The 70,812-nt window shown below is 49.0% G+C and overlaps 1 protein-coding gene and 1 long non-coding RNA gene across 4 annotated transcripts; one reads left to right on the forward strand and one right to left on the reverse strand.

Moving 5' to 3' along the window:
* Positions 1–451: 451 nt before the first annotated feature.
* Positions 452–59,647, reverse strand: LZTS1 (leucine zipper tumor suppressor 1). Of its 3 annotated transcripts, none has more exons than XM_055295553.2 (4): positions 59,419–59,647; positions 10,055–10,533; positions 8,008–8,811; positions 452–4,668 (listed from the first exon to the last, which is right to left on the reverse strand). In XM_055295553.2, exons 2-4 carry the CDS (start codon positions 10,397–10,399, stop codon positions 4,027–4,029), a joined length of 1,791 nt encoding a protein of 596 aa, XP_055151528.1. In that variant the 5' UTR covers positions 10,400–10,533; positions 59,419–59,647; the 3' UTR covers positions 452–4,026. The 3 variants fall into 3 exon arrangements, with proteins under 3 accessions (XP_055151528.1, XP_063467480.1, XP_063467481.1); XM_063611410.1 differs by lacking the exon at positions 59,419–59,647 and adding an exon at positions 58,199–58,294; XM_063611411.1 differs by lacking the exon at positions 59,419–59,647 and adding an exon at positions 23,642–23,675.
* Positions 31,031–46,280, forward strand: LOC129491362 (uncharacterized). The gene is made up of 3 exons (XR_008660528.2): positions 31,031–31,365; positions 45,008–45,107; positions 46,189–46,280. It is a non-coding gene; the product is annotated as an uncharacterized lncRNA (long non-coding RNA).
* Positions 59,648–70,812: the final 11,165 nt, after the last annotated feature.

Genomic DNA, 70,812 nt, shown 5'->3' on the forward strand with positions numbered 1-70,812 from the left:
GGAACCAAGAAGGCTGGACAGATGGACATGGTGGTGACTGCACCTGCCCCACCAGGGGGCCCTGGGGCAGTGGCAATTGTAGCCAAGCTGGTCTTTTGCCAAGAGGCCATATGCGGTAGACCCAGGAGTTGGCTGGTGAGGTAAGCAGCCAGTGGGGCATGCAGTTTGGGTGGGGAGGGGCTGTCTTTTGGAGAGGACGCTCTGACTCTACATGGACACCTGTCCCTGGGTCCCTTTTCCTCTCATTTCACAGATAAAGCCCTGGGGTAGGTGATGGGTGCAGGAGCCAGCTGAAGCCTATCTGACCCCTGGGGCCCCTTTCCCACTGCCCTGTACTGCCTTCCTCACCCCCCTCGCTGGTGGAAGGGACATCATCTTTCCTGTTCCAGGGGGAGAAGTCCCAGGGAGCTGCCACACCGCAGCGAGGGGAGAGGAGGGCAGACACACGTGGTTCTAGAGGGCGTGAGAAATGGCATTCTTTATTCATAAATAAAAACATAAAATTGCCACAAATAGTTTACATGGCCAAAAAGTGACATCAAAAATAAAATGAAGCTGTCAAAAGCAAACTAAACCAAACAAGAAACCACAAAGAGAAAATTAACTATGTACATCTTCCAAATGCTGGTCCGTCCCAGCCTGCCTCTGCTGGGGGCTCCAGGTCTGCCTGCAGGTGCAGCACGAAGTCCACCTTGCACAAGAGGTGAGTGAGCAGCCCTGCTGGCCCAGGGGTGCAGCCTCTGTCATGGCAGCACCCACCGCATGATGACTTGAGGTCTGCAGGGAAATCCCTCTCCCAAAGCTGCTGCTCCTCCAGCCAGGCCTGGCTTAGTTTTGGGCAACTGTCTCACCTAAGAGATGGCCCAGGCTGGGGCCAGGCACAGGAGGCTCACCGAGTGCCTCTCTGGGGAAGAGATGCCCCCATATCCCAGTCCCATGTGAGCTCAGTGCTATAGGGGCTGTGTGTGCCTGGCAGGAGTTCACCGGGAGAGCTAGGAGGGAACCCCGTGACAGTCCAGTCATTCTGAGGTCCAGGGGCAGAGTCCGATCCTTGGTGAGGTGGTACGGAGTGCTGCTCTCTCCTGCAGGCGTCCTTTGGGGACAGAGCAGTTTGGTCCATCCGAGTGGGTCAGTGGGTTGGCCAGCAGATGTGCCCAGAGGGAAGGGCAGGAAGCCTACCCTGTCTGGGGCCTGGGGCCAGGCTCTGTGCTTGGAGGCTTCTGCTGTCCAGAGCCTCTTTCCAGAGAGGCAGAATCTGGCATGGTCCAAGAATAGTCAGGGCGCTTTTGGACAGGGCAGGAAAGAACGCCCACAGGAAGGTGAGGTCGCGAGGTCACAGGACACTTGCATTCTAGTGCCACTGTGGGCCACTCTGGGGCCGGGGCTGGTGGCAGCCCAGGGAAGACATCTGCCACCTTGGACGTTGGACAAGGCCTGGGGGGGACATGTCTGGGCTGGCCTGGGACAGGGCCATGGAGATATGGAGAAGGCTGCACTCCCCTGTGTATGGTGGGTGCTGGGACACCATGGCGGAGCACAGCCTCGCGCCTCAGGGACTTCCCCGGGGTGCGGCAGCCACTTCTTCTCAGGCAACGTCTGAGGGCAGAGTGCTGGACTCTGGCTGCTCTTTCCTGTGGTGGTGGTGGGGGGGGTGGTTCTCCAGCCTGGGGAGGGGGAGCCAGCCCTTTCCTCTCTCTCTGTGGGGCAGTCTCACTGGGAGGAAAAACTCAAACAAGGCACAGCCTGGTGGAAATGAAGGAACTGAGGGCCGAGGGGCAAGGAATGGGGCATCTTTGACTTAGGTCTGAACTGTGCCCAATGGAGGGTACCGCCCTCAGGCAGGGAGGGACTTTTGGCTTGTAGATTCCAGGTTTAAGCCTAGCTTGGGACTAAGAGCAATGGTTTGAAATTCCAGAAAAGCTCCTCTGTCGTTTGAGGATGGCAGGATGGGCACCGTTTAACCCCAGGGACAGGAAGGTAGAGCCAGCCGCAGAAAAGGTGACTCTGGCCTCAGCCGGCACTCAGGGAAGGGCTAGGACCCATGAGGGCAGGGGGCAAGGAGAGAAGCATCTCCCCACCCCTACCTCGGGGTCCCTAAGGGCCAGTGGTGGGCGAGGCAGAAATGGGGACTGGCCTCGGACTCGCAAGTTCCCAGACGCTCCCCTCCTCATCTCAGCAGGCAGCAGGCACAGGCATGTGGGAAGGGCTGCTGTCCTGAGAACAGCAGCTGTGGCTACAGTCAAAAATAGAACATGGAACAGGCTGCTAGGTCTGGCTTGCTTCTGAAAAGACAAGAAAGCAAAAAAGAAAAAGAAAGGAAGAAGAATAAAAGAAAAATCTGGCCAGGCACGGTGGCTCACATCTGCAATCTCAGCACTTTGGGAGGCCAAGGCAGGTGGATTGCTTGAGGCCAGAAGTTTGAGACCAGCTTTGGCAACAAAACGAGAGCCCGTCCCTACAAAAAAAATGAAAAGTTAGCCAGGCATGGTGGCGTGCACCTGTAGTCCCAGCTAGTTGGAAGGCTGAGGCAGGAGGATTGCTTGAGCCCAGGAGTATGAGGCTGCAGTGAGCTATGATCATGCCACTGCACTCCAGCCTGGGGGACAGAGCGAGACCCTGTCTCATAAAAATAAAAATAAAATCCCTGAACCAAACCACAGAGAAACTGCACCTTTTATCCTTCCCTACCACCGCCTCCAGCTCTGCACATCTGCAGAGAAACCCTGGACTCCCTGGGGCACTGCCCAAGCTCCTGAGAAGGGGAGCTGCTCTCTGGATCCTTTAGTCTGGGACAAATGGGGGTCTTGAGGTGGAGGGAGGATGGCTGGTGGCCAGGCTATGCACACTGCTGTGTATATGCCTCTTTTTCTTCCTGCTTGGGGCTCTGGCTCCCTGGCACTCTGAGGAGCCGTCCTGACCTCTAGAAACCCAGAACTCAGCCCTGAAGGTGCTAAGGGGGAAAGGTGTGCCACTGAACCTGGCTGTAGGCAGAGGAAGAAAATGCCCAGATCACATATATGCCATCTTAGTGATATGGGCTCTTCTGGATCAAGCAACAGCTTGATTCTCGGGAGGGAAAAACATTCCAGAGTAGCCACCGGCCAACGAGAACCAGGTAGGGACTCCCAGCCTCTGGCCCCAGCTGGACAGATGGGGAGGCTCCCCGAGGGCGACTGGAAAGCCACACCCTCTGGTTCACGGTGGCTTCAACCCTCCCTTCCCAGCACCCAGCCCAGGGCCTCAGGGTCTATGGCTTAAAGGAGAGTGGTCACCGAGGTCAAAGGCCACCAGCTGTCCAGAGGCTGCTCAGCTGCCATTCGCAAGAACCAGTAAACAGGGGCTGGGCCCCAGGGGCTGGCCATCACCCGCCACTGGCTCTCAACCCTTGGATTCTCCCTCTGCCCTCCTCTGGCTGTGGCAGGGTCTCCACACTGCCGGGCTGCCTGTCTCTCCCCTCCTTCCTGTGGCTTGCCGGGGCCTGGACTGCCCTGAGGTTTCAAAGCCAGCTTCCCCACAGCTCATTCCACCCCTACACCTCTGCGGCCAGAGGAAAGTAGCTCAGGTTCTGATGGGGCTTGTTCCAAGGCTTCTGGTCCTATATGGCTTCTTTCTATTTCCAAGGCATTCCAATGTGCCCAGAAGGAAAAAGAGGTTGGGATGAGAAGCAGAGGGGAGCCGCTGTACTTGGTGTGGCCACCTTCCCTGGAGGAGGGGGAGAGGATATCTATTTTGAACAAAGGCCAAAGTTTATGGAGCCCTTAACCAAAGCAGACAGACCCCTGGACCCATCTCCTGGGAAAGCCAGAGGAGTCAGGGCCTGAGGTCTGGTGGGCTGCAGGGCTGGTGAGCACTGGGACATCAGGGAGGGAAGGAAAGGCCATCCCGCCCTCGCCTCGGGGGTCCTGGGTCTGTGTGTCAGGGAGTGGCGTCTGTCAGAGGGGTCTGAGTTGCTGAGCAGGGGGGGATGCACGGGAGAGCCCTGCCTCCCGGTGCCAGGTCCCCAGACTCGCCGTCCCAGGCAGCCCCTCAGATCTCGGTGGCTATGATGTCCTCGTAGGGGATGTCAGCCCCTTCCAGGTCAACCTCCAAGGGCTCCCCGGCGCTGTCCCCATGTGCCAGCTGCTGCAGGGCCTTCTCCAGGCGCTGGTTCCGCTGGTACATGGCCACGTAGCTCTGCTGCAGCTGTTTCTGGTACTGAATCACCTTCTCCTTCTCCTCCTTCCACACCAGCCGCTCATGCTGGAAGCCCGAGGACATCTGGTCATGGCCTTGCCGCTCCTCCCGCAGCTCGGCTCGCAGCCGCTCCAGCTCCCGCTGCAGGGCGGGGACATCCTCGGGGAAGGTGGGTGGCCCCATGTCGCGGGCCAGGGCGGCCTGGGCCCGCAGCTCCTGCAGCTCCTGCTCCAGCAGGTTCACCTTCTCCCGCAGCAGCTCCGCCTCGTTCTTCTTGCGCTGCAGCTCATTCTCACAGACCTCCAGCTCCAGGCCCTTGGTGCGCAGGGCGCCCTCCAGGTCCTGGGTCCTCAGCTCCAGGCCCTCCAGCTTGCCCCGCGTGTCCTTCAGCTGTGCCTTGAGACCCAGGATCTCGCTAGCCTTGGCGTTCACCTCCGTCTGAGACTCCTTCAGCTGCTGCTTCAGGAGGGAGATCTCCCCTGACTTCTGGCACACCTGCCGAGGGTGGGGTGGAGACAGAGTGCCAAGACATGAGTGTCCTTACCCAGCTCAGCTGCCTAAAATAACCAAGCCACTCCGGATGCGGTGGCCCAGTGTTAGGCATTCCAGCCTTTGTCCAGTCTGAAAGTAAGCTGGACATTGCTGTGGCCTTTTCCCCAGGTTATCGAGCTAGGCTATATAGTAAAATGATAAAATAATCATCATCATGTATAATGACACATAGTATATTATTATTGTTATTATTTGAGAAGAAGTCTCGCTTTGTCACCCAGGCTGGAGTGCAGTGGCGTGATCTTGGCTCACTGCAACCTTTGCCTCCCCTCTGATTCTCCTGCCTCAGACTCCCAAGTAGCTGGGATTACAGGCACCCGCCACCATGCCTGGCTGATTTTTGTATTTTTAGTAGAGGCGGGGTTTCCTCATGTTGGCCAGGCTGGTCTTGAATTCCTGACTTCAAGTGACCTGCCTGCCTCGGCCTCCCAAAGTGCTGGGATTGCAGGCGTGAGCCACCACGCCTAGCCACACATAAGTATATTATTATAAACATACTTTCACTAATAATTTATCATGTTATTAAGTGCCAAGCCGTACATTTGCTCATCTATTCCTTATAACCCGATGAAGTAGGTACTATTAGTAATCCTCAATTTACATCAGTGAAACTTAGGCACAGAGAGGTTATGATAGCAAACAGCTGGTGAAGTGACCAGCCTGAGGGCTAATATATATATATATTTATATATATAATTTATATATATATATTTATATATATAATTTATATATATATTTATATATATATTTATATATATATTTATATATAAATTATATATATAAATATATATATAAATTATATATACAAATATATATTTATATATATAAATATATATATAATTTATGTATATATAAATTATATATAATTTATGTATATATAAATTATATATAATTTATGTATATATAAATTATATATATAAATTATGTATATATAAATTATGTATATATAAATTATATATATATAAATTATATATACAAATATATATTTATATATGAATTATATATATAAATATATATTTATTTATATATATAAATATATATATAAATTATATATCTAAACATATATTTATATATATAAATTATATATAAATTATATATATAAATTATATATTATATATAAATATATATATAAATTATATATAAATATATATTTATTTATATATATAAATATATATATAAATTATATATATAAACATATATTTATATATAAATTATATATATAAACATATATTTATATATATAATTTATATATAAATATATATAAATTATATATAATATATATAATTTATATATAATTATATAAATTATATATAATTATATATAATTATATATAAATATATATAATTATATATAATTATATATTAATTTATATATAATTATATATAATTATATATATAATTATATATAAATATATATAATTATATATAATTATATATAAATATATATAATTATATATAATTATATATAATTATATATAAATATATATATTATATATATAATTATATATAAATATACATATTTATATATATAAATATATAAATATAAAAATATATATAAATTATATATAAATATATATATTTATATATAAATATATATATTTATATATATTTATACATATATAAAATATATATATATTTATATATATAAATATATATATATAAAGTATAAGAGTAGGGATTTGATCCTAACAGTTTAATCACTACACCTCATTGCCACCATGGCTAATGTATTTACAATCACCTGGATCATAAGCAGTCAAGCTGAGCTTCAAAGCCAGGCCCATGCCTCAGCCATGACTGTCATTCCCTTCATGGCATGAATACAGGGTTGGCCTTGGAATGAAATTCTTGGTCCCAAGCAGGCATCCTGGGTGGGGTTGGATTTTCTCCAGGACTGTGCAGTGTTTCACTGAGGGCAAGGGGAAATTTCTACTGTGAAAGGAAATGTGAAGGTGGCTTCCAGGCTTGTTCCAAGAATCCATTCTGTAGAGCCACATGCTCTGGCCTTCATTCACTCTTAAGATTCAGCCAGATTGGCCTTGGTCTCCCATGACTCCAAATGGCCAAGATCCAGAGACTCATGGGTCTAACCTGTGGCTTCGGTTTTCATCATTGCTCTTGGCCAAATTTTGATGGGGGATAGGGGTGGAAACAGAGAAGAAGAGCAAGAGGAGAAGACAATGATTCCTCGTTTGACTGATGTGGATTGGGCTCTGCATCCAAGCCAGCATCGTGCTAGTCACTGGGTAGAGCAGTGAATTTGCAATGTAGTCTTTATCCCAGTAGAGGGGAGAGAGGAGGGCTGGGTGCATGCAGGGGTGAGGTCAGAGGGTGTTGGCATAAACATGGATGACAGAAAGCAGGCTGACACAGAAACCAATACCATTGGTGTTAAATGGGGGTGATACAGCTGCCAGCAGCGGGCAGGTTAAACCACTGGTTGTTGACTTGCACATAGCCAAGGGTTTGCATGTAGACTGAGATTTGGACTCTGAACTGGGGGTGAGGCAGGCACGTAGACAGACCAAGCTGGGTGCGAGCATGTAAAGAGGCTCAACAATGGACTTGAACTCCATGGGTCATCCAGACCATCGGGCTGGTGAGAAAAGCTGCTTTCCACTAAAAGATGCAGAGGTTATGTGGTTCTCCAGGATGGTCAGGTACAGGTGCCTCATTTCCAAGTGTGACCGGGTGAGTGAGTGTGTGTGAGTGTGCAACTGTGTGAGCGTGGGACTCTTTCCTTCCTCTCCTAGGTTTCCATCTCAGCTCACCAAATAGAAGTGCCACTTACACTTCAGCAAGGAGTGGCCACTTCCATCACTGAAACCTGCCACCAATAGGGTCCCTCTTACTAGTGGGTGCGGTCCCTCCCTCCAAAGCAACAAATACATTCTGTGCTCTCTTGGGCCCCTGGCCCCGCGTGAGCTCAGGCACGGCTTGTGCTTCTTCTGAGCCTCCTGGGAGCAGATTGAAGGGAGGTCGGCCCACAGCCTGGCTGGGCCTTGGTCATCTGGCTTCCGGCTTCAGGATTAATGGCTCACTTGGGAAATTGAAATCTAGGAGCCATGAGGGTGATGGTGGGGACAGGAGGAAGCTCAGATGTAAGTCGATCCCCTAACATGGTTTGCAGGGAGCCCCTTCTTTGGGTGATAAAGCCAGCACATTAGCCCCGCTTGCCTGCGCGGTCTGTGTTTGCACGATACTGGCCGGCACCAGAAGGAGAAGGGGGGGACTGGCGCCAAATCGCTGACCACCCAAGCCCATGCGCCCTGCGTGGCCTCACCTCCCACTGGGTTTCCTCCAGCGCGGGGCCGAAGCTGGTCTTCTCCCTCTCGTAGGACCTGAGCTTGGTCTCCAGCAGGTCCTGCTCCTTCATGAGGCTCTCGAGCTCCTGCCTGAGCTGTCGCTTCTCTTGCTGAAGCTGCAGTACCTGCAGGTGCAGGACCTGCTGCGCGCGCTGGCTCTTCTGCGAGGCCTGCTTGAGCTTGCTGCCGCCTTTGGGCTCCGGGCCCTCCAGCTCGTCCCTGCAGCGCCGCGGCCGCTCCTCGTAGGCCAGGCTGGAGGCGAGCTCCTTCTCCTCGAAGCTGCGCTGCAGTTTCTGGAGTGCGCCCTCCCTTTCCAACAGCTTCTGCTCCAGTTCCTGGATACTGCACTCGTCCGTGGAGATGGGGGAGCGGACACACGAGGGGCCCTTGTCTGCCTTGTTCGAGTGGCCCAGCTTGCTACCTCCGTCGGAGAAGGACAGAGCCTTCAGGCTCATCATGTTGCTGTCCTGGAGGACGATGCCCTGGGTGATGTTGTGGGCGGAGCCCCCAAAACGGCTGGTGGGTCCCACCGGTGTGACCAGCGGGTCCAGCTGGTAGCTGCTGCTGGTGCTGTGTGTGGGCAGGCTGGACATGGAGTTCCGGCCGGAGTCTGACAGCGCCCCAGAGCACAGGCCAGGCTTCAGCTCCTGCTCCTTGGGCTTGTCTGGAGGGGCAGGGTGCAGCTGGTGGCTGGCACTCTCTGGGGAGGAGTGCAGGATGGCTCCTGGCCGCGGCAGCACAGGCTTGAAGGCTGTGGGCCTCACTGCACCCTTGTCAGAGCCCTGTAGAGGAAAAGGACCGCGGTGATTCATGCACACGCCTTGCACCCTCCCTCCCCGGGCACGTGTGCCGACCTGGAGCCAATCTGGGCTCTCTGAGCACATGCAGCACCCCTCTTGGTCAGTTGTCTTAGCAGATCTTGCCTGTTGCTTTGAAGCAGCTGAAAGTGATCTCTCTTAGGAAGGAAAAAACCCTAACGGTGACTTGGGCACTTTGTTCTGTGAAATAGCAACCTGCCACCAGCTTGCCCCAGTCCTCCTGAGGTGATAAACACCATCTTGAGAATTCTGCTCTAGGTCTCTGTGTGGGGCAGGTTAGGGCATTAGGCTGGCCGAGCTTGCTGTCCCTCTCTAGGTCCATCCCTTCTTCCTGTTCACTGCCTCTTCCATTAAGCCTGGAGCAAGGACACGGACCAAGCCTCCTTACAGGGCTGGGAGGCTTACTCCAAATCACAATCATTTTGTAAAACTGTAATTTTCCCTGGTAGAGTGCTTCGCAGTTTACAAGCCCCTTAGTTTGAAAAGCTGAATGCTCTATGCAAACATAAGAGGCTCTTTCCTAGTAAATCAAAGCCGGGGATTCATTTCCCCAGGGCAAGCGGCAGAGGACTGAATAGGAAAAATGATTTCAGTGTCCACTCGTGGGACGCACGAGGGCTTGAGCTGGTGTGAGGGCTGGATTTCTCAGTGCCTGGGCCTCTTTTGCCCTAATCTCTGGTAAATGGATGACAAAATTCCATCCTGTATTCAAAGATGCCCCCAGGCGCAGCTTGAACAAGGAGCTAATGCACACCAGGGCAGCATATGAGAAGACCGCACCCATCCCCACCAGTCTTCTGGGGAGAGAAGCGGTTAACTCCCGGCCTGCATCCTCTTCATCTGCGCTTCCAGATGAGAACTGTGCTCCCTCTCCTTCCCGAGGCTTGACAAACGCCTGGATCCTACGTTGACAATCCAGCTACGTTTCAGTGGGACTGCAGAAAGCTCACATGTCCCCTGTGCTCTTTGCTTACGGGCTGACCCAAGACTTCTGCTTCAGGGGGACTGAGCGATGCTCTAATTCCTTTGTGCAACCTTTGATCTCTGCGGTGTGGCCACAGGCTTCTGCCAGCACCCCTGCCGCTCTGGCTTTTAGGAGTCTAAATGCTCAGGTCACCACTCCCCCTGAACCCCCAGACTCTCCACCCCCATTTTGCTTTCTCCTGCCTTTCCAACCTACTTAACCTTGCTGGCGACCCCCACTTACCATTTCTAGCTGATTGGAGAAGGGCATGAGCTTGGGGGGTGTGGACGGGTCAAAGTCCACCCCAGCCTGGCCCCCTAAATCCCCGCTGGACAGTGCCGTGTAATCTGGGTGGTGGACGCCCCGGGCTTTCTGGCTGACCTTGATGTAGAAGAAGTCTTCGCTCTTGCCTATTTTGGAGCTGGACTTGCCGTGACCCGAGTCCTGGGAGAAGCCAAACCTCAGCAGCCCGTCGGAATACCGGTTGAGCTTCTTGAGGTGGGAGGACTTGCGCAGCTTGTACTGCGAAGCCCGGCAGTGCTTGCTGTGGAAGCTGTGGCCGGAGATGAGGCTGCTGACGCTGCCCATGGTGACTCAGGGCTGAGGATGGGGCAGGGCGGGGCGGGGACCTGGAGAGGCTGCGGCAGCAGGGGGCAGTCCTGGTTCCGTGAGGGGACTGAGGTCATAGCAAAGCCCTCACAGAGACTGCGAGAGCCGTAGACCTGGAAGAAGACACAAGACAGAAGTCAGCGTGGGTGGGAGTGGTCACAGCACACTGCTGATTCCGACTTCCAAATCTGGGCAGTAGAGAAACACATGTCAGAGCCCAGCACTGTCTCCACCACCGGTTGCTCCGTTCCTTCTTCGTTTGTCTGATAATTCAACAAATATTCACTGGAAGCTCACTTCAGACAAGCCTCTACTCTTAAACACTCGGGACCCAGCAAGTGACTAAAACAGTCACAGTCCCTGCATTCCTGGAATTTAGGGTTACAGTGGTGTGGAGAGGCCAGAAGCAAACCAGTGTACACTATAGCAGGTGGTACCAGTGCTGCGGGGGAAACTGGAGCAGAGAGGACAGAACAGAATTCTCGGAGGTGGCTGTTTTATGCAGGAAGGTCTTCTTTTGTTAGGGTAGCATTTTAAAAGGCTTCAAGAAAATGAGGGGGCAGCCAGGCATGGTGGTTCATGCCTGTAATCCCAGCACTCTGGGAGGCTGAGGTGGGCAGATTGCTTGAGTCCAGGAGTTCGAGACCAGCCTGTGCAACTTAGAGAAACCCCCATTTCTACTAAAAATACAAAAATTAGCTGGGCGTGGTGGTGCACACCTGTAATCCCAGCTACTTGGGAGGGTGAGGTGGGAGAATCGTCTGAGCCCTGGGGATCAAGGCTGCAGTGAGCCACAATCGTGCCACTGCACTCCAGCCTAGGCCTGACTCAAAAAAAAAAAAGAAGAAAAGAAAATGAGGCGCAAGTCATATGAAAATCTGGGGGGAGAGGGGTTACCAGAAGAAACCCCAAGTATAAAAGCCTGAGTCCCTGAGGCAGAGGGGGCTTGGCTGTGTGAGACCCGCATGGGAAGCAGCCTGGCTGGAGAACAATTAGCAAGGCTGGGAAGGCGAAACAGAAACCAGGAGCCAGCAGACATCAGACAACAAGGAGGCTGTGCGGCTCAAAGAGCTCTGGCTTTACTTGGGTTGAGACAAGGAGCCCCGGGATGGCTTTAAGCAGCTGATACCTTGATCTGCCTTAGGTTAGGGAAGGTCACTCTGGCTTCCGGCTGGGGAAAAGGCTTATTGAGGAGATGGGGAAAGAAGTGGTGGCCAATTACAGACTAATAGAGCTAGTCTAGGGTGGTAGTTGTGGATTAAGTTATAGATGTGGTGGTGGCTCATGTCTGTAATCCCAGAATTTTGGGAGGCCAAGGCAGGAGGATCACTTGAGGCCAGGAGTTCAAGACCAGCCTGGGCAACACAGTGAGACCCTGTCTCTAAAAAACAGTTTTCAATGTAATTTTGAGGTTGAGCTGACAGGACTTGCTAAAGGATCAGATGTAGGGAGTGAGTGAAAGAGAGGAGTCAGGGATGATGCCAAAGAGAGGAGTTTGGTTGAAGACATTCAGTTTGCAAAGCCTATTTGGCATCCAGGGAGTGATGGAGAGTAGGCAGGAGGGTGAGTGGGCAGCTGCTGGGAGCTGCAGATGCACTTGTCAGAGCTGGGAGTGTGGAAGTGGCTATGAGACTAGAGGGGGTCACCAAAGAGCAGATGCAGAAAGACAAGAGAGGCCTGAGGATGGTTAACATGGAGCACTCGGCATCTGGAGGTCAGGCAGATTAGGAGAAGTGAGGAAGAGCAGCAGAGAAGGTTTTCAGGGTGATGCGGATATAGAAGACCTAAGAAAAGCCAAGTCAAGAAATTGTTTCCTAAAAATGGTGTCAAATGGCCAGGTGCAATGGCTCAAGCCTGTAATCCCAGCACTTTGGGAGGCCTAGGCAGGCAGATCACCTGAGGTCAGGAGTTTGAGACCAGCCTGACCAACATGGTGAAAGCCCGTCTCTACTAAAAATACAAAAAATTAGCCAGGCAAATTGGGCATGGTGGCATGCACCTGTAGTCCCAGCTACTGAGGAAGCTGAGGCATGAGAATAGCTTGAACCTGGGAGGTGGAGGTTGCAGTGAGCTGAGATCACGCCACTGCACTCCAGCCTGGGCAACAGAATAAGATCCTGTCTCAAAAAAAAAAAAAAAAAAAAAAAAGTTGGCAAGTAGTGCTGAAGTAAGATAACAATTGAGAATTAGTCAATGCATTTGGCCATGTGGAGATCCTTGGTAACCTTGACAAGAGCAGTTTTGGAGGAACGGTGGAAGGAAGGCCTCACTGAGAGGATTCAAGAGAGAAAGAAGGAGAAAGTCATTACAGCCTTCATGTTGAGAAGTACCCAGCCGACTTGGTGTGCATTCTAGTTACATCACCTGCCAGCTATGACATGGAAGGTAAACTGTTTAACATCTTTAACCTTCAGTGTTACAAACTAATTCTAAGATACCCTTAAACTTTTTTTTTTTTTTTTTTTTTTGAGATAGAGTCTCGCTGTGTTGCCCAGGCTGGAGTGCAGTGGCATGATCTTGGCTCACTGCAACCTCCACCTCGCGGGTTCAAGTGATTCTCCCACCTCAGCCTCCCACGTAGCTGGGATTACAGGTAAGCATCACCATGCCTGGCTGGCTAATCTTTGCGGTTTTAGTAGAGATGGGGTTTTCCCATGTTGGCCAGGCTGGTCTCGAAATCCTAACCTCAGGTGATCCACCTGCCTCAGCCTCCCAAAGTGCTGGGATTATAGGCGTGAGCCACTGGACTGGGCAATTTTTTTTTTAAAGTAATAGGATAGCATCTAATAATCAATGCTTAAACAATAACTACCTTGTCAGTCACCAGACAGGAGAAATTGGGATGTCAATGCCAGCACATGTGCAGATTCAGGCAAATCTCTAAGTTTAGATCACACGATTTTCAAAGCTAGGAAAGGTTGTGTGATTGTCATGCACCGTGAAGTATTTCTTAGTCAAAAGACAGATAATCCAATTAAGAGGGGGAAAGCCACAAGTTTAATAAAACAGGAGATGCGGAAGGGGCCTCTGTTCTTTGCTGAGCTCTAAATTACACCATCCATCCTAAAGGGGCTGAAGAAATCCCAGGTGGGACATGGAGAACTGCATGGGCACAGCTGAAAGGGAGCCAGAAACCTTCTGACTCTGTTTTTTATTTTAATTTAATTATATATATATTTTACAATTAGCAGTTGTGCATGGAGACTTTGTGCCTCTGAATATCTAGGCTGTGATTCAAATTTGCATTATTATCCTGAAGAATAAAGAGGTTATGTTATGAATGAATATGTTCTATATTTCGTTAGGAAAAGCACGACACAACGAAACTTCATCGTGTAAGTTTAATATATGTTTTGGTGTGAAAAGCTTTTTATTGAATTGATGGCTTTGTAGACTCGAAGAAATACAGTGAAGCAGCCTACCTCATAGGATTGTTATGAGAAATTTAAGAAATACCACCATAAGATAACAGCTCTGGAACATTTACTTAATACTTAGTACATAGTAGGCACTCAATAAATGCTTGGCAGTCTTATCGATATCTGTTACTTATATTGTGACCATTGTCCTTGCCATCATCCATCATCCCTATGGATATTGGGAGCCTCAATGTCCACGCTCACGTTCCAGAGCTAATCCTTTCCTTCTAAATGCAACCTTTCTGCCTCCCATTCCTGCGAGGCGTGACTTAGGAGCACAGGGTGGCTCTGCTGATATAAACTTGACACTGACAAAGTGTGTTTTCATCCCCCTAGGTCATCCATCTCTAGCTTAGCTGACACCTCTAGTTCCTATGGGGCGAAAATACTACTCTGGTCCACATGCAGGGGTGTCATTTTGGGCAAAAAGACCCTCCCGTGCTCTGCGCAATATGCTCAGCTCCTTCCTTTTTTGCCACGCAATACACATTGATGAGCAGCTCTACCTGCAGGGCTGTACAGACAAGACCATCAGCTGCGGCATCGGCAGGAGTTTGATTTGAAAATCAATCTCTCTGAGGTTTCTTCATTTACAAAATGAAAACATTAATATTAAATAGGAACATTAGGGAGACGAAACAAATGAACAGAAGGAAAATACAATGCCTGGCACGTGGTAGGCGGTCTACAGATGTGTGCATGATATGTGTTGCCTTCAAGCCTATGACACCACTGGAGGCTATCAACAACATCGGTGCATCAGTGCTAAATGGATCTGTTTGTGGTTCTCTTCCATCTCCTCTCACCTCCATCTCCTCTCACCTGGGCCTTGAAGGAGCCACCCAATGTGTTTCCCCAGTCTGTTCATCAGACACCTCTGAAGGGTCCAGGTCATAGCACTTCCTAATGGGAACCCTTCTAGGCTTCCCACCGTGTTAGAGTACAATGCGGACTCCTCACCTTGTCCTGCATGTCCTAGGGACAGCCACACTCATCTCTTTCCTGGTGGGTGAACATATGAAGCCTTGACCCATCTAGGAGCCTCTGCACTTGCTGCTGCTTCCCCTGCCTGGAATTCTCCTCCCTGGGCTCTTCACATACATCAGCCTTTCTCATTTTCTAGTTCTCAACTTGAGTCTCATGTCCGTAAGGTGGCTTTCTCCAGTTAATCTTGAAACCCTTGCATCCCTCCCCGATTACTTTCTATCAACCTGTTTATTCCCTACATAATGCTTGCTCTCACCTATACTAATCTTATTATTTTTTATTTATTTTTAAATTTTAGAAACAGAGTCTCATTCTGTCATCCAAGCTGGAGTGCAGAAGGTAACAGTGATCACAGCTCACTGCAGCCTCCAACTCCTGGGCTCAAGTGATCTTCCCACCTTAGCCTCCAGAGTAGATGGGATGATGGCATATACCATTACTCCTGGCTAATTAAAAAAATCTTTTGTAGAGACAGGGGTCTCACTGTGTTGCCCATGCTGGTCTTAAAGTCCTGACCTCAAGCTATCCTCCCACCTTGGCCTCCCAAAGCACTGGGATTACAGGTGTGAGCCACCACACCCGGTCATATCTTATTTTGTTGACTGATTGATTGCCTGATTGATTTTTTATTGAGACAGAGTCTCACTCTGTCACCCAGATTGGAGTGCAGTAGCATAATCTCGGCTCCCTGCAAATTTAGGGTTTATTGTGTGTATCTCTACCAGAATCTGAGAGCAAAGGTTTTTGTATCTAGAGCTCCTAGAACAAAAAAAGGGAGGCTGAGGCACAGACTCACAAGGTGAGATGCTGTGGCCCTGGCCACTCAGTGACCAGTGACAGAGGTGGGATTGGAACCCAGGCCCAAATGCCACAATCTCCATGCTAAAATCGCATGCTGCGACTGGGGGCTGTAGGTGAGGCCCAGAGATGTTAGGGTTTCTGTCCCAGATAGCAAAATGAGGTTCCTGGGTTAGGGAAGAGGAAGCCTAGAGGAGGAATCAAAAGCAGACTTCTCTAGCCGAGCTTCATTTCCCTTTCGGGCCAATGCCAACAAGATTGTAGGCACTCGGAAGCTCTGTCATTCACCTGGGCAGCAGCCCTGTGCTGCGTCCTAGAGGGTCAAGAGGAAGAAGACGGACAATGCCAGGAGCCCAGGAGAGGGGTGGCTGAAGAATGGCCACCTCCAGTCCTCCCAAGAGCACTCCTATCCCTCAGCCCAGATACCCAGCTTGCCACTCCCCAGGTCTTGACACATAGAGAAGCTTCGAAGTTTGAGGAGAGTTTAGGATCCACTTGAAGCTAAGCTAATCACCTTTAAGTGTCTAGACTTGTTTCACTATCAACTTGGAAAGAGCATTACACAAAACTCAGCTGTGTTCCATCCTGGTTCTAAATCCATCTTCTCACCTGCCCCCGTCCAACTTGCTGTCTCTGCCCTTCATAAGGACAGGGTCAACAGACACATTTTTATTTCTAGGAAACAAATTCCTACTGACTGGGAGCACCTATCTGGGGTGAAAATAAGAAATCACATAGATGTTGGGGATTCAGGAAGAGGGAAGAAGGGTGGAGAGAAAGTAAAGGAACCACAGAGCCTCACACTCCACATGGCATGGTGACCTGCTACGTGAGTTCCTACGGAAGGAATCCAGCTAGAGTTGGACTTTAGACGTTAAGAGAAGAGAGAAAAAGAGAAAAGGAACCCAAAGCAGCTGGGACTGTCCAGCCTACCCTTCTCAGAATCTGGCCCCCGGACCAGTCCCAGCCCTCACACCCCTCCCTGACATGACCTCCCCTCAACTAGCCCACCTGCACTGTGGGTGGCTGCTCCACCAGGACAGGGAAGGGCCCGGGATATTGCGGAAAGCCCTCACTTTTGAGCAGCTTCTACTCAAAAGTAGTGGGAGCACCTGAGCTGCCCCATCCCCAATCCCATTCTGCATTCTCCTTCCCAAAGGAAACCAAGGCTCAAGGCAAAGTGACACCTGCCTCTGATGGTCCCTTTCTGGAATGTGGAGACAGAGGCATGGAGTTGCAAAGTGTCTTTCTGGATGCAGAGAGGTGTGAACTAACCTGACTCATCGTCTCATCCCAAACCAACAGTCTCCCTTCCCATGAGTTGAAGCAGCTATGCCTTGGTCCACGCCAAGTCCCGGGTTCTGCCTGGGAAAGGAAGTGGAGGATTCACACACACCCTCCTCCTCCTCTGCCGCCATGCGGTGTGCAGAGGTCACTCCCCAAGCCGGAGATGTTCAGCCTCCAGCCACCCCGCCTCCTGCCTCCTCCCTCCCACTCAGCTTCTGTTATTTCCCCTCCTGCTCCCTGACATCCTTCCCTCCTTCTCCCCCTCTCCATCCCACACCTCCTCCCCTAAGCTGCAAGGAGCAGGGGGAAAGGCCGCCAGCACTCAGCGGTGAGTTCACGGCTGTGCTGTGCTTCTGGCGTCGCTGCAGTCTGCACTTGCCCCTCTTTACCCCATCCATTCCCCCCCAGCACTTTTGCCCTTCGCAGGCCCACAATGATGCAAAGTGTTGTGCTGGCCACTCCCCAAGCCCAGCCAGCCAAGTGTGTCCTCAATAACTGCTGTGCCAAGTAGCCTGTTGGCAGGACTGAGCTGATGGGCCTGCACTGTGGGGGAACATTTAGTCATTTCTTCAACAAATATTTATTCAGCATCTGACATGGGCTAAGGACTGTGCAAAATGTAGAGGATCAGGTGGAAAAGAGGGGAGGGGAGAAAGAAGGAGAATAGTTAATGAATGGTAGATTAAACAAAAGCCAGAGAGACTGGCAGGACAGATGTGTGAGTGTGTTCATGTGTGCACGTCTTTGTGTGTGCATGTGTGAACATGTGTATGTTTACGTGTGCATGTGTGTCTACTACTTTAGATGGAGTGGCCAGGAAAGCTTCTGAGAAGATGACATTCGAGAAAAGCCAGCCTGATAAAGTGGTTTTGTAAAAGGATGCCCTTATCGGGAACAGCATGTGCAAAGGTGCTGAGGTCTGGATGAACTTGGGCTTGGTGTCAGAGCAGCAGTTCTCAAATGGGGGTAATTTGGCAGGACCTGGAGACGAGACATTCTTGCTTGTCATGATGGGGGTGCTACTGTTATTCAGTGAGTAGAGGTCAGCAATGCTGTTAAACGTCCTACAATGAATGCACACGACAGCCCCACGACAAAGAATGATTTCACTCAAAATGTCAACGGTTCTGTGGTTAAGAAACTGGTTTGGGGGGAAGGGGAGGAAAATACGAGTTTAAAACACCAGTTGAGTCACTGATTCAGTGACCGTGGACATGCTACATAACCTCTCTATGCCTCAGTTTCCTCACTTGTAATATGAAGGTAACCATACTGGCCCTGCCACATGACTTCAGGAGGGAGAGGGAAAGAAGTAGGAGCTTAGAAAGTATTTTGAAAAGTCCCCAGTGCTGGTCATTGTTAGTATTCTTTCTCATTATTATTCCCCAGGAGAGCTCTCTGAGATGCTCTGTTGATTTGAGAGGCACTGTGGGGCTGGACTCCCAGGGCAGAAGCTGGCCTGGCCACAGAGGTCTTAGTGCCACTGCTTACCCCACGACTGCCTTGAACTTGGAAGCAGGTGAAGACTGGGCAGGGAGATGTGGGTCTTCCCTTCACTGGTGCAGAGCCTTGAGCCCCCTCTGGGCTCGGTTTCCAACCACAACACAAGGGTCTGGATTCATTTTAGTCTTCTTTTTTTGAGACCTCTTAAGAATTTAATGAGAGCTGTCAATCCCTTCTTCAGAAAAACGCACCCTCCTCCAACATTTTGGCTCTGACTTCTAAGGGTTCCCTAACCCCTAATGCCCCTTGATTGACCTAGTTTAAAAACATTAATACATCCTGCTCTGGGGGGATAGAACATGAACTTTGGAGAGGAACAAATAACGTGGTCTTGGATTACTGACTTCACTTTAACGACTCCCTGCTTCCCTTCAGGAACTGGAGAGACCATTGGAAGTGAAACTAAAGCAAATGCGTTGCATCCTCTCAGGGCAGCTCCATCCCTCCACACAGACTCCAGCCTGCAGCCGCTCCAATCCCCAAGAGGTGGGCGGACCTTAGACCTATCAAAGTGGGGCACGAGGTGGAAGAAGGGGTCTGGATGGTCAGAGGGGCAGGCCCTCTGGACTGGCAAGCAGGGCTCAGGGAACAGTGTCTCCCGAAGGCTCGCCCGATGCTCACACCCCACACGGCAGCTTACTTTTCCTTGTGTTTAATACATTTTTAAGATATGGAAATATGTACAAAAATAACCCAAGTACCCCGTGCAGAATGGACAATTGTTAAAATGTTGCCATATTTGTTTCAGAAATGAAACAAACATCTCAGAGTTGGAGTCCCCATTCCCTATTCCTTCTCCCCACTCCCACCCCTAATCTCTCTCCCCAGGTGGAAAATTCTCAGGATTTGAGTGGGAACATTTTTGGATCATTAAACATATTTTAACGTCTGTGAATGCTGTATGTTTTTTACTTTACATAAGTGATATCACGTCCTATATATCATTCTGCAACCTTGATTGGTTTATTCGACCTTTTATTTGATACTTGGGATCCATGCATGTTGACAGCATGTAGAGCTAGATCTTCCTATTTACCTGCTGTGTAATACTCCACCTCATTTATTTTACTATTCCCTACTTAGATGTTTCCATTCTGTTGCAAAAACCCTCTTATATATGATTATTTTTCCACGTGTGAAAGCTTTACTAAGATTTATTTTATTGGGGGTCTCAGAAGCTGTCAGTTTTCAAAGCCCCATTCCTTAAATTGTCCAGGAGAGACGACATGTAGGACCTCTCTTAGCCAAGACATCAAAGGAAGCCAATGGCAGTGAGACAGACAGCCCCTGAGTCACACTTGGCTGTGCTACCCTAGGGGAGGGGAGGAGAAGCTGCTGTTACTCAGAAGAGGGGCACCGGCAGAAATGAGGCCTAGGGAGGAGCCCTGTGACCAGGTGTGGTGAAGGAGCTTTGGCTGAGCAGAGGGGTTGACCTACTGCAGGTACAGAGGAGCCCCCTGCTCTGCGGCAGCCTGGAACCCGAGGCACAACCAGCCAGGCAGGACCTTGGCCGTCCTCTGCCCCAAATACTTCACTACATCCTGAGGCCAGAGCGGAAAAGGGATTTGCCAAGCTCATATCACAAATTCCAGGCTCCAACCCTGTATTCTGTCTATTTGACTAAAAGGACAGGGCCAACCGGGTTTCATTTCCAGCTGAGGGGAAGAGGGAAAGGGAAGAAAGAGCAGCCCCTGATCTACCTGGGTGCGTGTGGAAAGGGGGGATGTGGGGTGTGTACGTGTGTGTGTCAGGTTGTCTAATACAAATGGGAGTCCAGCCTGTTGGGCTCACGGTGCTGCTCGAATCAGAGAGGGTCACCCTGTGGGTTCAAGTGCCGGGAAGGCAGAGGAGGCTGCAGCTGCCATTCCAGGTCAGGGAGCAAGCTGTCTGCAGGAATGGCTGGTAGGTTGCCAGGCAGGGATCAGAGTTCTGCCTGTAGCTCTCTCCTTCCCACCGGGGCGGCATCACCAGCCCAGGGTAATTTCTAATCTTAGCCATGGGAACCACGCCTTCGCTTTTTCATGCTCAGTTCCATCTGTGCAACCTGGAGAACTTCACACTCACTATTATTCATTCACATTGTCCCCCAGGGTAGCGGCATGGCAAGCATCGTGTTGACTGCAGAGAAAAAGAGGAGCAAGGCCTCTCATAAAGAACTTGCATCTCAGCTAGGCATGGTGGCTCGTGTCTATAATCCCAACACTTTGGGAGGCCAAGGCAGGAGGATGGCTTGAGGTCAGGAGTTCAAGACCAGCCTGGGAAACATTGTGAGACCCTCCCTGCCATGTCTACAAAAGATTTTTTTAAAAAATGAGCCAGGCACAGTGCCACAATGCCTATAGTCCCAGCTATTTGGTAGGCTGAGGTGGGAGGATTGCTTGAGCCTAGGAGTTGGAGGTTGCAATGAGCTGTGATTGCGCCACTGCACTCCAGCCTGGGCAACAGACAGACTCTGTCTCAAAAAAAAAAAAAAAAAAAAAAAAAAAAAGCAGGGGAGAAAACAACCCCTGAATCTCATCATGAAACCTCAGCTTCCTTTCCAAGAAAGAATACAGCCCTGTTTCAGGCCTGTCTCCCATCTCCCTGCTCTGCGCAGAGGGCAGGAAGTTCCCTTGGCCACAGTTGCTCCTCGGTGCTCAGCTCCCTTGGCCCTCAGCCTGCACAGCTCTTGCATCATCTAACTTTTCAGGGGTGAAAGTCTGTCACCCCACTTATCTTTAAACCTCCTTGAAGGCAGATAGGGCTAAAGCTTCTTTGTATCACACACAGGGTCAAACACAGTGCTAAGAACATAATAGGTGCTCAACAATTTTTTTTTTTTTTTTTGAGACAAGAGTCTCACTCTCTTGTCCAGGCTGTAGTGCAGTGGTGCCATCGTAGCCCACTGCAACCTCAACCTCCCAGGCTCAAGAGATCCTCCTGCCTCCACCTCCCAAGTAGCTGGGACTACAGGTATAATGCCACCATAACTGTCTAATTTTTCAATTTTGTGTAGAGACAGGGCAGGGCTTGCTATGTTGCCTAGGCTGGTCTCAAACTCCTGGGCTCAAGTGATCCTCCTGCCTTGGCTGCCCAAAGTGCTGGAATTACCAGTGTGAGCCATCACACGTGGCCCTCAATAAATATTTTTAATAAAACCAGCTCATAAGGAGGCACAGGGACTAATGACCTAGTTCACAGAAGAGAAGCAGAGGCCCTGGGAGGGCGTGTGACTTAAACTGAGGTCTCCACATATGCAGATACCGAAGCCAAGTCTATACTACCAGAACCCTAATCTGGTTTTCACTCAAACATTCATCACGTAGACTTCGAGACAACTGGTCACCCGGGGGAAGTGCATCCATCCCCTTCCTCAACAACCAATCCTGTTCAGAGTTTTGGACCAAGACAAAAAAAATACAAAGCAGAGTTTCTGTTTTTGAGGAGCTGGTGGAGAGATCTGACAGCTATGTACACCTAAACAAAAAAGGTTTAAAAAGCAGCATGAATTTAACTGAAAATGCAGCTTTCTCAGGAATTTGCTGAGTTAGAGCCAGTGATCTCGGCTCACTGCAACCTCTGCCTGCCAGGTTCAAGTGAGTCTTCTGCCTCAGCCTCCCAAGTATCTGGGACTACAGGCGCTCGTGCCACCACGCCCAGCTAATTTTTTTTATTTTTAGTACAGACGGGGTTTCACCATGTTGGCCAGGATGGTCTCGATCTCTTGACCTCATGATCCACCTGCCTTGGACTCCCAAAGTGCTGGGATTACAGGCGTGAGCCACTGCGCCCAGCCCAGACCTCACACTTGGCACACACTTTACTTGCATGTTCGCATTAGGCCCTAGACAAAAGATCCCTAGCATGTGAGCGGTTTTTAACTTTTTCTTTTGTAGAAAAGGAGGTGAAAGTTACTCTCTTGGCCAGGCATGGTGGCTCACACCTGTAATCCCAGCATTTGGGGATGCCAAGGTGGGCAGATCACCTGAGGTCAGGAGTTCAAGACCAGCCTGGGCAACATGGTGAAACCCTGTCTCTACTAAAAATACAAAAATTAGCCAGGCATGGTGGCGCACACCTGTAGTCCCAGCCACTCAGGAGGCTGAGGCCGAAGAATCACTTGAACCCCGGAGGCAGAGGTTGCAGTGAGCCAAGATCGCACCACTGCATTCCAGCCTGGGCAACAAAGTGAAACTCCACCTCAAAAAAAAAAAAAAAAGAAAGAAAACAGCTACTCTCTTATCCGCCTCACCTCTCAGGCACCCTGGTGGAGGATGCTGTCTGGGCTGTCGGGTCCCCTGGTTTCTGGCATCGTCCTTGTGTTCTTTTCCTCCTGCTTCTTTGTCCCCAGGGTGCTGAGAGCCCAAGAGTGTAGACCTGCTCTCCATGTTGGGGGCTGGATAACAGAGAGGTGCGGGGGTCGGGGGGGTGCTGCTGCAGTCAGGGAACCAGAGCTCTAATTCTGGGGCTGCCTCACTCCTGCTCTGGGACACTCATCCCACTTACTGGGCCCTGCCTACTCTTACATGTGGCCAGCACAGTTGTAGGTCCTTAGGAAGAGACCATCAGGCATCATTCATCAGAACTGACACTTGATTTTTGCTTGTTTGTTTGTCTTTTGAGACAGAGTCTCACTCTGTCGCCAAGCTGGAGTGCAGTGATGTGCTCTCGGCTCACTGCAACCTCTGCCTGCCAGGTTCAAGTGAGTCTTCTGCCTCAGCCTCCCAAGTATCTGGGACTACAGGCGCTCGTGCCACCACGCCCAGCTAATTTTTTTTATTTTTAGTACAGACGGGGTTTCACCATGTTGGCCAGGATGGTCTCGATCTCTTGACCTCATGATCCACCTGCCTTGGACTCCCAAAGTGCTGGGATTACAGGCGTGAGCCACTGCGCCCAGCCCAGACCTCACACTTGGCACACACTTTACTTGCATGTTCGCATCTGCTGTATCATCAGGCATACAATTCAGTCTTTCAGGGTCTCCATTTCCTCATGTGTCAGATAAGCACAGTTGTTACCAACGCCCAGCCACTGTCAGGATTAAATGAAATCACAGATACAAAAAATGCTTGACCAGTGACGATAGTACACGTTGGATGCATTGAAACCAAAGTGCATGTGAAATTATAGAGCAGTATGGAAAGATGCTAGAATTAGATCCTCTCATTTCTTAAAGTCAAAAGAGCAGGTCCTTTAGGAAGAACTCCCCACACCCACCCCCACCCCCACTCCCATCTCACCAGACCTGCCTCTCGGCCTCCAGGAGGGCAGCTGCTCTTGCAGAGATGTGAGAACAGTCCCCAGGCATCTGCCAGCTGGGGCTGGGGGGCCCAGGCTGCACCAGACTGGTGGGCGGGCCTCCAGCCAGCTCCCCAGCAGAGGTCTCTCTGGGGCTGAATAGGGCACGTGCCCAGGGCTAATTGACTCCCCTTTTATGATGATTCTCCCTGTTCCCCCTCCCCCCATACATACTCTGCCCGATTCAGCTTTCCTTATCTGGAATTCCTCCTCTTGTTTGTATTCCTTGTCCTTGACCCTTCCTCCCATTTGCTGCTCTAGATGAGGGTGAAAGGGGTCGGGGGCCAGAGCTGGGGCAGGGGTGAGCCTTTGAGCTAGTTAATCATCTCAGCCGAGGCTGCAAAGCTCCCTGTGCTCAGTTTGCAGACGCCTGAAGGCTTACATGAGCAAAGCTCGATACAGATTTTCTGAGTGAATGCATGAATGAAAAAGAGGCGAGAGTGGAGGAGGAAGGGGGTGGGGGAACGTGGGCAACATGAGGAGGGGCTGAGGTTGCTGAGGTGCTGGGGGGAGAGGCTGCTGGTGGGTTGGGAGCAGGGGCCCACGCAGCTCTCAATTAAGTGCACTTGGATTCCGTGGAAAGGCAGAAAGTGAAAGGGAAATCGCTGGCAGGCTGAGTCATTCCATCGGGTCGAACAATCGGAAGCAATTCGGCTTCCCACTGCTCTGGAGGAATCAAAAGCCACTCTGCCGGGCGGGCTTTTGTGCGCAGGTCGTCAGCGTTCAGCTGCCGGGGAGTCTTCCTCCGTCCCGGTGGGCAGCTTGTGTCTTAGCAGCATTGATTGACATTTCTCCCCAGGAACAAGATTACCCACCAATCCCAGCCTGCCCTTCCCCCTTCCAAAAATAAAGCCACAGTTACATGCAAAGCTCATGCAAATTTCACCCTGCTGCTGTTTGTGCTGCGGCTGGTCCCACGTGAGAGAGCAGAAGGCAGGCTCATCCACATGCATGGCTTGGACACCAGGACCCAAGTGAGCCGGGCACCGCCGGATGAAGGGAGCCTCTTCTGACGACCCGTGATGCAGATCTCAAACAGTGGAGTGGGTGCAATCTCCAGAGGAGGGCTGGGCATCTAGCTAGACTCCCTCCCGTCTTACCTGGAGAGACAGAGACTGGAACCTAGGAGCAGATGGGACTCTGGAGGCCAGCATGTTGGGGGCAGATGGCCCCCTGCCTGCCAGATTTTTAACACCCAGAGTAGAGACTAAGTGGGCACTCCTGGAAGGTGAATTTAAAGATCCCAGGTCTGAGTGTGAGTGATGAACCGACATGAACCAACAGGGCCTTGGACGGAGACTGAAACGTAGGTTTTACCCATTGATCAACTCGGTATTCTGAGGCCAAGTTCAGGTTCAGTACGGAAGAATCAATGGAAACCGAGTGATGGCATGCATGGGCAAGGAGAAGGGGAGTGGAGCTGCCGTGAGCTCCCTAGGCAGGTTGACACCTGGTTAGCCTTTGGCAAATCCGACAACTCTAAATTGGATAGGAACTCTCTCAACGGATCTCTCACTTTGTGGGATACCTTTGTACCTCCCCTCTCTCCAAAATTCTGATCTTCCTTCACCGTCCCCAGGTCCACACTGTGGTCCTCTTCACTCTCTAGACCAAGGTCTTCCATGGAGGGAAGTGCAGCAGGTGCACGACTCTCCATTTCATGCCAGGAGATGGGATGGGCACGGAAGCCTCTCACTAACGGGCACCCTCAAGCAGAGAGAGGGCGTTGAGGCCCCTTCAGGGCATTACAGAGGTACCCACCTCCTTACTCCACCTATGCCTGAGGCCCTTCCTGAGCGGGCACGACCAGGCGTCCCAGGCAGTCAAATGCGTTGGCACCAGATCACAGATGGAACCACAGAATGGAGAAAAGCTGTTAAGGCCAGCGATGCTTCAGTGCTCCTCCAGGCCCACAGAGCGTAGGTGGCATGTCCTAGGCCACTCAGCAAGGCAGGGGCAGAGCTGGGCTGGAAGCCTGACCCCCCAGCTCCCTCCCCAGTGCTCTTTCCTCTTACATCATTCTTTTACAACAGAGTAGGAAGGAGGTATAGGTGAAGGGGGAAGATCATTCTATGCTGAGAGGCGCTGCTACAAAAATACTCCCATCAGACCAAGGATGAAGCCAAGTCTCCCGCCCTGCACCCCAGCAGCCTGCGGCTTCCCGTGTCATCAGCCATCAATAGCAGCTGAGGGCAGGTGATAAGTGCTGTCTTTCCATGGAAAATCAAGGGCAATTTGGAGCTTGTGAGTTTGGATGGGGCAAGAGTATGGCGAAGGACAGAGGTGGCAAGACAGAATAGAAAGAAGCAGGCAGGCTGGAAAGCCCTCTGCCACCTCTGCCACCTCTCCCACCCCTGGGAAGGCTCTGTTTTGGACAGAGAAGAGGGAGAACTTAGGACAAAAGGCACAGACTCCTCCAGGAGGTGGGCAGGTGTGGGACAGGATGAAGGGTGGGGGAAACACAGTACAAGTCTTAAAGACGCTCCCTCCCCTTCTGGCCTTACCCCTCACCCCTACTTCAGTAGGGCTCATCTTTTAGATGTACTGAGTGTGTCGTGTGTGTGTGTGTGTGTGTGTGTGTGTGTGTGTGTGTATGTGGAGGGGGAAGGGGTGGAGCAGGGAGACCTGGTTGATTTCACATTTCGGAATCCAGAAAGGATTGGAATCGAGGAAGCCCCAGCAGGAGGCACAGCTCAGATTCCTGACTTTGGGTGCGGGAAATGACCTGGCGTGGCACGAAGAGTTTAACCTGGTCCCTCAGGGAGGGCAGCTTTGGGTACCTGGCACTGTCTGCGTGCGCCTGAGTGCATTTTTGTGTGCTCAACAGCATGGGCTTCTGTGTGCACAAGCCAGGAAGCCTGTGGCCATTCCCAACGAGTCTCTACCTGTCCTGAGTTAAAGCTCTCTTGGTACCCTTTGATGTGTCTGGCTGAGGAATTTTGACTTCTGTGTCACCTCTGTCCTGATTCCTCAAGCTCCTTGCCTCCCCCTCCAAGGCTTCTCAGTGAACTAGAGCCTCACATTTAGCACAGGAGCCGCTGAGCCTGGGTTGAGCATCTGGCCATGTTTCCACTCTCCTGGAGCCTGCGGACCCCACAGCCCCTGACAGTGAGATAATTAACCTCTTGTTGGAAGCCCAGGGCTCCTGCAGTGTTGACCCCCAGCTGCCACCTAAGTCCCTCAGCTGTGCCCCCTCTGTCTCCGTGAACCTTCCTGGTGAGTGGACCAGCCAGCAAGGCCAGAGGTGCTTAAAGAGGCTCCAAAGAGCCACCTGTAGATGCTCAGGGTCACTCCCGCTTTGCTCCTGAACCTCCTTGCCCTTCTGGCCCCAGTGATGCTGAGTGACTTGTAGGCCCTGCTTGCCATCCTCTCGGTTCTTTCCCACCTGCTCTTCCCTCTGCCGGGAACAACCTCCCTGACCATGGATGCTTCACCAGTGCAGGGATGGTGGAAAAGCGCCTCTCCCTCCTCCTTGCCTTCATTGACTGTGTCTGAATAAAGCAATGCCAGTCCTATGCTCTGTTAAGAATTCAAACCCAAGACTATGCATTTCCATTGCCTGTGGTTTGGTGGGTGCACAGTGGCTGCTGGACAGACTAGCCATAGGCGAGCCAGGTGAAAGCAGGGCCGGGGCCTGGCTTGATGTGCCTGGTGGGGCAGGCGCAGCTGGGGGTCACCTCCCAGTACATGTGTTAGCACGAGCTTTGACAGGTAGAAAGAACAGCCACTGGAGGGGTGAGCTGCTGGGAGCACCTGTGCATTTTTTCGATATTCACAAGTACTTCTTGAACATTTATTGTGCACAGTCTCCATCAGGGCCCTGTAGACATAGCACTGAGCAGAACAGAATCCGCCTTAATAGAATCATGTCATGAATCATGTCAGACAATGAACACATTTAACTTGGCATTCAAGGTCCGATGCAATCTAAGCCCAACCTGTCTTCCCAGGTCATCTCCCACTATTTCAGGCTAGAATGACTGGGCCTGCTTCTTGACTGATCCATGATGTGCAGTCGCTGATACTCTGGGTTGCATCTGACCTCCAGAGTGACCTTATTGGTGTCCCTGGACCACCCTCAAGGGCCTGTCTTGCCTTTTTCCTCCCCTGTGGCTTTGCTCATGCCCAATTCTCCCTTCTGAGCCCGACCCCCCTTCCCAGATCAGGTCCTCACTGGTTTTCCCTGCTGGGTGGTCTTTGTATTTTAAAGTGGTGCCTTTGTCCACTAGATATGGAACTCTTTTTGAGCCCAGATGCCTATGGGGACCCTAGAATCAAGACCTCCTAGCTGACCTGCGCTTCTCCTGCTCCCTTTTGCATTTCTCAAATCTTATCAATCCTTTGCCACTTACCAAGCCCTGTACCCACCTCTGCTGCCACACTCCCTGCAGACAACTTCATCTCTATAATACAGAGATAAGTAGAATCATTGGGAGGAAACTCCCTCAAATCCCTGAACTCATAAGCCTACAATTGACATGACTGCTGCCTCCTCTGTGCCTGTCACCATAAAACAGAAGTCTGTCTTCATCTCAGACTAATCCTTCCAGTCATGGTGTGACTCTCGTCAACGCCAACCTTCTCACTTTCAGTTTTCTATTATTCTCTCCCATGAGCATTTAAACGTGCACAAGTCTCCCAATTCAAAAATAACGTACAAGCTCCTGGGCTCCATTTTCTTCTCCAGGGACCACTGTCTTTCCTCCTTTTCACAGCCAAGCTTCTCAAGAGAGACAGAACATCATACTCACTATTGCTGCTCGATCATTTCTCATTGGCTCTTCAATCCACAGAGGCCCTGGTTTCTGTCCCCACCAATCCACTAGAACTGCCCTCCGGGATGTTGCTAAATCCAATGGACCTTCCCAATAGTTAGCAAACTTGACCTCTCGGCGGCTCTGTCTCTTTCTTTTTCAGTCCGTGTTTTTCGAAACACTGCTTCCTTGGCTTATGTGATACCGTGATTGCCTGGCTTTCCTCCTGTTGCCCAGCCTGTCCTTCTCTGTCACCTTTACCTCTTTCATTCTCTAAATGTGGATGCTTTTCAGGCTGCATCTGAGACCCTGACCTCTGCTCCTTCTGCACAGCTTCAGCTGCATCCACATGGGGATGATTTTTAGATCGTTATCTGCAGCCAAATCCTCTCCCCTGAGCTCCTGCCCTAAACATCCAACTGTTCTTCCCTCGGAGGGGCCACATCTCACCCTCGCACATCCACAGTGGAATTCTTCATTCTCTCTTCCTTGCCAGGATCCATCTGCCTTCAGCGTGCCCCTCCTTCTGGAATCCCAGTGTTAGTGAATAGCACAACTGTGATCAAGCCAGAAACCGGTCCCAAGAAACCTAAGCAAACCAGGAACTTTTGATTCCCACTCAGCCCTCACTCTACATCTGACCAGCCACCAAGCCCTGTGTCACTATTGCTTTTCCTCAAAACCAGCATTTCCCTGCAATTCTATAGCCACTGTCTTAGTCTAAGTTGCTATCATAGTTCCCTTGGGAAATTAATAGACCTGTTATATTTGTTTTTTTTTTCCTAGCTCTCCCAAGGCTACCCTATTGCCCCAAAAATAAAGCCCAAATGTCCTAACATGGCAGAGAAGGCCTTCATGACTGGGACTTTGTGTATCTTTGTATCTTCATGTCATCCGCCACCACTTCCTCCCCTCCCCTCCCCGGTCCTGCCCTCCATCTATTCTGAGACTGGAGTTTGTAAATCTGTCATTTTCTCCCTCGGACCCTGCCCTAGGTTTTCCCACGCTGCTCTCTAGGCCCAAAGCCCCTGGGACTTTGCTCAGAAGGTACTCTGCCGCTATGAAGCCTTCCTGTGTCTGTGAGGCCCCTTCCGTGTGTTCTTACAGTGGGCATTAATCACTCTGTAGCACAGCTGCTCTCTACTTTGAGCTCTTTCTCAGTAGATGGCAACACTGTCTTTCACCCAACACTGTACTCCCAGCTTCGAGCACAGTACCTTCTGGCCCAAGACTCAGTGCTTGTTTGTTGAATGAATGAATAAGCGTGTGTTTATGCATCATACTTTATTTTATGGTGCCTAGGTTCTACCAGCTACCCTTTCCCAACTGCAACACCATAAAACACTCTACACAGTGGGTGTTTACGAACTTTTCATCCCTTCCCCTCATCTTAGGGAACCCCTCGGAATACACTACGTAGCTTGGAGCATAGCGGCAATCATCTCCATCCCGGTGTGTGATGGAGGCTTCTCCATGTGGGCACTCATGCCTCAGTGGCACTGTGGCCTGAGCATTGGGTCCAAGGCTGTGGGCGTGTTGGAGTCTGTGGGCCTGAGTGTTAGACCCCCCTTATGTGGAGATAAGATTACAGCTGGACAATGTAACCCATGGGGCGTAAGTGCGTGTACCAGCATCAACACTCCCTTGGTGTTGAGCTTTTCTGCACTCCAAGCTCCACTTTGTGAAAAGAATCTGGGACACAGCACAACCAACTGTCCTGATCTGCCTGGGACTGTGGGAATTTCTGGGATGTGGGATGTCGTGCTAAATCACCAGGAAAGTCCTAGTAAAGCGGGATGCGTTGGCGGCCCCACCTAAACTGGAAGTTAGGATTTGTACAAAAGAAGATTGAATTAGTTTTCGGTGACCCTTTGACCTAACCCTTGGTCCCTCACTGAGTGGGCTCCCTGGAGCACTGTGATCAAAAACAAAGATAGAGTGGCTGCCATGAGACTGTGTGTGTGTGTGTGTGTGTGTGTGTATGTGTCTCAATGGGATTACCTCTCAGGAGTGTGATCTTCCTGGAGGGAAGTCTCTGAAGGGCAGTGGGTGGGGGACAGAGACTAATGTGTGTGGAAGAGATGGATAAGGCATTAACTGGAGACAGAAAGAATTATGGTTGGGCGCCGTGGCTCAAGCCTGTAATCCCAGCAGTTTGGGAGACTGAGGCTGGTGGATCACTTGAGGTCAGGAATTCGAGACCAGCCTGGCCAACATGGTGAAACGCCATCTCTACTAAAAATACAAAAATTAGCTGGGTGTGGTGGCGGGCACCTGTAATCCCAGCTACTTGGGATGCTGAGGCAGGAGAATTGCTTGAACCCAGGAGGCAGAGGTTGCAGTGAGCCGAGATCTCGCCACTGCACTCCAGCCTGGGCAACAGAATAAGACTTCATCTTAAAAAAAAAAAAAAAAAAAAAAAAAAAGAATCGTGCATATGGGTTAGCTTCCAGCCTTACTTCCCCCACCTGGGAGAAGCTTTCCTGCAGACCCCAGAGAGAGGTGGGCTGTGAGTTGGGGAAGGGCCTAAGCAGGAGGAAAAGTCTAAGAAGGCATAGGTGAGGGAATCCTAAAGGGTAAGGGGCAATTTAGGGGTAGGAGAGGAGAAAGAGAAGGAAACAAGGAAGGACGAGGAAGATGGAAAGTGCTGGTGGGTCCAGTCCTAGCAGCAGAAGGAGGGGTAAGACTGGGACTCCGGAAAGAACCTCTATTGTGATGTAAATTAGTGACTGGGCAGAGAGAAGGGGCCCTGTGGGGAAGGATGAGGGTGCAGGGCAAGGACAGCAGTAGGAGCTGAATGCAGCGACTGTATCATAGCTGCTGGTTATGAGGATCGGATTTCTTTTTTGCAGATGTCACATGCCGGGGTGAGCTGTTATTAACTAAAAGGAGTCAGGGCTTAGCTGCAAGCAAGGAGGTATGTGGTTGAGTGCATTTCAACATGGGTAGAAGAAATGGTGTAGCCTGCAGAAATGAAGGCAGCTTTTTGGGACTGGAGCACATTTTAATGGGAGGAGAAATCTATAAAGCTAGTAGCCCCCTAGCTACTCCCCCATTATAACTACTTCCAAAAAATAAAGAAAGAAAGAAAATGTTTAAGAGGCCTTTAGGTTATCAAGAAATAATATAATCCTGGGATAGGTTCATTTTAAGATATGCTGGTTTAATGAATGGATGACTATGATATTATAAAATATCTATTTGGTCTTTGACCCCATTTCCTGGCATCCTAAAATCCTTAGAGTCTCCAAAGTGATTTTTTTTTTTTTTTGTATGCTAATGGTTGACTGACGGCTGGTAGCTTCAGAATAGGGCAGGTCACCAGAAAGACCAAGGCAGGATTAGATGATTGGGACTTTCAGCCACTGCCCCTAACCTCTGGGGATGATAGAGGGGCTGAAGGTTAAGTTGATCACCAATGGCCAATGGCTTAATCAATCATGCCTATGCAATGTAGCCTCCATAAAAACCCAAAAGGACAAGGCTCAGGAAGTTTCTGGATAGTTGAACACCTGGAGGGTCTTGGAGGGTGGCGTGCCCAGAGAGGGCATGGAAGCACCCCACCTCTTCTCCGCTGCCTTTCTCTATGCATCTCTTCATCTGTGTCCTTTGTAATATCCTGTACAATCAGTCAGTAGGTGTGTTTCACTGAGTTCTGTGAGCTGCTCTAGCAAATTAATCAAACCCAAGGCTGGGGTCATGGGAACTCCAATTTATAGCCAGTCAGAGGTACCGCTGAAACAACCTGGTGAATTAATCTCCAGGTAGTTAGTGCCATAAGTGAACTGAATGAGAGGACATCAGAGGGTCCTCTGCTGAGCTGATTGTTTTATTGTTGGTTGGGAAAACCCCACATATGTGGTAATAGAAGTCTTCTGGGTTAATTGTTATGGTGTTAGATCAGAGGAAAACGGTTTGTTTTTTCCCACTCAATATTTATTAAAGGTGTTCCCAATACTGGACATTAGGATTAAGGGTAAGCATGTCAGAGGCATTTGAACCAGAGCAACTCCATGTTGAATAGGGGCTGGGTAAAATAAGGCTGAGACCTACTGGGCTGCACTGCCAGGAAGTTAAAGCGTTCTAAGTCACAGGATGAGACAGGAAGTAGGCAGAAGATACAGGTCATAAAGACCTTGCTGATAAAACAGGCTGTGGTAAAGAAGCTGGCCAAAACCCACCAAAACCAAGATGGCGATCAAAGTGGCCTCTGGTCGTGCTCACTCCTCATGATATGCTAATTATAGTGCATTAACGTGCTAAAAGATATTCCCACCAGTGCCTTGACAGTTTACAAATGCCATGGCAATGTCAGGAAGTTACCGTATATGGTCTAAAAAGGGGAGGAACCCTCAGTTCTGGGAAGTACCCACCCCTTTCCCAGAAAACTCATGAATAATACACCCCCTTTTTAGCATATAATCAAGAAATAACTATAAGTATATTCAGCTGAACAGCCCATGCTGCTGCTCTGCCTATGGAGTAGCCATTCTTATGTTTTGTAAACTTGCTTTCACTTTATGGACTCGCCCTGAATTCTTTCTTGAACAAGGTCCAAGAACCCTCTCTTGGGGACTGGATTAGGACCTCTTTCCAGTAACAAGTATATAAGGCTGGTATTAATTCCAACAGGACAAACCAAGACATGGTTTAAGAACTGGGCCTTTGACTGTGGATTTTTCACTTTGTAGGCTAGTCTATGAGTTAGAGGAAGTAGGGTGGTGTGTTAGAAAATTCCAGCAACCCCAGGTGGGCGAACTGTCCTAAAAGCACCCTTTTCTCTGTTTCTATGACCATAGAGCCGAGAATCTGGTGCAAGATCCAAAACAGCAAGATTTGTCAGACCCCTGGCCATTTCCCAGCAGGACTCGCTGTGTCTAATGCCAATTCCAGCTTGGTGCAGAGCTTGGGAACTCTGGGACTGGAGGGAAGCTGGGAGCAGCAGAATGTGTGTGTGGAAACAGTCCCATCTACTATGAGCACCTTGGAACGTCTTGCTCACCACTGTATCACTTAGCACAGCGCCTGGCACATAGTTGTGTTACAGTAGGTAGTCGGGCAGGCATGAGCAGGGCAGGAGAGTCCCTAACCCAGGAATGTCAGGTGACCATCAGATGGTCAGGCGGTTGTTACAGTGTGTCTCTAAAATAATAATTGGTCACAGCTGGTGCCAGGGAACGGCAGTCTCCCAGTACGTAGAAACACCTGAAGCTGGTGATCAGCAGCTTCCTGATAAGATCTCAGGAGTTGGGTGTGTGGGTTCAAGCATGCGCACTAAGAGGCAAAATGATATAACTGGTATATTACCTTCCTCTAGGAACGAGACAGGTAAGGGGAGAATTCCTCAAATGAGCATGCACACAACTTCAGTAAACACACAGTGCATGCACAGCATTTGCCCTTCCCAAGTGCTGGCAGGCCACTGTGCATGTGGACAGCCCACCCCAAGGGAAGAATCAGGAGGAAATAATGCAACCTGGGAAGATGCCAACATAAGACCCCAAGTCAAAGGTCAAACCGTGCACTTGACTCTCTCAAGCCTCCCACCTGGCTCTCTTACAAGCGTACTTCACTCCATTTCATTCCTGCCCTGACACTTTTTAATACACTTTCATTCCTACTCTAAAACTTGCCTCGGTTTCTCACTCTGCCTTATACCTCCTCTAATTCTTTCTTCTGAGGAGGCAAGAACTGGGGTTGCTGCAGGCCTGTATGGATTTGCCGCTGCTAATATGGAGCTCAATACATATTCATCAGATGAATGAATGAATGGACCTTCTGCCTTAGTTCTCTCCTAGCTCAAATAGATCTTCCACATTGCAGCAACTAGGCATTGCCTTTCTAAAACACAGACTTGACAGCTTCAGGTTCTTTTCCAGCCTCTCCTCTCTCCAATAATTGTCTTAATTTCCTTCCTCGGAGATCTGTACTCACTCCCTGCAGTACACTCATGACCCTTTATGCCCTGGGTCCCAACCCCAATTGCCAGTTTTGTTTGTCCTGTCACCTGTCACTGCTTTCTCACCATTTCTTCCAAATGCCACTCAGCACATAATGCTCTCATGTGCCACAGGCACAACCTAGAATCTCTTTCACAAAACTTGCCCCTATATCTCCAGCCTTCTGCCTGTGAAAACCCATCCTTCAAGGTCCAGCTCAAATATCCCTTCCTCCAGGAAGCCATCCTGCGTTTTCCTTGCTGCCTCGTCTGTCATTGTACAATGGCAGACTGAAACTCTTAGAGCATTGATTTCATTCTGTTTCTGAAGTAGCCTGTTCTTTATCTGTCTATCCCCTCTACTAGTCTTTGGGCTTCTTTGAAGACTAACATTGTTTTGTCTCTATTTACCCAGCTAAACAGCCATCCAAGGAAGGAGGGAGGGAAATCAGAGAGGCTCAAAGAAGTTGAAAGACGTGTTAGTGGGCTGGTGACAGGAAAATAAAAAATAGCAGACACCTAGCTATTTGCCTCAGACATTGCTGGACTTTGGAAGGCTGAATTGAGAGAATTGCCTGAGGCCAGGGGTTCAAGACCAGCCTGGGTGACATAGTGAGACCCCCATGTCTACAAAAAATTTAAAAATCAGCTGGGCGTGGTGCCATGCACCTGAAGTCCCAGCTACTTGGGAGGGTGAGATGGGAGGATCGCTTAAGTCCAGGAGTTCCAGGCTGCAGTGAGCTCCAGCCTGGGTGATGGAGCAAGACCCTGTTTCAAAAAAAAAAAAAAAAAGAGGCTGAGCATGGTAGTTTATGCCTATAATACCAGCACTTTGGGAGGCCAAGGTGAGCAGATTGCTTGAATTCAGGAGTTTGAGATCAGCCTGGGAAACATGGTGAGACCCCAAATCTAATAAAAACAAACAAACAAATAAGCTGGGCATGGGAGCACATGCCCGTAGTCCCAGCTACTCAGGAGGCTGAGGTGGGAGGATCGCCTGAGCCCAGGAGGTTGAGGCTGCAGTTAGCCATGATCTCTGGGCGACAGAGAGAAGCCCTGTCTCAAAAAAAAAAAAAAAAAAAAAAAAAAAAAAAAAAAAATTTGCTGAAATTGCCAGTGAATTTTCTTTTCCTGATTTCACTTCCATCCCAAGAAGTAGAATTGCTACTGACCGAGAAAAGAGAGGCGAAGGAGCCCTTATACCATCCTCCTACATAGGAGACAGTGAAAGTGCTCTTATTCCCTTAGGCACCACCCCAACCCCAGATGAGGCTGGATTTCCCTCGTTTTCTCAGTTCTTTCTTTCGAAGAATCAGCCCTGATCTTCTTACAGTAGCCCACAATAAGGGTGCACCCTTCCTTCTGCTTTCATCTGCCCAGTAATAGTGCTAATTGGAAGGACTTTGGCTCTTCCCGCAGCCTGGCTTTGTCAGGCGTAACAGTCCTCTCTCATTCTCTGGATGTGGCTCGTGTTCCTGCTGGCAGTCTTCCTCAGAGTTCACTTGTCATTCAGGCCTCTGTGAAAGGCCCCCTTACAGCTTGCTCATTCACTATACCTCATTGTCCCTGCCCATTCATTGACTTTCATGGGGATAATTCCCCCCACTGCCACATGCACGGAGGCGCGTGCACATGTGTTCAGACCCCATGTCCCATTAGCAGTGAGAACACTTGAAATAAAAAGCAGCACCGCCTGAATGTGGAACTGCCTTTCCCTTTAATAGCTGGGGAGTCGATTGCGCTAATGTTATTTCAAGAAGTACCAGGAGAATTGGTGGGCACAGCAGAGCAGGGAGGGAGGAAGGGGCAGGGTAGTCCTAACATTTCCCTTCCTTAAAGCACTGTCAGCGACATCACTCCAGACAGACACAGCTCTCCTCCTCCCATCCTTCCTCCCTAGATCCAGCCAGTTCTGGGAGCTGCACTCCCTACCTTCCACCTGGACATTAGCCTGGCATTCAAGGCTCTCTAAAATACTGCTCACAAGTACCTCCCACACTTACCTTCTACCTCCTCTCTAGGCTGAATTCTTCTCTAACCAGCCAGGTCTATGCCTATGATCTGCAGCTCACACTTTGCTTATCTGTTCTTTCAAATTATTCCCCAGGGCCTGGGTGGTTGCAATGGCAGCAAGAACAGTTGTTCTCCCTGAGCTACGCAGCAAAGATGGTGTCTACTCAGTATTTTTTAACGTAGTGGTTAACGAGATGTTTGAAGAAAATCATTACAGAAGCAGGACAAGGGTAAGATTGTGAGATGGGAGAGGATATCATTTGGATGTTTGTCCCCTCCAAATCTCATGTTGAAATTTGATCTCTAAGGGTGGAGGTGAGGCCTGGTGGGAGGTGTTTAGGTCACAGGGGTGGATCCCTCAAGAATGGCTTAGTGGGCTGGACACGGTGGCTCACGCCTGTAATCCCAGCACTTTGGGAGGCCGAGGTGGGCGGATCACCTGAGGTCAGGAGTTCAAGACCAGCCTGGCCAACATGGTGAAACCCCATCTCTAATAAAAATACAAAAAAAAAAAAAATTAGCTGAGCATTGTGGTGGGCAGCTGTAATCCCAGCTACTCGGAAGGCTGAGGCAGGAGAATCGCTTGCACCTGAGGCAGAAGTTGCAGTGAGCCGAGATCGCACCATTGTACTCCAGCCTGGGCAACAAGAGCGAAACTCTGTCTCAAAAAAAAAAAGAAAAAAAAAAAAGAATGGCTGAGTGCCCTCCTCACAGTCATCAGTGAGTTCTTGCTGAATTCGTTTGCACAAGAGCTGGTTGTTGAAAAGAGGCTGGCACCTCCTCCTCTCTGTCTTGTTCCCTCTATTACCATGTGATATGTCTGTTCCCCCTTCGCCTTGCACCATGGATAAAAGCTTCCTGAGGCCTCACCAGAGCTGAGCAGATGCTGGGGCCATGCTTGTGTAACCAGCAGAACTGTGGTTTTATAAATTACCCAATCTCGGGTATTCTTTTATAGCAATGAAAAAATAAATGGACTAATACAGGAGATAAGAGAGAAAAGAGTTGGTGGAAGGATGGAGCTATCATTATAGTTGATTCTGCTACCAGCCCCCCAAAGTATAGCCCCTGGCCACGCCCTGACCTTCAGGAACAGGCTCCTTTCTCTCTGATGTTAGGACCTGAACTTCTCCTCTGAGTACTGCAATCCCACCACCAGGCCTTCCAAGACTCACTCTAGCTCTGCCTTTCCATGAAGAGGGCCTTCTCTAGTCACCACGAGGGTCCACAGTCCTTTGACAGCCATGGGGCTCTTGGCAATACCCTCATTGGCACTTACAAGGCCCTTCATGTGCACACATCATAATGACTCATTAGGGACTTCCAGTTTTGGCGAGGAAGAGGTGGCGGCTCATGCCTCTGTAGCCCTCCAGAGCACTGATGGGAAAGGCTTGCCTCTGAGCAGCTGCTCTCTGAGCCTGCTGGGCCTCTGATCTGGCAGATGCAGAATGGTGTTTGCTGGCCATGTGGAAAACAATAGAACGAGTTATCTCACAGATATGACAGATATGACTTCGGGGCAGTTACCAGGAGCATTTGGTAACCAAAAAAGCATAGGCTCTAAGGTCAAACAGATGAGGACTGTAACACAGCTCCTTCTTGACTAGCTGTAAGAACTGCTACCTAATTGCTTTGAACTGTAGTTTTTCCTTTCGCACTTAAGTTGTGCTTGGGCTTCTCCACCTTGGCATTATTGACAAAGGCTAGGTAATTCTCTCTTGTAAGGGGCTGTCCTGTGTGTGGCAGGACATTTAGCAGCATTCCTGGCCCCTACATACTATGTGCCAGTTGCACTCACTCCCCTCTTCCACCAGTAGTGACCTTTAAAAATGTCTCTAGACATTGCCAAATATTCCTTAGGTGGGTGGGTGGGGGCAAAATCTTTCTCAGTTAAAAATCACTGATCTTTACACCCTGGGATTTTAAAGATGAGAGGATGTGATAGTGCATGGGAGTTGTCTGATGATGTCTAGCATATAGTAGTAGATACTCATACATGTTGGTCCCACTGGATATTTCAAGAATAGAATTCTTTGAATAGAATAGAATAAAATAGGACACTTTCTCTTCCATCCTCATGCACCATGGAGCATCCCTGGGGACTCAGAAGTGGGATGGATGGAGCCTGACTGGGCCTGAGAAGAGCTCTGGAGAAGGTATCCCCACCCAGTGATCTCCCCAGTGGCTTCACTGGTCAGGGCTGAAAAGAAGACATTTCATGGATGCTCAGATGTGTTCTGGAACTGTCTCATGGGAAAGGGATGTTCGGTAGCTCACTATGGTCTGAATGTTTGTGTCCCCCAAAAATACATATGTGGAAACTTAGTGACCAATGTGATGGTATTAGGAGGTAGGGCCTTTGGGAGGTGATTAGGTCACGAGGGTGGAGCCCTCATAAATGGGATGAGTGTCCTCAGAGAACTACCTTGTTCCTTCCACCATCTGAAGACATAGCAAGAAGGCACCCGCTATGAACCAGAAAGTGGGCCTCACCAGACACTGAATCTGCTGGCACCTTGATCTTGGACTTCTCAGCCTCCAGAACTGTGAGAAATACATTTCTGCTGCCTATTTGCTACCTCGTTCATGGTATTTTTTTTATAGCAGCCCGAACAGACTGGAGTCTGTTCTGGAAACACGGAGAGGGATGCAATTTCAGCAGTTTACACGGAGAGCCATTTCCAAGCAGACAGCCCGTTTCTACTTCAGTTCTTCCTCCACACCTGGTTGTTCTGGGGAGACAGATGGTCCATTCTAGAGGAGGGAATATGAGTTATGTAGAGTAGCAGCTCCTACCAGCAAGGAGAGAGTGTGAGACACACTGCTGAGATGTCAGCTTGGCTGGAGTGCAGGATGGAGGGACTCAGGGTCTGCAACTGGCTTCTTCTGGCTGCAGAAGAAGCTGCAACTTCAGGTCACAAAGGAGAGAGTAACCAGCTGTGGTCACTGCACATCTGGCCTAAACAACTACAACATCCTGCCTGCCCAAATCCAGGCCTCTCTATTCCTTCAGGCCTAGGATCAATGGAAATCTTCCAAGTCAGCAAATCAGGCTTCCGCCAGAGGCAAAACCAACTGAATACAGGAAATCTCAGGGTTGCCCAAGCAATAGATGCTCCAACCCCTCTTTCTTGATGGTGGAGTAGAAATGACAATGGACTGGAGGTCAGGCATCCTGGACTTGAACTTGCTCTGCTGGGCCATTGACTAGTTGTGTGGTCTTGAGTGAGTCATTCTCTCTGGGGCTTCCTTTCATCATCTCCCCATGGGCAGCCTCATAACCGCTCTTCCTGACTGAGAGGCTCTGGCTGGATCAGCAAACAAACACACTTTGAGAAGAAAGAAAGGATTGTTGGCAAATGCCCACCAGCAAGTTCAGCCTCATGTTGAAGAAGCACCGGCCATGCCAGGGCCATTTAAAAGGGAGTCACTGGATGAAGGACTGCGCCAACAGGATGAGCACAGCCAAGGCAGACCATCTCTGGGAGACCAGAACACAGCTGCCCTTCTGAAGATAACCAGGTCACTGTGGAATAACAGCTGGGAGCCCGCAGCCATCAGAACAGAGGATGAGAAACAAGGAGTTTATTGTTTGTTTTTGTTTTAATCACAAGATTAGCTAAGAGAAGGTAAAGGCATGCACATTTCACTTTTTTTTTAATGGAGAGAGTGTTAAGAACCAAAAGCCCAAGAGAGTGTTCTTCACTCGTACATGTACATTGTCCGTGGAGACCTGTAGACCTGACCTCGGGGTACCAGGCCAGGCCACACTCTGTGGTTCTCCCCTCTGCATTTGCTCATTTTCACCCTCTCTGCTCCCTACCTTGGGGCCTGCATCATCTCATGCCTAGCATGTAATGACAACCCCCAAGGCGGCCGGCTTACCTCTTCTGTCTCCAACCCATTCTATACAAAGGTCATTCTAAACACAGATTTCAACACTTGGGTCACTTATCTGCCTGATAACCTTTCCCTCTCCCATAGCCTATCTCATCAAGACCCATGCTCCCATCCAATAGTCTTAGAAAACCTCTCCATTAAGTGGTGAAATGAAAAGGCTGTGATCGAAACTGATCTTACAACTACTTCCTCATGGGGAGAACTCGGCCGAGCCTCTTTACTCTCTGAGCCCAGTTCCTTATCTCTGAAAATGACATAAAGAGCTCACAGGTGGTGACCTCATAGGCACACAGTGAGGATCAATGATACAATGGATGCAAAGGGCTTTACAAACTCTAAAGTGCAGTACCAACATTCCCATCCATTCAAGTCTTTGCAAGATGGCTTTCTTGTGGTTCTCACGTTGTTTCCCTCCGTGGAGATTCTCCCTCCTTTTACTCATCAGGAAAATCCTGCCCTTGTGAGCTCATCAACTTCCACACCTTGATGCCTTCCTTCACTGGCCATATCCTTTAGGACTGAGCCTGCCACCCTGACCTGCCTCAGTTCTTCCATGTGCAGATACGAGTTAGTGAGCCCCACTATGTCTCTGGGGCTTACCCATAATCTCATTTACTTCTCACAATAAATTAATATACAAAAACCATCTGAACTTCCATATACTAGCAACAAATAAATCAAAAAAGACATTGAAAAACATAATTTACAAAATGTGTATGCTTGGGAATGAATATAACCGAAGTTGTGTACGACCTCTACACCGAAAACTCTAACGTATTATTGTGATAAATTAAGGAAAATCTATATTAATGCAGAGATATGCCAGGTTCATGGGTCACAGACTTGATGATCTAAAGATTTACATTTTATGCATGTTGACCTAGTGACAATACAATCACAATCAACATCCTAGCAGCTTATATACTAAAATGCAAAGGGGCAAGAATAACCAAGACCATTTGGTAAAGAACTAAGCTGGAGGGTGTATGTCAGCAGACAGCAAGACTTAACAGTAACTAAAGCAATGTGGTATTGATACAGGTAAATAAATTGACCAATGGAACTAAATAGAATTCAGAAACAAACCCAAATATATAAGATCACTTGATTTATGAAAAAGGAGACATGGCAGGGCAGTGAGAAAAAAAAATGCGGCTGGGTCAACTAGTATCCATTTAGGAAAAAGTAAATATTGACTCCTACTTCCTACCACACACGAATATTTCCAGATGATTGTAGATATAAATGCAAAAGCTAACACCCTAAAGCGTCTAGAAGAAAACCAAGGATAATATCTTCTTGACCTTTGGATAGGCAAAAATTTATTGGTCAGGTCATTAAAAAAGCACTATTCTAGAGGAAAAATATTAATAAATCAAGAACTTCTCTTCATCAAAGCTGTCAACTTGGAATGAAAAGGCATGCCATAGAATAGAAGGAGATATCTACAATACACACACCTGACAAAAAACTCATATCAGAACATAGAAAACAATTCTCATAAACCTCTAATAGAAAAAGAGAAACCAAATTTAAAATGAGCAAAAGATTTGAACAGGCTAGGACGTGCTAATGGACAAGAATATATAAAAAGGTACTCACTGTGAGTACTGATTAGGAAAATGTAAGTTAAAATCATAATTAAATCCCTACCTCTAGGCCGCTATTCAATGGTAAAATGAAAAAGTCTGATAATACCAAGTGCTGGTGAGGATGTGAAGCAAGTGAAACTCTCATACACCACTGGAGGGAGTGCAGACATGCTCAGCCACACTATGAAAATGTTTGGCTGTGTCTATCCAAGTTGAACATAAGCCCAGCAATCCCACTCGTAGATGTACACCTGGCAGAAATGGCCACATGTGTTCACTTAAAGACCTAGCAGTTTTGTGCATAAGAGTCCCCAACTCAGAATATCTGGAGACCTAAATGCCAATGCACAGTAGAATGAATGGGCTGGGGTTCATGTGTAGAGTGGATCCCAGGGAGCAACGGGCACGAATGACAGCACTGCTGCTACAATCACAACATGGACCAGTTTCACAAAGGACACGTTCTGTGCAATTCCATTCAGTAAGATGTTTAAAAAGAGGTAAAAATTATGGTGTCAGGATGGGGAGCAGCAGGGATCAGCAGAGGAAGACAAGGGGTTTCCGGGGGGTACTTTTAATGTTCTCTCTTGACTAGGCTTCTATTTATATGAAAAATTTGCAAACTTGTCTATTTGTTCACCTATGGTTTGTGCACACCTCTGCATGTATATTATACTTCAATACATTGATTTTAAAAGATTATCACAATAATCCTACAAGGTGGTTCTTTTTTTTTTTTTTGAGACGGAGTCTCGCTCTGTCACCCAGGCTGGAGTGCAGTGGCGCGATCTCGGCTCACTGCAAGCTCCGCCTCCCGGGTTCATGCCATTCTCCTGCCTCAGCCTCTCCGAGTAGCTGGGACTACAGGCGCCCACCACCACGCCCGGCTAATTTTTTTTTGTATTTTTAGTAGAGACGGGGTTTCACCCGTGGTCTCGATCTCCTGACCTCGTGATCTGCCCGCCTCGGCCTCCCAAAGTGCTGGGATTACAAGCGTGAGCCACCACGCCCAGCCCAAGGTGGTTCTTTCTGCCCAATTTACCAATCAGGAAACATGTCTCAGAGAGGACAAGAAAGGTGTTCAGTGCCAGTCACTTGGAAATAAGGGGCAGAGCTAGAATTCAAGCCCAACTATGTGAGTTCCTAAACACCATCTCCTGACTGTAGGTGGAGTAAAGTCCACCCTTTCACGGGGCCCAGCTCCTCACTGGAGCTTTGCGCCCTGGAAGGCAGGGAATCTAAACTCCCACATCTTTGCTGTTAGCACAGGGCTGGACACTGCTGCTCAGCAGATGCTCAGCAAGAAGTAAAAGGTGAGAATAAAATGTAAACTCTTGCCCACCTCGTTCTTCTTTCGCACCCACCCTCTACTCTTTCCCTTCCTGGCTCTACAGAGGGTCTATGAGCTTGCCCTGGCTGTTAACCCTGCCTTGCTCCTCTGCAGAATCTGTGCCGTCTTCAGGGCAGGGAGGTTACAGCAATGCTCCCAGAACTCAGTCCAGAGAGAGAAGAGTGAGTGAAGGGGAGAAAGAATGCTGCTGCCCGGGCCGAGGCATGGTGGCTCAGGCCTGTAATCCCAGCACTTTGGAAGGCTGAGGCAGGTGGATTACCTGAGATCAGGAGTTCGAGACCAGCCTGACCAACATGGTGCAACCCCATCTCTACTGAAAATACAAAATTAGCCAAGCATAGTGGCACAGGCCTGTAATCCTAGCTACTTGGGGGGCTGAGGCAGGAGAATTGCTTGAGCCCGGGAGGTAGAGGTTGCAGTGAGCTAATCGCGCCAAAGCACTCCAGCCAAAAACAAAAACAAAAAATGCTGCCCAGCTTCTTCCCCTTCTCTAGGCCAGCCCACCTGCAGATGGGCCACCCCCAAGCAGAGGGTGGGGTCCTCCACTCCTTTGCTGGGAGTGGGGAATCCCGACTGTGGGTCTGCCCAGCCCCCACCTCCTGCCTCTCCCTGCCCCAGATGCAATCCTGTCTACTGCTCCGTCTCAGCCTTACAAGCTCCTTCTCCTTCTCAAAGAGGAGTGAAGCTTTCCTGGTGTTGTTAGCTCAGCCGAGCAGAGCTTGTCTTCCCACTGTCTCCCTCCCTCCCCCACACAGCTGGGGGATTCTGAAATCACCGCCTCGCTGCAGAATCAAGACCTGGATGTTGTCAGGAGCCTCTGCAAAGGCTGACTGCCAGCATCCCACGTCTCAGGAAGTGGGTGGCCACTGCTCAGGAGAAGCTGCCTGGAGACAGCCTCCCTCCCCCGCCATCACCTCTGGCCAGAGGTGATGCCCAAGTGGAAACAGCAGTGCCCAGTCCAGGGCAGGGAGGACACAGCTTCCTCTTGGGCTTCCGTTCACTGCGTGTGTCCTGTGCACTAGGTATGGGACTATGTACGACACACACATGATCTGGTGCATGGCTCACCCCAACCCCCCGAGAGGGGCACTGTTACTACCCCAAATGATGGATGCAAAAAAATGATGCCTCAGGTTTTATATCTGGCCAGTGGCAGTACCTGGCTTCAAACCTAGGTTGCGCTCAACAGCAGTCCAGCAATACACACGCACAGGCATGGAGCACATGGCTCTCCCACCACTGGGGCCCCTGGCACCCCTGTCCCCACAGCTCCCCTGCTCCTCTAGAACTCACCCCAACTCTGCCCTCAACCCTGCCCCTCCTCTGCCTCCCCTGCGTCTTCCAACCCTCCCCTCTGGGTTCAGGTAATCCCTTCATTTAATCCTCTTTCCCCAAGTCTTAGGCCACTGCTTCCATTTCCTCGTCTGTAAACTGGAGCTACGGGTAGTACCCACCTCATAGGGTTTTGGTAAGTATTGAGTAAAATTGTATTTGTAAAAGAAGGATATAATTAAGAGCTTAAAAATAGCAGCTGGTTTTTTTTTTTTTTTTTTTTTTTTTTTTAAGACATATAGGACTTGGTGACTTAAGACACAGTGGGATTGCTGGGGCTCAAACTCTTTTTACATTTGTTTCCAACTTCACAGGGCCATGGGCTCTATTTCTTCTGGCTCCTTATCTAAAGAACTCACAACAATTCCATTTGGGGCCTTTAGAGATTAGATTTAGGGAAACAGATTTGTAATCATCTATCAATTGTTTGCAGGAATTGCTCTTAAAGTGCTTGGAAGTCACCGATCTAACCAACAGATGAAAAATTTCCTGAGGACAGACCCTCCCCTCTGGAGGCATCCTTCTCTCATTGGGTATGGATGTAACAGATTTGCCTGCAAAGGCTGAGCCTTCCCTGATCCTTAGGAGAAAGTGGGCCAGGCAGACAGGTGGCTGATCGTGGGGGTCCTCCTGCCACTTCCTCCTGCGGAGTTCTGTCCTGCTCCCTCAGAAGCTCAGGTCTGGGCGAGACCCTGAGACCAGCACTGCAATGAAACCACATCCACAATTGGCAGCTGCCAGAAGATCCCCACCCACCTCCTGGTCCCTCAACTGCTCAGGGGTCAGGCAATGGAGCACAGTTCTCAGCTGCTGGCAGGAAAGCAGGGAGGGCTCTGGGTTTGTGTTGCCATTTCCTCTTGTCTCCTGTCCTGGGACCTCCCTAAGACCCTCCTGGGTGGAAGCTTATTGAGCAGGGACCCTATCGCAGCACCAAGATTTTCAAATCTTGGCAGGCTTCCCTAAAAGCATTTTATACCAATGCGAGTGAGGCCTAATTCCAGGCTGCCTGAGTTTAACAAGCTCCCCATCTCTCATCAGCTCCTGACTCCCCGAAGCAAGGTCAAGTGGGAGTTTAATAGCTGTTCCTGGGGCTGTGCAGAGGGCAGCCCTTTGAACTCAGTGTCTCAACCCCACAGGTGGGAGGTTCCCACCAGTGCGTAATTTTGAGAGGGAGGGCCGAGACTGCCTGGGGGGAAGTCCCAGGGCTCCCTGGTTCCAGGCAGCTCTTTGATATCTCCTGGAGCACTCCTGGTCCTAGAACCAGACAGCTCTCAACTGAACTGACACAAGTAACAAACTCAGAATCCCCTCTCCTGGGCATTCCTATAAGCCATGCGAGCCCCGTGTTGGTGGAGACACTGCCTTCTCCACCGCAGACACCAACAGGTTAGAATGGAGAAACTGTCTATGGCCCTACCACCCTGAACAGGCCGGATGTCATCTCATCTCGGAAGCTAAGCAGGGTCGGGCCTGCTTAGGACTTGGGTGGGGGAATGGAGAAATTGCTGGATTTTTGACAATGCAGCTTTTAACATCAGATCTGAGCCCTAATAGCTGTGTGTCTCAGCTGCCTGGGCCACACCATTAACAGGGAAAAGTTTCCTCCACTTAAAGAAAGAAAAAGACAAAGAGGAGAAGGAAGGCAATGCGGAGCTCTCCTGGAAGGTACATTAAATCATTAAATGCCAGCCTGCCTGTTTCACGTAGGAGGACTCGTATATGTGTTCCTGGTAGGGAATGTGTGTCCAAAACACCAGCATCTTCGTCTCAGCCCACCCAGGCTGCCCCCATCTTGTTTAATGCTGTTTAGGCAGAATAACTATTTCTCCAATTTTCCAGTGCAGAATTAGACTCTTTAACTTGACTTCTGCGTTTTCCTATGTGAGACTCAGCCGGATCTATGTCCTCTCCCACGTGTACAACCCCCATAAAGTGAACTAAGAGAGAAGTTTCATTTTATTTGTTTTTCTTTCTCTCCCTTTCCTGACCTTACATGCTACATAATCCAGAAAATGATCCAGATGGGAAAGACATTGGCTTTGAAGCAAGAGGAAGGAGGAAGGAAGAAAGGAAAGGAGAATAACCCCATTTCTGTACAGCCAATGTACACTCCTCCACTCCTGCACCACATCTGGCATAAGCCAATCTGAGCACGACACCCACTTTCAGCGCTAAGTCCTGACCTCAGGACACGGAATGGTATCACAGCCGCCCGTTCTACATAACTTCATAGGCTTTCAATCTATTTTAACGTAGTCAGATTGACCACATAGATGGAGATCCAGAGTGATCAAGGTACAAATGATTCCTTCCCATACTGTTTCCAGTTAAACCATCTCCCTTTGTCAGAGTAAGAAGATAAGAGGGTAAGGAGGTAGCTCCACAGGCAGCACCACCTGACCCTAAAGTTGTCCCTCCCTGACCCCCTGGACACCTGCCTCTACCAAGCACTCATGACCCTCCCACACAGGCAACTCAGTCTCATGCCTGGTTTCCTCCCTTTGGAACTGAGGGGAAGAGGGTGAGACTAACATTAACTGAGCTTCTACTATGCTTCATGTGCTTTTACTTCTACTGGCCATGTAATTTTCATAAAAATTCTATATGAGGCACAACACATTTTACAAATGAGAAAATTGAGGCTCAGAGAGGCCAAGTGACTTGCCTGATGTCACACAGCTAACAGGTAGCAGAGCCAGGATCTCTCTCACCATTATTCCATCTGCGATTGAGCACCCTTTCTGCAGAAAGTAAAGATTGCCTTGCTGAGAGACCTTTTGTCTCCATGCTGACTTTTCTTCGCGGCACTGATTATCTATGTCTAACACATTTTACAAATGAGAAAATTGAGGCTCAGAGAGGCCAAGTGACTTGCCTGATGTCACACAGCTAACAGGTAGCAGAACCAGGATATCTGAACACTGATCTATCTAATTCCCAAAATCGTGGTTTTTTTCCACTGTCCATTCCCCAAACTTGGCCTCGGGATCAACACACAGGAAAAGCTTCATGCCTTGTCTTTAGAACTTACCTGCTCTTTCCACCTGCTTCTGAGACTGCTAGCCAGGTTGAGGGTGAGTTGCTCTGGGAGACCAGGGGAGCCTGACCTGGGTGGAGGTGTTTCCTGAGGAAGGCCCTGCCTCCAGGGGTCCCCTCTCTGGAAACCTCATGGGACACTGCTACAGCTTTGTCCCCTCTCTTAGCTCATCGGGTTTTTAGAAGGCAAGACGAAAATGCCTGAGTGGGTACCAGGCTGAGGAATCTTCTAGAGGAAGGTGGGAGATGCTGTTCTGAGAGTTTCATGGCACCAGGTGTGTCTGAGATTGAGGGATGTCCCACCTCTTCTGCCCTGTCACTGACATCCCACCTGGCATCAGGACACGTATCTGCCTCTTGTCTGGAAATCTCTCCCTATGTGGTGTCGCTCTATGGGTGGCTAGCCCTGCTGACTGGCACCCAGCAACCCTTCCATTTTGTTTGCGTTTGGCTTAAGCTGTGCACATATGAGAGAGGCAGAGAACTTGCTTTTCAGTTTTGAAAGTACCGACTGTTAGCAACTGCGACCAGCACAGCCTTTGCTGTCACAGAACCCTTAGGACAGAAAAGGCAGAGGAACAGACGGAAATAAGATGCCTCAAGCACTCAGAGAAACAAGACAGAAGAGTGGTGAGAAAAATACAGAGCACTGTATCAGCTGTCGCAAAAGTCCAGGGGCTCTTTTGATTGGGGTAGGGAGAAAAATCCACCAAGACTGAAAGCGTCTCTCTATTGCTGTGTTCTTGCATGCCCCCTGGGGCAAACCTGCCTACCATTGAGGTCTGAGGGTACGATGAATTCTGCTAGCTCTTCAGTCCTCATCCACCGGCCCCAGAGCATGTTAGTAGAAAGAGCCCTGATGTGGACCATCGATCCTGGCTCTGCCATGTCCCTCAGCCATGGGATCCTGAGAAAGTCCCTTCCCCTCTCTGGGCCTTTGTGTCTTCATCTACGTAAAAAACAAAAGCCCTCTGTGATTTCTTTCAGGTCCAAAGCAGGGAGGTATTATCCATGTGTCCCATTAAATAAATAATCCTGGACCTAGCATCTTGACCTTGGATTAGGAACTTCTCTCCCTTTGAAGCCTCGGTCACCCGAAATATTCCTCAGCTACAAGAGGTCTCTGGGAACCTGTGCTATCAACTAGGAGAAACGAGATGAAGATAGGTAGTCTAATAATGGTATTTCTAGAAAGAATTCTCTCCACCCTGGAATCTGTTCTATATTCCATTGCTAGATTCACTTTCTAAAACCAGGGTCTGCTCTAGGCCGCCCCTCTGCCTCTGACTTCAGTGGTTCCCTGCTGTCTACCAAATAGCATGCACTCTCCCCAGCTGAGTATGCAAGGTGGGTGTGCAAGGGCCTCCTCAATCTGACTCCAACATGCCTTTCTAGAAAGGTTTCTTTCCCTACCACCTGCTCTTTCCTATCTTGGCCACCCCTCCATTTCATCTGCCTGGAAATCACACCCAGCCCTAGGGGCTCTTCTCCAGCTCTGTATCTTCCGTGAAGACTCGGTGCTGATTCTGTTTTGTAAAATGATGTTTTTCTGGATATTTTGTCTCACCCCCAATACCAGACAAGTGACTCGTTGTGGCAGGGTCTGTGGTTGCTCATCTTGCATCTGAGCGTAGCACAGGGCTGGACATGAACCTAGCCTTCTGTGACTTTGAAAGGATGGAGCTGAAATAGAAAGAGATGGAGCATGGTAGCTCACGCCTATAATCCCGGCACTTTGGGAGGTTGAACTGGGGAGATTTCTTGAAGCCAAGAGTTCAAAACCAGCCTGGGTAACGTAGCAAAACCTCACCTCTACAAAAAAATTTAAAAATGGGCCAGATATGGTGATGCCCACCTGTGGTCCCAGCTACCTGGGAGGCTGACGTGGGAGAACAGGAGTTCGAGGCTGCAGTGAGCAGGGATTGCACCACTGCACGCCAGCCTGGACAACAGAGCATGACTCTGCCTGAAAAAACCAAATAATAATAAAAAATAAAAAATAAATAAATAAAATAAAAAGAAAAAAGAAAACGGAAAGAACTGGGTTCCTGGGGTGTGAAATAAAAGTTCTTGGCAGTGAGTACTTGTGTGTGTGTGTAGGGGAGACAGGGAGAGGATATGGATAGAGTGGTTTTTAAACATCCTTTCAACCCTGAAGAGTTGTGTTTGCATGTAGAGTATCTGAAGTTTTTTCAGCACAGGCTCTTTTGTGTACTGACAAATCTTGGGACCCTAGAGTTGGAGGTCCCGTCTGTGGCTCTAGTATAGAAGTAAGTCCAACATCAAGAAAAAGTTTCTGAATCAGCAGATGTCTGAGGGACTGGGAGAAGCCCAGAGAAGCCAAATGCCTGGTGCTTCTAGTTTGATAGATGAAGAAATCCTGTCTTGGGAATAGCCATGCATCCTGCCTACACCTGCCCCACCAGCCACCAGCCGGCTGCCCAGCCTTTGAGCGGGGCCAGCTGCGGGCCTGGCGAGGGGAGGAGCCGAAGGCAGCTGGGGAGTCCTTCCCAGGCCTCCTTCAGGGGCCGGCTCGCTTTACAGTGCAGGTGGAGGCTGGGGGCTCTGCCCGGCTCCTCTTGTTTTCTCCACCTGCCTGCAGTGTGGTTTGTCTGCTGGCGCCACGGAGGCGTTGGGGCTGGGGGAATTTGATAGGTAAGGAGGGGGAGGCTGTCTCCTCAAGATGTGTGCGCCGTCCAGTCCGTGCTTCCCTCCCTCCTCCCCTTGCACTGCGGAAATGCCCTTTGGGGTGGCGGGGAGCAGGGAAGAGCTGTAGCTGGAGTGTCTGAAGGTTGCAATAAATAAGGGAAGCTACCCTGAGTGAGTAGATTGTCCTTCTGGACCTCTGCTGGGAATGACCATGGGAGACAGACGGGAGGGCAGACCCCACACAGATACCTCCAGACACCAGGCATGGGGCTGCCTCTCTGGAAGGTCAAGGGCAGCCTCAGGGCTCATCCCCATATCCCACAAGAGTCTCCCCGCCTCCCTAGCTAGGGAGGCTTCTGTTCTTGGCGTTTTCCTATTATCTCCCCCAAGCAGAGTGTTGGAGGCAAGGAGCCTGGGTTGGGGGCCCCAACAGGTCCCAAGCCGGCTTGGAATGGCATCAGTTCCCTTTCTAACCTCTCCCTTGGTGCCCAAACAAATGTTATCAGTGACTCAGAGAGCCTCCTGTCAAGGTCAGTCTGCCGTGCCTGACGCTGTCACTGCTGCCCAATGTGAGAACCGATTCTGCTTCCTACCTCCTGCCAGTCCCGGCACCATGCCTGGGCATTGGGCAATGGATGAGCTATCAGGAGAGCCCATGTGCCAGGTGGAGATCACCCTGAGCCTTCTGCACGAGGACCGCAGGTCTCTGAAGTTTCTGCTTTCCTGGCTGGTCTGTTCTGCAGTGTAACCCTTTCCCTCCCTGGAGCTTCCCAGTGAGATTGCAGACCAAGCCCTATACGTTCCCTTGTGATTCCATCTCCTCTTGCTTGCCTGGCTTTCCAATTTCTGTGGCCCTTGAGTGGCACAGAGAGATCTGAAGTGGCTGGGTAGAAAGAAACACTGTGGGCCTTAGTGCCATCCATCTCTGCCATTTGGGACTGAGCCCTAGACAATCCCCAGGGCCTGGTGCTATATATCAGATGCGGGACACACATTCTCTTTCAAGGGGCTTATAAGCTATGCTGGGAGGGAGGATAGAGATAAAAAGCTAAATATGAATACATGGGAACAAGTGCTCAAATGGGAGTGACAAGTATGTTGCACACTGTAGAATTCAAGGAACAGGGAGTTCACAGAGGGCAGAACCCTTCTCTTCCCATGGCTAATGTCCTTTCCTGCCTCCAGACCGGGGTGGGAAGACACTCAGTAGCAGGTGGACCCCTCTGTCTCTTCCCACTGAGCCAGGACCCACTCACCCATAATGCCCCCCAAATCCAGTGTCACTGGGGTCACCAGGGAAAGGTGGTGGCAAACCCCAGGCCTTGTTTCCCTGCCCCCTTCAGGCTGTCTTCCCTCCTTCCCTCTCTCCCCTCTCCTTGCATGTCTATACTCAATTCTCTCTCTTTACAGCAGGAATATAATGTTCGGCTGCCTTACACCCACTCTCTGAATGCTGCCAGCGAATAATGACTAAGGTGGTGGGTGGAAGTACAGCAAGTTGAGACCAATTTAGCAGTCCAGGGTGCCAAGAGGAGGGTGATTTAGCAGCAAATGGCTCTGCAGCAGCAAGAAGAGTGAAAATGCCCCCCCAGCCAACAGGCCATGGAGCCAAGTGCACAGCCCTGCCCTGGTGCCTTGGGCAGGGATGGCCTCAGCCACCTGAGAGGTTATTCCGTGAGGTCAGATTCATGCACAGGAATGGGAGGGTTTGAGAACAATGTCCACGCCCAACCCCATCTCACCTCCACTTTCAACCTCCTTGAGGGGCCCCCATTCTTGTACCCCCCTTAGGCTGAAAGTCTCACTTAGACTGGCCCATCCTCTTCCTCCAGAGGATCTGTAACTCTGATGGGTTCGTGGCCACCCAAAGACTGCCCCAGGCATGGCATCGGGGAGGGGCTGTCTGAGCTCACCTCAGCCCATGCCACAGATTGGCCAGCCCAGGTAGGCAGAGGTGTGGATCTCCTGGGTCCTGACATCTTGGGAGTTTCTGAAGATTTGTGTAATGTGATGTACTTGGGCTTGTGAGTTTGGGTATCAGAAGAAAGCACGTCTCAGAGGGAGAGACGATGAGAGTGGATGAATAAAATGGGTGCATGTGTGTGCGTGTGCACGTGTGTGCGTGTGCATGTGTGTGTGTGTGCATGTGTGTGCATGTGCTCTGGCACTGGCCTGAAGGCAGCCCTATCTTCTTCCACAATGATTAACTGACATGAAGCACATCTATGGGCGATCTCCATGGGGCAGCTCTTTGCTGTCTTTGTTCCAGGTGCTGGACGCAACCCACATCACATCTGTTCAGACACCGATTTGGCCTGTCACTTAGTAAGAAAAATCACCTCTCTGCTGGATTGATTAGATCAATTAGCTTTAGCTGTTAGCTAACACACACATTCCCTCTCTGCTTGTCTTCTGTCTCCATCTTCCACCTCCCTTCGCTCCCCTCCTTCCCACGATGCTCCATCCAATTCTCTTCTCCCCTGGGGGCAGCCTCCATGTGTGATTGCCCCTGAAGTCTGGTTTCCACAAATTGCTTGAGCTACCAGTGAAGAGATTGCTATCCCATTTTAGTTCAGAACGTACTTGCTCACGGACAAGGTGGAAACACTGAAATATATTATGCAATTAAGGTTGGTATTCCAATGAAATGTCATTAATTCAAATTCTGCAGAGGCAACATTTGCTCTAATTTCAACGTGGAGAGGACTAAACCTTTTGAATTGACAAGCTGTAAAGAAAGAACTGACATATGATAAATTTCATTCTCTAAAGCAAATGCCAAGTAGACGTTCCATTATCCTGGCTACATCCTAGTTTATTGTGTTTTTTTGTTTGTTTGTTTGTTTTTGAGAAAGAGTCTCACTTTTTAGCCCAGGTTGCAGTGCAGGGGCGCGATCTCAGCTCACTATAACCTCCGCCTCCTGGGTTCAAGCAATTCTCCTGCTTCAGCCTCCTGAGTAGCTGGGACTACAGGTGTGCACCGCCACGCCCAGCTAATTTTTTGTATTTTTAATAGAGATGGGGTTTCGCCATGTTGTCCAGGCTTGTCTGGAACTCCTGACCTCTGGTGATCGGCTCACCTTGGCCTGCTAAATTGCTGGGATTATAGGCATGAGCCATCATGCCAGGCCCTAGCTTATTGTTTATTGAGCTTAACATATATGCATCACAAGCACTTAGGGAAAAGGGAGATGAAGGGTGAAGTGAGCACAGAAAAAGTGAAGAAGATTCGAATGCCCTCATCATGCTTGAATTACAATAAATACAAAAGTAACTGCATTCTTGTAATTTTAAAAATCTCTTTTTCCTGCATATTAAACACTTGCCAACAATTCGATGAGCCTAAATCCACTTAATTAGTGAACCCCAGTGACTTGGTAGTTATAGCCCAACATTGGGAATCAGAACAGCTGGTGTTCAAATCTCAGCATTCCTCTTAAAAATCTTGCGTAAACTCTTTCACCTTTCTTTTTTTTTAATTTTTTATTTATTTTTTGAGACAAAGTCTCGCTCTGTCACCCAGCCTGGAGTGCAGCAGCGTGATCTCCACTCACTGCAACCTCCACCTCCCGGGTTCAAGAGATTTTCCTGTCTCAGCCTCCCAAGTAGCTGGAACTACAAGTGTGCACCACCACACCTGGCTAATTTTTGTAGTTTTAGTAGAGACGGCTTCATCATGGTGGCCAGGCTGGTCTTGAACTCCTGACCTCAGATGATAAGCCCACCTCAGTCTCCCGAAGTGCTAGGATTACAGGCATGAGCCAATGTGCCCAGCCCTCCTTCAACTTTCAAAGGCGCACTTGGTCTCCTCATCTGCCAAATGGCAAAGGGAATCTTCTCACAGAGTTGTTATGAGGTGTAAATAATAATAATAATAATAATAATTTTATTCCCCTTTTTAAAGTGTAAAGTCCTGTACAAGTAAAAAGCACTATTGAAATCATTATTAAGGAAGTCTAGGGATGGTGGAAGTCAGTGTCCAGCAGGAAGCAAGAGTGCAAGGCTGGGAGCGGTGGCTCACACCTAGAATCCCAACACTCTGGGAAGCCAGAGTGGGAGGATCACTTGAGGCCAGGAGTTCAAGACCAGCCTGAGCGACATAGTGAGACCCTATCTGTACAAAAATTAAAAACAATTAGCCAGGTGTGTTGGTATGTGTTTGTGGTCCCAGCTACTCAGGAGTCTGAGGAGGAAGGATTGGGGATCACTTGAGCTTAGGAAGTCAAGATTGCTGTAAGCTGAGCCGTGATCACATCACGCACTCCATCATGAGAGAAACAGCAAGATCTTGTCTCTAGAAAACAAACAAACAAAAAACCAGTGGGAGAGACACAGGATAAAAACTGCAGCAATACAGAGGGCTTTGCCAAATGGCAAAGGGAGCTAACTAGCCGTGAGCTCACCAGCTATGTTCGACTGTAGCTGACACATCCCCATCAACTTCTCCAACCCTTGGAGGAGGGGATCTGGAGGCCAATCTGCACACTGGCTGGAGGCAATGGTAAGAGGTGAGAGGTTGAAAACCTCCCATTTTTTATGCACCACCTCTGTTTGGTCTGGGTGGCTGGCCAAACCCAGCATAAGGAGGCAACAGGCTCTGGCTAAGGTTCTTGGAAGAGAGAGCCCTGTCTCCTCAGCTCTCAGCTTGCATCTTGGAGCCATGAACTTGGCTCCTGCTTTGCTGACTCCCTTCATACCCTCCTCAGGTTCAACTTCAGGGTTCAGTTCACAGCCACCTCCTCCCTGGTAAGGAAAGTTCTGGCTCACCTGCCTCCTGCTGAGAAACTGCTGTATTCAAATTTAGTATTTTAATTGCAAAAACCACAATTACTTTTGCACCAACCTAATACAATCCAATTTTCAATTTACTTGTCATTGGTTCAGGTGTGCCAGTTCTTCTTCCCAACTGTCATCACAAATTTTAGTCTCAAAGCATTATTTCGTCTTTTTTTGCCGTTATTCCCCCGTCCCTGGCACCTCACACGGATAAGACCTTTAATAAATAGTGAAATGCAGAGTTTTTCAAACTTGATCAATGATCTTTAAAAGGAAAACTTAAATCACCATGGACCCCCTAGAACACAGGTAGTAATTCCGATATGAGAAATAACAGGACGATGGAAAGGAGATGGAAGGAGAATCACCTGACTGCGTGGCCTTGGAGAAATCACAGCCAGATTACCTCCCCAAACATGGTAGCAATTCACACTCTGAACTGCAAGTCTAGGAGTGTCCATTTCAGGCTTCAAACCGTAGCAGCACAAAGATCTATTCAACAGCAAACTCAAAGAGCTAATATGTAAATCACCTCAAGATTCCCCAGGCAGTTAGATACTTCTTTGTTGGCAAAATCCCAGAAACATCTCATCATTGCCCTGGAACCATCTGGCCCCTGGGGCTCAAAGTGCAGGATTTTAAAACCCCAGGTCTAGGTCACACCTAGAATGGTCCCCTTCTATAACTGTGCTTGTGGGTTGATTGACCTGGAGATAGAGTGGGTGGGGGCGAGGGTTCCCTCGGACTTCCGAACTGTTGGTGGGGCCTGAGATGGCCCCATCTAGGGAGAGGCCTTGAAGGAGCTGGCCCAGTAACGGAGGAAGGAAAGTCAGTGGCCACACTAGCAAAGGGCACCCATGCAGAAATCCACTGTTGGGAACAGTGCTCCCTGCCAAAGATCTCTGAGAGCTCTAGTCTTTCCCCTTACCTTATTAAACAAGCATTTACTAAGGGTGTACTCATAGTATCTACTGAAAGCCAACACTGTATTTTTTTTTTTTTTTTTGAGATGGAGTCTCGCTCTGTTGCCCAGACTGGAGTGCAGTGGTGCAATCTCGGCTCACTGCAAGCTCCCCATCCCGGGTTCACGCCATTCTCCTGCCTCAGCCTCCCGAGTAGCTGGCGCTACAGGTGCCCAACACGACACCCGGCTAATTTTTTGTATTTTTAGTAGAGACAGTGTTTCACCGTGTTAGCCAGGATGGTCTCGATCTCCTGACCTTGTGATCCACCCGCCTCAGCCTCCCAAAGTGCTGGGATGACAGGCGTGAGCCACAGCGCCCGGCCGCCAACACTGTATTTTGAGCTGGGAACTCACGATGCAATCTCTGCTTCTAGGAATTCTGTAGACTCCTCAGGAGCCAGTGGGTAAATGCCATAATATACTGGTATGATGGTAGGGACTCCGAGGAAGGTACCTGACCCAGAATTGAGGAAAAAAACAGGGGAAACTTTCTTAGAGGAGTTGATCTCTATGGTTAAAACCCACAATGGGGCTGTGTGTCGTGGCTCCTGCCTGTAATCCCAACACTTTGGGAGGCTGAGGCCAGCAGATCACTTGAGGTCAGGAGTTCAAGACCAGCCTGAACAGCATGACAAAATCCCATCTCTACTAAAAATATAAAAAATTAGCCAGGCATGGTGGCAGGCGCCTATAGTCCCAGCTACTTGTGAGGCTGAGGCAGGAGAACTGCTTGAACCCACGAGGTGGAGGTTGCAGAGGGCCAAGATCACACCACTGCACTCCAGCCTGGGTGACAGAGCAAGACTCCGTCTCAAAAAAAAAAAAAAAAAAAAAAAAAAAGTGGGAGCCAGTTAAGTGGAGAAGGTAGAGAGACCAGGCAGGAATATTCTAGGCAGAAGAAACAGTGTTTCTATGTACAAAGGTAACAGAATAACATGGACAGAGCCAGGGTCCAGAACCTTACTAAGCTTATCTCAAATCCCTGCCCCTCGGTTTTGTAGCCTGGCTAAATTACTCAACTCTCCTCATCTGATAACTACACATACCCCGCAGGGCTGCAGTGAAAATTAAATGAGATAATGAATAAAAAGTTCCGGGCGCACAGTGTATTTAGTGGCTGGTATTAAGTGTTATGGTATTATCCATTACACTAGTCTATAAGGTGCTTACCCATAGGTTTGTCATCATTACATTATTCATCTTCCTAGCTTCGCTGCCTAGCCCAGAGCCTTGCATTTGGTAGGCGCCCAATGAATATTTATGAAATGAATGTTGAATAAGCGCAAAGGCATATAAATAAGTTTTCAGGATTAGAAAGCCATTTATATACGTCTGGAGCCCATGTATAGCTTTGCTATACACGCTGACCCACGGCTTCTCAAAACTGAAAGGCACATCTTTCCCTCACACACTCCCAAAGCATTGGCTTTCCCCAGCGCAGCCCACGCAGCAGCACTCCTTCTATGACAGCACCCCTGCCCCACATCGACCCAGGCACACACAGCTGGGGGCTGCAGACACACAAATGCACAAGCTGAACGGCTGAGACAGGTTTACCTCGTGAAGCACACAGCCTGAAGCACACAGCCGCTGCTATAAATGGTAAATAACAACCATCTTCAGCACATCAAATGTCCCGTCCTCCCTTTTGCTTGCATATAGACACCCACAGAGATGCCCTTTCTTTTTCTTCTAGTTTTCTTCTCTTCTTAAGCAGAGTGAGCGCCCCACACTCACATCCACCCGGCTGAGACCTCTTACTAGGACTCCCAGTTGCTCCGTCCCATTAGCTGTGGGACCTCTGGGAATGCCTTTCCCGTCTGATGCCTCCGTTTCTTCACTGGCAGGCACAGAGAGCCCACCGCACCAACCTGGTAGTTATGTTGTGAGGATAAAGGAGATAACGTATGAGATAACGTCTATGATGAGCAGAAAGCGCCTCCAAAGAAAAGCGCTGGATAAATACAAGGTGTAACGCCACGCCTGATTAGCCTGCATGCTCTCTGCCCACAGACTCCTACCCACAGACTGTGTTCCACTCCACTCTTAAACACAAACACCTTTCCCGTCTGTAAATGCTATCTCTAATACCCATATGCGCACACTCTTCAGACACCTCCATTCTCCCTCTGGATGCCTGCAGAAAATTGTTTTTGAACTTAGAGACAGCTCAGGTTACAAACACCCTCTTGCCGGTACCCGCAGACTCTTCTCAGGGTCTTGGTGCAGGAACTGCCAAGCAGATAGCTCATCTCTTTGTGGCTGGTCTCCTGGGCTCCCAGCATTCCTATTAGGTTGCACTTGCAGCAGAGTATGGGATCCTTATTAGGAGCAGCGCCTGCCCAGCACGGTCCAGAACTCAGTGCCTCCTCAGTAGTTTCCCGGCGCCCGGGACCAGAGAGTAGAGGGGCTGATGGCAGCGGGACGGTGTGGAGGGAATAAGCGAGACAGGAAACGCTTTAGGAGGCCAGATCCCTAAGCACTTCTTATTCCTGGGAAATTGAGGATTGCGAAGCTAACAAGTCTGGAGCACTTTCCCAGGCCTGACATACTCGTGGGCGAGCACAACGCTCATTTGCTCCACAGTTCAAACCTTTCCACTTGGAGCAGGAAAAAGAGACATCACCTTGGTGTCTCGGGGGTGCCTGTTGCTGCCGAGCTGCGACCTCTGAAGCCTCTCCAGCCAGAGCAAAGCCTGTGGCAGGGTGGAGGGGTGAGGTCTGGCTGCCTAGGGTGGCGGTGGAAGCAGTGAAGGTAGTGTGGGGCTGTCTGTGTGTGCATGGTGCTTTGACTAAATTCCTGAATTGCACATCCAGGACCGACCCCAGGGAGCCACTTCGACACTCCGATTTACCACCTTCCTCTCTAACCACCTCTGCCCGTGTGACTTATTCCTTGAGGGAAACCTTTCAATTCTCTCGCTGCATCGCACCGGTGTCCTCCCCACCGATGTGGACACAGCTCATCTGCAAAGTTCCAGGCGGCGAAGTTCAGCGGTCCGGCCCGACCGCAGGACCCTCTTCCTGCGGCCCCTGCCCCGCGGCCTCGCGTCCCCACCTCCCACTTCTTCACCTCTGACACCAGTGTCACCTAACACTGACGTCCCCGCCAGGATCAGCATTGGGGCTGGGAATAGACGAACCCCGTCTGCAGGAGACACGGAGACAAAGACAGGAGGACAGACCCACAGTCACCTCCTCCGGGCCAGGCCGGAGAAGCGGCGCCCACCCTGCAGAGGGGAGACCCTGACAGCTCCACGCGGAGACAAAGACACTTCGACAGCCACGGACACAGACAGACAAAGACCGACGGACGCGCGGACGCACGGACGGGCCGGCCCGGCGAGGGGAGCGCGGTTTCCCGCAGCCAGGGCAGCAGACCCGCCAGGGGCGAGGAGACCCCCGGCCACCTCACCTTACCTGCCCCCGAGCCTCGGGCGCACTTGAGATTTTTTTTTTTCCCAGTGTTTCCCGGTGTGTTCTCGTCTCTCTTTTTCCAGAGCTGCTGAGCGGGCCGGGCCAGTCCCACCGCGCGGGATGCAGCTCCCGGCTCCCACTCGCTGGCCGAGGGGGGCAGAGAAACTTTCGGCCTCCCAGCCCGGCCGCTGCCAACCCGCCAGCTCCAGGAGCGCCGGCCTCTGCGCGGGTCCAGGAGCCGGGGCGGGGCGGGGCGGGGCGGGGCGGGGCGGGGCCGGCCCGGGGCGGGGCCAGCGCCGGCGCCGCTGATTGGCAGCGAGCTGCCGGCAGCCTGGTCTGTGCCGCTCGGCGGCCTTTGTTCCGGGCTGACAGCTGGGGCTGCTCGCGACCTCGCGGCTCCTTCGCGCCCGCGGCCTGCGCGGGGTCCCGGGTCCGGTCTCTCTGCTCTCACTTCCATCAGCCCCATCGGGCGAGCCTGCCCCCTCAGTCTTCCTTTCTTGCCTGGCCCCCTTTCTCCGATTGTTCCTGTCTTGCTCTTATCGCATCCTTTTTTCCCTTTCATTACCTGAAATTCTTACTCCAGTTTTCTTTTAATCTATTCCTTCTCCCGTTCTGTGTATGTTCCCCTTGCTTCATTACCCCTTCCTCTTACTCGCCACTTTATTTTTCTTAATACCGTCTCTCCCGCTCCCGACTCGCACTAAAGGGCTTGTGTTTTGTTCAAGGACTGGACTAGCACCCAAGTGAGGGGCATTGCAAACCACACCAGGATTACAGACTAGAGTCCAGAGCACGGAGACTCCCACTCCCAAAACATTTCAAAAGCAAACTTTTCCAGCTCTGAGGGAGCTGAGTTTCAGGTGAAAGCAGGGGCCTGTTTCAAGTTTATAGCTATTACTCTCACCCAGTCCCCTTATAATACTATCATTTTCTCCACCACTCTCACTTTTAACTTCCAGCAATTGAGCCAGGAGAGGATTCAAGCTTACAAGGTTTTGTAGGACAAAGGGTCAGTTAACTGGAGTGCTAGGTGCAGCATGAGGCTTGGGGGTTTGAGGGTGCACTGAGGCTAATCCGCTAAAACCAGGCTTGGCGGGAAGGTGGTAGCTCTGCCCAAAGAGTGTTAGCCTTACTTTGAAAGAAGCATGTGTGTGTGTGTGTGTGTGTGTGTGTGTGTGTGTGTGTGTGTGTGTGTGTGTTGGGGGAGGTAGATGTAATGGATTAGGATTGACATAGCTGATCTGATTATAAATAGCCTGGGGGCCAGCTGCGGTGGCTCATGCCTGTAATCCCAGCCCTTTGGGAGGCCGAGGCTGGCGGATCACTTGAGGTCAGGAGTTCAAGACCAGCCTGGCCAACATGGTGAAACCCCGTCTCTACTAAAAAAAAAAAAAAAAAAAAAAATACAAAAATTAGCTGGGTGTGGTGGCAGGAGCCTGTAATCCCAGCTACTTGGGAGGCTGAGGCTTGGGAATTGCTTGAGCCTGGAAGGCAGAGGTTGCGGTGAGCCAAGATAGTGCCACTGCACTCCAGCCTGGGTGACAGAGTGAGACCCTGTCTCAAAATAAATAAATAAATACAAAAAAATTAAATAGAATTCTGGTGGCAGGGGGACAGCTCAAAGGAAAACAAGCCATCTGGTTTCTGCCACACCCCTGCCCAAAACTCTGTAGGGAACCTCACTGCCTTGGGTTGTTGACCCTGAAGACTCTGACCTTTGAATCTAGGCTTCCTGAAAGATGACACAGCAAGGGTTTAAGAACACAGACAGGCTTCGCTGCTTGTTATTTGAGCCAGTACCTTCCCCTCCCTTTATCTCAGTTTTTCTTTTTCTTTCTTTCTTTCTTTTTTTATTTGTGAAATGAGGTAACAAGTCCCCCAGTGTAAATTCCCTGAAGGCAGGAACTTGTTCTCTTTTATTGGTGGCTGAGGGACTTGGTCTGTTTTATTCATAGATGTATCCCCGACACCTAGAACTTGCCAGGCAACATACTAGGCACTTAATATGTATTTGTTAAATGAATGAATTTCTCATGTATAGGTTTGTTCTGATGATTAAATGAAACTCACTGCCTTGTGGTAAGTACATACACATGGCAGTGATTACAAGCAATACTACAATTTCTAAGTGTCAACCCCAAAGGCTACTCAGCCTTTTCCTGAACATCACCTCCTTTTCCCTACCTTTGTATATACCTGCCCCTCAGTCTGAAAAGCTTTTCTCCTGCTCTTCTAACTCTACCTCTCAAAATCTGAGACAAAATATTGAACCCTTACTCCCACCTTCTCTTATCGTCCTGGGCAAAATAATGCCTTCTTTTTCTAAAGCACCGTGCTTCTTTGTGTTCCATTCATTGACAGAGAACATGTATTCTTGCTTGCTGGTGAGAGTATCTCAAGAATTTTAGCTGAATGAGTTAATATCGATCAAACATTCCAGCGCTTTAAGGAAAGAGCAGACTCCTGGAAGGTAGATTAAGGGATAAGGTGGGCTCCAGACTTCAAACTCATTTTCATGTCTTCAGAGGTGAGATTCCATGGAAGAGACAAAGGACTCTGGAAGCCCACTTTTTGTTCTGGCCCTACCGCTGACTATATGCTCTTGGACAAGCCATATCCCTGATGAGGCCTCAGTTTCCTATCTGGAAAATGGATGGTTTGGAATCCCTGATGAGGCCTCAGTTTCCTCATCTGGAAAGTGGATGGTTTGGAGTCCCTGATGAGACCTCAGTTTCCTATCTGGAAAATGGATGGTTTGGAGTCCCTGATGAGGCCTCAGTTTCCTCATCTGGAAAGTGGATGGTTTGGAGTCCCTGATGAGACCTCAGTTTCCTATCTGGAAAATGGATGGTTTGGAGTCCCTGATGAGGCCTCAGTTTCCTCATCTGGAAAGTGGATGGTTTGGATGAGAAGATACTCCTTAAGGACCCTCCTTCAGCACTGACACCTTTGTCAGTGACATTCTCGGTGAAAGCTGGGTATGATGTGCAGCCTTCCTGGAATGACTGAGTCAGGCAAAGGGTATGAGCAGTGTGTTGGTTTGTGTATGAGGGGTGGAAATGGGATACACTACGGAACGACAGAAACACCCTGCGAAAGGGATACTTTAGAGACAGAATGCGTAGAAAATTGGGGTGGAAATGAGAAGGCAGAATGGAGGAGACCAGTGATGGACAGCACAGCATGTGTGTATGTATTATGGTTCCGTATGTGTGCATGAAAGCCTCAGGAATGTGGTCTCCAGCAGCACAAAGCCATAATTAGCTCCCTGATTCAGCAGTTGGGTATGGTAATGCAATGGCTGGGTGTGTCTACCCCCAACACCACCGGTGGGTTCTCAGTGTGGCTCCTTTTCTTCCTTGTCTAGTGAAGGGGCGCTGCCCTTCCTTAGTGTCTGGGTTCCTGAGAGGTGTCTTATGTGAAACTCTGCATCCCTCAGGCTCTCCCTTGCCTGAGTCGAGTCTAGAAAGCTGGGTCAGAAAACATTTCTTGTAAAAATTTCCTAACCTCCTCCTCTATTCATCACCTGAGATACAGAGCGTCATGCTTCCTCTCTAGGACCTAAGATTGGCCACACTGGACCATACCCATAGACCAGTTAAGCCAGCAGCTTGTTTGGATTACAGACAACTCTGCCTGTACTGTCACCTATCACAATTTAATTAATTGCCTGGCTTCTTGTTTGTCTGTTCAACTCTTCTGCAAGTTTCTTGTTCAAAGATCACGTCTGTCTTAGTCAACATTGAATCCACAGAACTCAGCACATTATTGGCACAAAGCAAGCACACAAAAAATACTAGAATGAGTGCTATGAGGGGAGGGGGGCGAGATGATGTTTCAGAGAGATAAATTGACTCAAATTCAGAAAATCCGCATGTATTCCTACTTCATCCAATCTGCAGTCTTCTCACAACCTTTTGGAGGCTTAGTTTGCTATCAGTAAAAGAGGCCTAATAACATTTTCCCTATCTATCTTTTGGCAACAATACAAAATGAAAAGAATTAATAAAGTCAAAGGTAGTATGAAAAATACAAAATATCAAATAATTTTTTAATATTATTTCAAGTCTAAAAATCCAGGGCCTTGTGTTAACAGAAAAGAAATGCTGACTATATTTAAGTGAGGTTGGATAATCTCCAAAAACTGGTGAAAAAATATGAGACTAAAACACTGAGCAAAGCTTTAAGGAATCAACTGAGGCCACTACTGATTTCCCAGTGACCCCAGGAAAGGACCAGGAAGACCAGTTTTTCTGCAGCCAGAGCCAATGGTCCCATGACCTTAGAAGATGTTTAACCATCCCTGTCTTTCCAGGGTAGAAAACAGTTCCCGTGGAGTTACTTTGAATGTGCAACTTTTATAACAAGAATTTTCATTCCTTACCTGTAGGTCTCTGAGCACCTTGAATCTCTTATCTCTGGGCTTCAGGAGACTTGTCTCTGAATTGGAAGGACCATCTCTCTTTTTTTTTTAATTTATTTATTTATTTTTAATTTTTTGAGACAGAGTCTTGCTCTGTCGCCCAGACTGGAGTGCAGTGGCACGATCTCGGCTCACTGCAAGCTCCACTGCAAGCTCTGCTTCCCGGGTTCACGCCATTCTCCTGCCTCAGCCTCCCGAGTAGCTGGGACTACAGGTGCCCGCCACCACGCCCGGCTAATTTTTTGTATTTTTATTACAGACGGGGTTTCACTGTGTTAGCCAGGATGGTCTCGATCTCCTGACCTCATGATCCGCCCACCTCGGCCTCCCAAACCGCTGGGATTACAGGCGTGAGCCACCGCGCCCGGCCAGGACCATCTCTTCTCTGTCTTCTCTGTGTGTTGTAAAGACAAATGAGATAAAATCAAAGTAGTATTTCTACTTTCCTCGAAAGTGTTGCATGATTTCAAGAAATTGTTAATCATCATCATCACTAGCATTATTATTCATAACTTCATTCTAAGTCTTCACCTGTATTCAGGTTAGGGAGACCAGAGAAGTTACAGAGAGAACAAATAGCCTTAGATGCCCTGGGAGAACTTGCTGACATATAATTCCTATTCAACTAAGACACTCAAGTTATATCAGGAAATATGTCCACCCTACTCTTTCAGTGAAAGGAAAACTGAGTCAAAGTGCAAGACAAGAAATTGACCCAGCTTCACTGGAGCTGGGACATCAGGGTTTAACGGCACATGCCTCCTACCTGTCTCAGAAACCTTGTAACTGACACAGGGCCTGAATGTGATTTGATTTGGGCAGTGTTGACCACAAGCAGGCAGCCTTCTCCTGAGCAGAGAATAGTGAGACAGCTAACTTGGCTAATGCAATGCGAGGGCTCAAATGGCACTAACGGGTTGCGAGCGTGAATTGGCTTTGTTTAGGTACCAGCTGGCAAAGCTCATCTGAAAATTAAGTAGCAAGCCCTTTGATGTGTAAACTCAGGATTGAACTAAATTACAGAGAAATCAGAAGGAAGTATTTTGAGTTGACTCCCTCGCTCCATCTTTTTCAATAATGTATAATAGACTATTTATTTCCTTTCCTTTCCTTTTCTTTTTTTTTTTTTTTTTCAGACAGGGTCTGACTCTGTTGTCCAGGCCAGAGTGCAGTGGTACAATTTTGGCTCACTGCAACCTCTGCCTCCCAAGACTCAGGTGATCCTCCCACCTCAGCCCTCAGCCTCTCCAGTAGCTGGGACTACAGGCATGTGCCACCACCCCTGGCTAATTTTTGTATTTTTTTATAGAGACAGTGTTTCGCCATGTTGCCTAGGCTGGTCTCAAACTCCTGAGCTCAAGCAATTACCTCACCTCAGCCTCCCAAAGTGCTGGGATTACAGGCCTGAGCCAGTGTGCCCGGCCAACAGATTAGTTCTAATTTAACATCCAATCTCTGAAAGGTCTGGCCTATCACTTGTTCTGAAATTTATCTCCTCTGTGGTTTTGACAAGTTTGTCCAAAATTATAAATCATGAGGATGTTTCCATGTACAGGTAACAGAAAAGCTTGACTCAAAATCCCTTAAATAGTAGAAAAAAACCTCATGAATTAATAAGTTCAGAGATCAGGTCCCTGGTTCTTTTGTACCTTGGCTTCCCAGTGTCATCAGGAATCAGACCTTGCCATGTCTCTGTTATGCCATTCTCAGAGCATGGCCTTGGATTGCCCTTGGGATGGTTGCTTCATGATCACAGGTTGAATCTCTTGGTCTAGTCGGGACACCCAGAACTAGCAATGGGCTGAGGAATAAAGGACCTTTATTCCTGCATCTCTTTTTCAAGATCAAGGAAACCTTTCCCAGAAGGCCTTCAGCTGGCCCTAAACAGCCTGGCCACGTCATCTAGCAGTCATGGGCACACTCAGTAAAATTATCCTGATTGGCTTTGACCTGTCCATTGGCGGTAGATAGATATTGGAACATAACTGTGTAGCTCACCTTTGTCTTCAAGAAGGGGGAAGGAAGCCTGAAGAAAACTAACAGCCATTGCATGCCTATCACATACCACACCTTTGCTGGACATTTTACCTACAGTATCTTACTTAATAATCACAGAAATTATTATCTCTGTTTTCCAGATGAAGAAACTTCAATTCAGAGTGGCTAAACAATTTGCCTCAAATCCCACCACTAGTAGTGGAGGAGAAAGAATTGGAATTCAGGTTTATCCACACCCTTTGCTCTCTCTAGTCTTCCAGGCTGTCTCTCCAGAGTCTGCTCTTTTCAGCTCTACCCAAGGCTGGAGACCACCCGCCCCAAATGAATGAGACCCTTCTAGGACCACTGCAAGCGCAAGGCATAGGATAGCTTCCCCTCTAACATCAAGTTGAGACTGCCGTGTTTAGCTTTCCCACACCCCTACCTTCCCAACATGCACATCTCCTATGTTACCCCAGAGCTCCACATTGCCTCCCCACTATCAAGCCACGTCCATATCTGTCCATGTCCTGGCCCTCCTTCAAGCCAGATGGAAATGTCTTTCAAGGCCCTCGCCAGGTCCTGACCCACCCTCCTTAATCTCCCACTCCCACCCCATTGAATGAAGTTTCACTGAACAACACATACACATCCTACTATTCATTGCTTTATTGCTCACTTTGTAACTTAAGTGCTATTGTTTCAGGTGAATGAATCTCATTTTCCTACTGGATTTGAAGTGTTCTGCTCAATGCTCAGTACATAATAGGCACTCAATAAACATTAAAGAAATGCATGAGGACAAAGACCACCTCTTATTTTTCTGTATCTTTAATAACACTCCGCCTGCTGCTGAACACATGGCTGGTGACTAATGGACTAATTGACTGGGGGCTAATTTCCCCCCAGGGCTAAGGAATGGCATGCAGACGAAGAAGCTGGCATGGCCCTTGTCAGTTCTGAGGGAGGTCTTTTGCAAATGGGCCCTGTCAAACTCACATTTGCTTGTAGCCCTAAACTCATTTAAACAAATAGAGCATATGAGATCATGACTTCTGGGAAATCATTTAGTTCCCCTATGGGGAATGCTGGCGTGCTCATTTCCTCTCCCCAGGGAGGAGAAAAAAATAGCAGAGGCTTTGGAAACCCTGTGTGCTGCAATTTAATTTACACATTTACTCAGTGGTTTCTCAGGAAGCGGTTCCAGGAGTCCTAGAGGAGAGGATGCCGCACACAAAGGGCTGGGGAGATCAGAGACTGGTTGTCTGGGGCAAGGGACTGCCCTGGGCTTGGGGTCCTGCTGGCCTGCTTGGTTTTCTAATTGAGTCCTCCAGGTCACTGCCCCTCTCAGTGAGCATCTCCACTCTTCTCTCATGTCTTCTGGCATTAACTACATTGCCTTTACTTTGCATATCAAATTTTATAGGTGTTGACCATATATTTTGCTTTTATTCCCAATACTGACTTTAGTCTCCAAAAGATGGACTCAATCCAATCACTTAATTTGAGAGGAGCATAAGGGGGCAGGCAGTTGCATAAGGTCATCACTGAGGTCAACACTGAGGTCATTTCCAGTGTTCTCTCTCTCTCTCTCTTTCTCTCTCTCCTTTCTTTCTTTTCTTTCTTTTCTTTCTTTCTTTCTTTCTTTCTTTCTTTCTTTCTTTCTTTCTTTCTTTCTTTCTTTCTTTCTTTCTTCTCTCTCTCCTTCCTTCCTTCATTCCTTTTTTCCTCCTCCCTCTCTTTCTCTCTCTCTCTCGTTTGTCTGTTTCTCTCAGTCACCCAGGCTGGAGTGTAGTAGCATAACCAGAGCTCACTGCAGCCTCAGCCTCCTGAGTAGCTGAGACTACAGGTGCTCACCACCACACTCAGCTAATTTTTTGTAGAGATGGAGTCTCGCTGTGTTGCCCAGGCTGATCTCGAACTCCTGGCCTCAAGTGATCCTCCTGCTTCAGCCTCCCAAAGTGCTGGGATTACAGGCATGAGCCACTGGGTCCGGCCTCCAGAATTTTCTGTCTCTTTTTCCCCAGTTTCTAATAACAGCAAAAAAAAAAAAAAAAAAAAAAAGGTTTGTGACGGCAGCCAGTTTGAGTGGCCCATCCAGAAATGGCTCTTGGTAATTGTTGACTAATTTTGCCTTCAGGGTTCAATGGAAACAATATTGCGAAGTAGCATTGGTTTGGTTAAGGTTTCCCAGTCATTGCGCCTACCTCACAGTGTTGCCGTGCAGGTTAAATGGGCTAACACTTGTGCAGAGCTCAGGACAAGGAAAATGTATAGGAAAACTCTTAAGTGTTAGTTGTGGTTGTTCTCTTTGCCACCTCTCCCGCAATCATGAACCCAGAGCCTTTTCTACCCTATTTCTTCTAATTAGAAAAGGTCTCATGATTTGGCCTGAAGCCCATTCAGCATGATACAGTGGAAAAAAACACTTCGAGTCTATAGACCTGGAGTGGAAGACCTCGGTTGGAATTCTACTCTGCACTTAGCAGCTGAGTGACCTTGGCTTAGTCTTTTGCCTCCATAAGCTTAAGTTTGTGCCTTCTTGAGTGATATTAACGATAATATTCCACAGGATTGGATGCAGGAAAAACGTACAACAGATTAAAATCTACCACAATCCTCGGTGATAGTGATTGCTATACAATAGAACGCTTAGACTAACTTCTACCACACTTAGACTAACATCAAGGATAGTGATTGCTAAACGATAGAAGACTTTCCACTACTGCGAAGGACAGTGACAGTGAAATGTTTCTTTCCCAGCTACAGCTTTCCTAAGGTCTTTTAATTTTATCAATGGAGATAATCAATTAATCTAAATGAATGAGGCAGCATTGAACTTCTTGGCATTAGCAGTGGGTGGAGAAGGTACTTGGTTGGACAGTGGAGCATCATCTTGTCCTTGAAACCCCAAGGTTAGGTACAGAGCGGAGCTGGAAGGCAGAGAGCGAAAGCCCTTGCTCCAAGTCAGGAGAGACAGCCCGGGGAACCGATCCAAAATGGCAGCTTGAGAGGAAGTAGCCGGCTGCCTGTTCTGGAACCCCTCAGAGCAGTGTTTAGAATGTTCTCTCTCATTAATCCTATTTAAAGCCCGGCTGCTGAGAGGGGAGGCTGGGAGTCTTGTTTCAACTTGCAGCGGTGAGGTTCCCTGCCGCCACTGCCTCAGCTGTTGATGCAGGGCTGAGCCCGGTGCTGGGAGGGGCAGGGGGCTTTCTCAGGGCCACTGCTGCTGACTCTGACAGCCCCTCAGTAGAGCGGCTTAGGCATCCCCTCGCCTCAGACCTGCTTCTGACTCTCCCGACCCTGAACCTGACCCTGACCCTGAATTTTGTTGCCGGAGAGGCTGTTTGCTAAGAAGGCAGCAGGTGTGGGCTGGCCTGCCGGCTGGTGATGAAGAAATGTTGCAGAAAGTGACTCTCCATTGAATTGCCGTGGATAGTGGGTAAAAAAAAGTGTGTGGGGGGGGATTTTGTGCAAGAGTGTTTTCTGGGAAATTCCCTCTCCTTCTGGGCATGGGGAGGTCTCTAGCTGGTTTTGAAAACTAGGAACAAATATTCCCAGCCTTCCTCTTTCAGGTTCTCCTGGAAGAGCCAGATCTAGGGAACTGGGGCCTCCCTCACCTTGCAGGGGAAAGGTGTGACTGAACCTGCGATGAATAATGTAGAGCCAGCGTCTGCAGAGAAAGAATAGTGGACAATATTTACCTCTGTGGAGTTATTTCTGAGAGGCCGAAAAGAGACTTTTTCCCCACTAAATATTTCCCTGTAATTGATAGTCAATTCTTGGGGCTCATCTGTGGGCAGGTGTTATCTGCAGACTGGAGCTCTTGGGCGGCTCTGACATTTACCAGCTGCATGATGGTGGATAGGTCATTTACTGTGAGCTGACTTCTCTGTAAAGTGGAGAGAAGCCACCTGCTCCCGTAAGTCACTGTGAACACATGGCAGGTGCATTCCTTTCACTGGGGAATCTCCTCCTCCCTCGTGCAGATTTTAAGCCTCTGGCTGATACTTTTACCCAATATTCCCATTTGCTTTAAGGGTCAAACATTGAAATTTTTAACAAAGACAATCTTGCTGTTCCTTGTTTCTTCCTCTTGTTTTGGGGACAGTCTCGCTGGATCTGCTTCTGACTGTCTGCGAAGGTACCGTGGAGACTGTCCCAGCCTTTCTTAGCAAGGCTGGCCAGTGATTGAGAGACTGGTGTGCTATAATTATGAGAGTGAATTGGAGATAGAATCGACCCCCAGCACAGGCAGAATCTTCCAGTGGCATCTGAAGATTTCGTAGCAAGAGTAATTTGCCAAGAGGAAGCCGAACTTGGGTTCAGCACCGGTCAGGCCCAGTGATCCTTGTGCAGGCTCTTAAGGGTTCTGTAATCTTGTTTTTTCCTCCAAGTAAAATGGGGATAATAAAACTCATCTTGTGTTTCCATTTGGCTTGCATGAGGGTGACAGGAGACTGTGAATGAAAAGCTGAAAACGTAAGGTAATTTAGGCTCCTGGGATTGTCGGCTCTCCTTGATAAATGCCCATTTGGCGGTGCTCTTGTTATCTTGAAGAACGGCCAACTTCACTCTGATCTGCGTTAAACTCCCACATTGCCAGGCACGATCCTCATTGCCTTGAAAGCAGTAAAGCGGCTGGGTAGAAGATGCTATTTTAAGACTTAAAACTGAAAAGCAAAAAAAAAAAAAAAAAAAATCAATGTGAGCATAAAGGGATAATTTAACGGGATTGTACTCGTGAGGGAAGGGAAGAGATATTGTATATTAACTTCTAGTTGAGTGGAACTTGACATTTATGCAGCAAGTTAAGACACCACAACTCAAAAACAAGTTAATAGCCCTATTATCACCAAGTAGGGAAAGAGAGAGTGGTTAAGGGAAAAATACTCTTGTTTTGGACTGACAGAATCTTGGCCTGGATATCGGGGGATGTGTCGTCGTGAATTTTCTGTTCTCCCTGAGGAGCAGAGACTTAATATATTTGTAGAGCA

Source organism: Symphalangus syndactylus, chromosome 10, assembly GCF_028878055.3.
Source record: "Symphalangus syndactylus isolate Jambi chromosome 10, NHGRI_mSymSyn1-v2.1_pri, whole genome shotgun sequence".
NCBI lineage: Eukaryota > Metazoa > Chordata > Mammalia > Primates > Hylobatidae > Symphalangus > Symphalangus syndactylus.

What these genes read in the sequence shown, in the direction of transcription:
- LZTS1 (XM_055295553.2), bottom strand. Translation starts at nt 10,399, where the DNA reads ATGGGCAGCGTCAGCAGCCTCATCTCCGGCCACAGCTTCCACAGCAAG. An exon ending in TCTCCAATCAGCTAGAAATG is followed by an intron (nt 8,812 to 10,054) that starts GTAAGTGGGGGT and finishes TTTCCTCTACAG; the next exon opens with GGCTCTGACAAGGGTGCAGT. An exon ending in TGGAGGAAACCCAGTGGGAG is followed by an intron (nt 4,669 to 8,007) that starts GTGAGGCCACGC and finishes CACCCTCGGCAG; the next exon opens with GTGTGCCAGAAGTCAGGGGA.